The sequence below is a fragment of the Peromyscus californicus genome, unplaced genomic scaffold, assembly GCF_007827085.1.
Source record: "Peromyscus californicus insignis strain IS unplaced genomic scaffold, ASM782708v3 Scaffold_22__1_contigs__length_63687245, whole genome shotgun sequence".
In the NCBI taxonomy this organism is placed as follows: Eukaryota; Metazoa; Chordata; class Mammalia; order Rodentia; family Cricetidae; genus Peromyscus; species Peromyscus californicus.
The window spans coordinates 18,063,574-18,135,662 of record NW_026294525.1 but is presented as its reverse complement, the minus strand read 5'-3'; positions in this window follow the sequence as shown (position 1 = coordinate 18,135,662).

Genomic DNA, 72,089 nt, shown 5'->3' with positions numbered 1-72,089 from the left:
TGTTGTCCAGATGGGAAAAGTATATTTTTTGCTTCACTTTCAGAGAATTGGGCTTTCTGTCAGCCTGGGTTGGGGTGGCTGAAGCTTCCGGGTTCTGTCAGAAGCCGCAGCCAGGACTGTTTGAACACAGACAGCAACACTTTCTCCTCAAGTTCATTGTTTAGTGATGTTCTGTTTTCAGCCAGCAAGCAAGCAGAGGGTTTTTGGCTCAACCATGCCTGTGGTAGCCGGTGACTGTTGACTTTCCTATGCCTCCTTTTGACTTAGTTGTTTTCTCTAGCAAAAGGATAGAATGAATATGTATATTAACGGGCATTTATTGGAATGGCTTGCATGATAATGTCTGGGTATCCCAAAAGTGGGTGCCTTACACTAGAGAGGCTGAGAACATGGTAGATGCTCTGTCCCTAAGGCTGGATGTCTCAGTGGTTCAAGTTGGGCACTGAAGGTCTGGAGGATTCCTGGAGAGGTGGTTGTCCACAGTCTACACTGGAAGCCTGGAGAAGCTGTTTCTAATAACAGCAAAGGAATGCCGCAGCATGAGAGATGAACTTGCCAGCAAGAGTGAAGAAGACAAGCAGGCAGCAAGCAAAGCTTCCTTCCTCCATGCCCTCTTATCGGGGCTGCCCACAAGGCGCCATCACATTCGCAGTGGGTCTTCCTGTTTCACATAATCTGGTCAAGAAAATCCATCGCCGGTGTACCTGACGGCTTACATTTTAGTTGATTGCAGTTCTGGTTGCATTGACAACCAAGATCAGCCCTCACATTTTTCTAATCTCTACAATCAAAGGTCTGAGCTGGGGGTGCAGCATAGGGTTAGAGCACTTACCCAGCATGCCCTGGGTTCAGTCTCCAGCAACGCAGAGGGTAAACTTTAAGAATGTGGAAAAGTCTTAGCAATTGGGAGCAGACAGTGCTAAACTTACAGACTAGGGTTCTGGGAGCTCAATTTAGAATGAACAGTCTCGGAAAAACACAGGAAAATAACGAGTAAAATAGGTGCATTTCATGCCTTTTAATAATTTTAATTATTTTCTTCTATTATATGATTAATCCATGTTTGCTGGAGAATTTTTAGAATTTTTCTACCTTAATCAAAATGGACAGTGAAACAAAGACTATTTCATCCAAATGTTTTTAAATTCCTAGATTATGAATTATTAAGCAAAATGCAAACATGATCCGATTCTTTTGCTATCATCCAGTAATCAAAGTACACTGTGAGACACTATTGCTCACAGTGGCTCCTCACCAGCCGTGGCTTCAGGGTGGCAGCCCTGAGTGACACCCAACTGTCCACCTTAAATGCTACTTATTTAAAGCAAGCGTTTCTGTGTTCCTGTGTGCTTTTCCTTAGTGAGCGTTCGTGGAACTGTTATAATCATGTTGTCGTCATTTCAAAGGATTAGCAGTTTCTGCTTTGCAAGCCTGGTTTTCTCATTTTCTCATTTCGTTTTCATATTTAACAAAGCAGTGGAATTAGAGTCTTTCGAAAGACTGTAGCGTGATAAACCAAATTTAAACAAGTGTTCGCTCCCCTCCTCCCACCTCACTCCTGACTCTCCACTCTTTAGAGACAACCGCTTTCAACTCCCTTGGGCATTTCCTCCCAGTGACATGCTTGACTGGATTCAATGTTATTTGTTAATTATAGACATTTATGGACATCCTACTTACCAGGTCTTAGCTTCTTCATACACACACTCACACACTCACACACACACACACACACACACACACACACACACACACACATGCACATGCACACTCACACATTCACACACTCACACACGTGCACACACACTCACACACACACAGGTGTTTTCTCCTTACTTCTGACGGTGTATAATAACAGTTTTTATTCACAGCAATGTTACATTGCTACATGTTTATAATTAAGTAAGTGCCGTTTACAAGCAATCCTGTGTCTTTTCTTGTCCAGCACTCTGTTCCTCTGGGTTAAATAACAACGGCCTTGTCTCTTTGCATGCTTGATTAATTTCCTTTGTACTCATCACAAATTCAGTCCTAAATTTTCCAAAAGAGCAATAAAAATTCTCCCTGATGTTGTCAAATCATCCGATGAATAATTTCCCCTCTTTCTTTAGAAACATTTCTACAGTGTCTGTTCTGGAAACTTCCGTCACTGTCACCCTGAGACTCTCTCTTCCCCTCTCATCTGTCCTGCAACAGATTCATTTCCTGGGACTTTTTTTTTTTAATATTTAACATAATTTCTTTATTGAATCTTTGAGAATTTCACGTCATGTACCACAATTCTACTCACCTCCCAGTTCCTCCATATTCTCTCCTCCCCCTTTAAGTGCCTCCCCCATGAAAATTTTTTAAAAAATCAAACCAAACCAAATTCCTGAGGCTTTTAATAATTTCTCTTACTTGCATTATCCCCTTGCTTTGGTAAAATACAGTCTCTGGTGCACTGTCCCTACCTTCTGATGCTGCAACCCTTTAATACAGTTCCTCGTGCTGTGGTGACCCCCAATCATAAAATTGTTTCATTGCTACTTCCTAACTGCAATCGTGTTACTTTTCTGAATTAGAACGTAAACATCTGGGGCTGGAGAGATGGCTCAGAGGTTAAGAGCACTGACTGCTCTTCCAGAGGTCCTGAGTTCAATTCCCAGCAACCACATGGTGGCTCACAACCATCTGTAATGAGATCTGGTGCCCTTTTCTGGCCTGCAGGCAGACATACATGCAGGCAGAACATTGTATACTAAATAAATAAATCTTTAAAAAAAAAAAAAAAAAAGAACGTAAACATCTGAGATGCAGGATGTCATATGCAACCCCCAAAGGGGTCGCGATCCACGGGTTGAGAACCACTGCTCTAGTGCCTTCCTGAGGATGACAATGGGACACATTTTCATAGCTTTTTTCCTGAGTTTTTGGTGATCAGTATTAAATTCTCAGTGACAATAAACTTTCTCTAAGAATCATTAAGAGCCTTGCCTGGCGTTCCTTGAGCTACTACCCCTGAAGGTCCTTCTGATGTTCAGTTCTTGTTTGTGGTGGGATTCCCTCTCCTCCCAAAGGTCTTAGGAAATTCTCTGTGAGTCCTGAGACTACAAAACCGTTCCATGATGTGGACTTTTTATTAACTGTGCTGGGCACATGGTGGTCCCTTTCAATCTGTTAATCCACATTTCTCATCAATTCTTGGTTTTTTTCTTCCTTATATAGTTCATCATTTACTAGGTAAATTCCCACTACTTTATTAAGTTTTTTGAAAGTCATATTAGTTAGATATATGAACAAATTTGATGTATAACACTGTTTTTTACTTCCTCTGTGTCTTCCATCTCTTTTTTTTTAATTATTCTCTCAAAAGGATAACCTCTATTTTGTTCTTCCAACTTACCTATTTTTAAATTTTGTTTTGTTTTGGTTTGGTTTGGGTTTTTTTTTTTTTTTTTTTTTGGTTTTTCGACACAGGGCTTCTCTGTGTAGTTTTGGTGCCTGTCCTAGATCTCACTCTGTAGACCAGGCTGGCCTCGAACTCACAGAGATCCCCCTGGCTCTGCCTCCCGAGTGCTGGGATTAAAGACATGTGCCACCAATGCCCGGCTCTTTATTAATACTATCTTTTGTTTTCCGTTCTCAATGGCATACACCAGTTATTTCTTGTCGACGTGAAAGAATGCCTGGCAGAAACAAGGGAGGAAGGATTGATTTCTGCCCCTGGTTTTGGAGGGCTCTGTGGACACTGGCTTGGCCAAGTGTTCGGGCAGAACACCATGGCAGCAGAGGCTGAGAAGGAGGAGTTTCTCTATTACGGCTGACAGGAAGCTAGGAGGAAGGAAATAACCGAGGACCGGAAATAACCTTCAAAGGGTTCCCCCTGGGGACGTGCTTCCTCCCAGTAGGCCTCCCAGTCACCTCCTAACGTATGGAGAACCCCCCACCCTGCCCTGCATGCCCAAGCATTGAGTCCATCCTTCCTCTTCCCCACCCCCACAATGGATGCTTTCTAAGTTATTCATTCATGGTGAGCCTTTAGAACTCTTTTCCCATTCTCTGAAAAACTCTGGGAGTTAGGGGCTGAAGAGGTGCCTCCGCAGTTGACAGGACTAGGGACTCTTGCAGAGGACTCGGGTTCAGGTCCCAGCACCCACATAACAGCTTTCCATCCATAATGCCAGTTCTAAGGGATCTGGCGCCCTCTCCTGGCCTCCATGGGCACCAGACACGTGTGATGTAGACTTATATACAGGCAGGCCAAACATTCAGACACAAAAGTAAAAATAAGCAGATCTTTTTTATTTAAAAAAATAATAATAAGCGAACAAACAAAAAACATAACATTCCATCTTGCTTGTGGGTTTCCTCACATAGACCTATAATCCTGGCTGTCTCGCTCACATCTAAGAGGGAAGTGTTGAAAATTCTGGTCAGAAGTTCATGCGCACAGATGATGCTTTCATCTGGCCGGAGGACCACATAGCAATCAGACTCCATGCTCCAACCTGTTCTCTATCCTCTGTTGCCTGGAAGCCATAACCCAGATAGCCGCATTCTGCGGAGGAAGTGGGACACAGAGCAAAGGCCTGGAGCTGGGAGGGTCCCTCCTTCCTCCAGCGGCCGTGATACCTGACTTCAGGGAGAGCCACACTCCCTTACCCAGCTAAGACTGTTTCTGTCTTTCGCTGCTGTGTTCCAGATTTCAGCCAGTGTCTCTTGTCTAACCTCTCCCTACCCCTTAGCCCTTGCATGCTTAAAGCATCTGTGTTGTTTGCCTTTTAGAGAGCTTTGGGCAAGCTAGCAGGACTTAATTAAAAGTCTGCCCCTGTCTTTAATGTATATATTTTACACAGCCAAATGCATTTCAGTTGCCTTCCATGTTGTGGTTGTATTATGAGAGAGGTGAGGGGAGATTCTATGGAGAAACCAGAGTTCCGTGGTCAGGAATGATACATACAACTTGCCTCTTGCTTCTGGTTCACTTTTTGACATATGAAGTGTGGCCTTCATTCTAATTTAATTTCTGATTGTGTTCATTATCTGTCTCTAGATACATTTAAGCCCACTTGAAGCTTCCTGGTGTCACCTACTGTTTGCTATAGTTAATATTAACCTACCCACATGATGGTGAGCCCCACGGGCAGGGACTATTTCTTAATCATTTTTGTATCTTCTACACCCCAAGAATCTGGCAGAAGAGCTGAACCAACACTGGAACTAATAAATGTCTGGTGGGGAGGGGAGGGAGAGAGGGGGAGAAGGGGGATATTTCTCGTAATACCATAGTCTCTTGTGGCCACATATCTAGAGAGTCCCTGAAGCATGGTGCCTGCCCTAACATCTTTCAGCTTCTGTGACCCCAAATGAAAGGACATCTAATGCTGAGGGATCTGCACAGGGATGAGGATGTGGGTAGTGATTAGGAAAGAGAAGTGTGTGCCTGGTCACTCAGTCCCCTTGCATTCCTCCAGCCATAGTAAGGTGCCCTTTAGACTGTGCTGAAGGAGGAGAGGTCTGTTTCTGGCTGTCCTAACAGTTAAATATTCATTCTGCCAAACAAATAATTTAATAAATGATGGCCAAATGTGATAGAAGTGGTACTCCTGGTAGAATTTTCTGTTCAATATGGGTTAAACTGATTTGGGGGTATCCTTGGAAACTTATTATCATTTCTTAAGTAGTTTCTCTGGGGGAAAGCGTTTTGAGTTACAAATGACTAAGTTATATATAAACTTTTGTAGTGTGTTCAATCATATGCCAGGGACTGATTGTATTGTATTTGTAGTCCATCTGGGGCTATGAGAACAGAAGAAAAATCAAATCATCAACTGGCTAATGTCACTTCTGGGGACAACAAATCCAAAGTAACAAAATAGTCTATAATATGGAATATCACTTCAGAATGAAAATGAACACGTTTTGTACAGTTTGTGGCATTTGTAGGCTGGCTTGGTGTCTATAAGAAAAAATGTTCAGACAGGAACTGATTAGAAGGTGGGGTCAGGAGTGCCAGGAAAATTGGATCCAGGTAATGGTAGATGGAGATGAACAAAACCTATTATATAAATGTATAAAATTTCCAAAGAATAAAGTTAAACTATTTAAAAATATAAATAAGCTCAAGGCTGCAGGAAATTGAAAGGTATAAATAATAAAATGTTCTCTTGTATATTAAAAAAAAGATGTCGTGAAATTGTATTGCATGAGTCTGACTAGACTGTATTTTCTTTTTTTCTTTTTTATTTTTATTTATTCTTATCTAATTAGACTATATTTTCTTATTCCCAGGGAATGAGATACCATGTACATATACACTATAAAATTCATAAAAATGGTGAATGGACACCACGTTGTATGATACTTCCTCTATGATGGTTCAGTAATTGTCTAGTACCTTTAAAACCAGTGTGGAGCTTTATAAATGGACTGAGATCGGCTTGGTGGTGGAAGTTCATAGATCATAGATTGGTATTTCCTCTAAATTTTCAATATTTTTCTTTTGAACACACTGTAATATTCAATTCAGCCCTTCAAAGCAAAATGAAGATAGAGTTTGTACTTTCAGAATTGTGAAACAAAGACTTAACGCAAGGGGGCGCAACGGAGCCATTGTTCTTGGCTTCCAAAATCAGCAACTGGGAACAGAAGAAAACAAGACAGGCGGTTTCCTTAAGAATAGTCCAGATAAAGAAGAATTTCCCAAAGCCAAACTCGTGCTGCCAAAGGCTCTATGCCTAGTTATATATCTTTGAGTGATTGAGTACTTTTCATTTCACATGCATAGATACACACACACACACACACACACACACACACACACACAATTTATTTTGCTAAGATCTTTAATAATATCTTTTAGGTTATTGTGAACTTATTGGTGATATTCACTTAAAACTCAACACACGGAATTTTCATGTAGCAGAATAAATACATGCATACCACTAAAGTATGAATGGCAAATAAAACTTTTGTGTGTGTATGTATGTGTGTTGTACAAATGATTTTTCTATAGGTGTATATCATGAAATGATTAAATCCAGCTAGACAGGACATACTTATCAACTAATTGAATGTTTTATTTGGGGCTGCAATATTTACTAACATTTCCTCATAATCCATTGCTGCTGAGGTACAAAAAAATTAAATGACCCCCCCAAATCAGGTATCTATAATTGTTGATACTTATTTTACTGAGGATATTGTTGGCTTGCTAAATAATTCTACAGTCTCAATTCTTTCTCCCTGTTTTTGTTGTTGTTGTTGTTGTTGTTGTTGTTTCTGTTTGGTTAGTTTTTGTTTTAGTTTTTTTAGAATTTAATACATGAGTACTACATTTATATAATTGCCTCCTGCCTCTTCTCCAATTCTTCCCATGCTCCTCTTCGTTTTCATGACCTCCTCTTCTTTATTACTGTTACATACATATACATCCAGACACATTTTTACATACATACATATATATATATATGTGTGTGTGTGTGTATATATACATACATACATACATACATACATACATACATACATACATACACACCCTAAGTCCTTTCTGTGCTGCTGCAATGTACATGTATTTAGGGCTTACCACTTGGGACTAGGTAACCCATCAGGAAACCCATCCCTGGGGAAGCCTCTTTCTCCCTCTCTCTGCAGCCGTTGATCGCCTGTAGCTCTTCATCTAGCGGTGGGACCCTGTGAGATGAGTTATTTTATTTTATAGTGGGTATGTATTTTTAACTGAAGGGACCTTCGTGGTCTTTCACTTTTTTTTTTTTCCTATGAGACAGGATTTCTCTGTGTAGCCCTGGCTGTCCTGGAACTCGCTTTGTAGACCAGGCTGGCCTCGAACTCACAAAGATCCGGCTGCCTCTGCCTCCCAAGTGCTGTGATCAAAGGTGTGCGCCACCACACCCAGCGGGCTTTCACTTTTTAAAGTGAAGCCAAAGTGTAAGCATATGTTACTAGTTTATCATCAAACTCATAAGTTAAGTAAACTTGATTGATGATTGTCGATAAGTGAAAAATAAAACATTATGCTAACCAAATACTTCCTTAAAACATGTAAAAAGTCTTTTTGACACCTCCACCCCCAGAATCCTGTAGAAGCTCAAAGCCTCAAAATGCTTAATAGATGGTGACAAGCATTAACATTTTTTTCTCTTACACTCTAATAATTTATTATCTACCATAGTGATTGTGTGCTGTCAGTAACTGAAAAATTGAGGGATATGTTTAAAATCCTATTTCCTAAGGGTCGCATGTTTTCAGGTATTGAGCACAAATTTTCGGCTGGAAACGTTCCCTTCTTCAAAGGAGGTGTAAGCTGTCAGCTCCTAGATCTGACCACCGCCCCCCCTCCGTGTCTTCATCCCTCACCTTAGCCTCTCAGAAAATCTGTTTCTTTATTCGTAAAGCTGCTTTGCCCTGAATGTAAGGGTAAATTGAAGATATTACTTGCCTGTGTGCATTCTGTACAGTAGCACTGTCCTTCCGTGTGACTTGTCCTGGTGGCCTTGACTCATTTCCTGCAAGCTGAGGAGCCTCCAGGACGGACTAGCTGTGTGCTGAAAACACCTGGATGGTGATGGGCACTGGGCTTGAGACCCAGGGAGTCTGCAGGTGCCTTTTCGTATGCCATCATTGCCTCCCGTTCTTAGTGACAGGAAGTCCCAGGCCTTCATACACACACCAGAAGCCACAGGTCATCTCAGCGTATGGAGCTGAATGATGTGATCTTCAGACTCCCTTGTCTCCGGTTTAGGAGAAAGAGATCATAAGACACCAGCATGGGAGGGGAACAGGTCATTTTCATCACGGGTGACCAGCTCTGCTGGGCTACAACCCACTGTCCTCCACGCTGATGAGCTCTGAAGAAAGTGTTTGCCCTGAACTGTGTCCTTAAGCATGGTAATTATTTTTCTTCAAAGGGAAAGGCAGCTGAGGGGCACGTGCTGGCTCGCTAGCTTTTGCTCCTTGATGACAATGGTGGATTTGGCCTGATTTCCTATTCTCCGCAATCACTGATGGGAGGAGAGGCAGCCATTAGCAGGGGGGTCCCAGTTGACCTTCAGCTAAATTGTTGCTCCTTTCGCTTCCCGCCTTTCTTTCGTTCAGAGTGCGGGGGGGGGGGGGGGGGGGGGGGGCGGGGGGGGAGCTCCAGCTAAAACAGAAAAGTAAAGGAAAGAAAGCAGGTGTGAGGCTGACAGACATGTAATTGGTGGGGACAGCGTTCTTAATCTGACTGCTCTTCCTGCTGTCCTGCCTTTTGAGTCTGTGAATAGGAAAATGAATTGTAAGCGATGTTCAAATCGGGGAACGCAGCCAATAAGAAATGGACTATATGTATATTGTCCTGAAGTTCTTGAATTCTTTGAATCTGGGTTAATTTTTTTTTAATCTCAAAACAATATTCAAGGCAGAATGCAGGGGAGTTAGCTCTGACATGCTGACACAGTCCCTGTCAGAAGCCTTTCCTAGGAGAGCCTCGCACCCCCATGATAATCAGCAGATTTCGAATGTCTAGTTGACTCATGCTGGGTTAGGGATGCCCTCTCCCCGCACCCCCCACCGACGATGTGAACCGGAAAGAGCAAAAGCTCAGTTCAATGTCATCCCAAAGAAACTCCTCTCAGGCAGTCAGTACAGTCTGAAACTTAGATGAAAGTACATTACTTCCCAATGATGGGTATTGAAAATAAAGCAAGTGACAATGAGAGCCATTTGCAGAGATTGGATGTTCCCTTGTTATAACTTTTGGAGCATTTTATGTCACCGGGGAAAACCTTAGAGGTGTTTCTCAGTGGTGCTGTGTAAGATGGATTTCCCTTAATTGTCTACCTCATTGTTATTACACATGAGTTCAGCATGAGTAGTCATGGAGGCAACATAACTGCTAATAGCGTGCGCTAATGGCAGCTGAGTAGCTTAGGTTAACATCAACGCAGTGGGGTGAACGTGTGGGGTTGGCTACAATTAATCTCAAGCAGAACCCAAATAAAGGCAAAAAGCATCAACCTCCATAATAGCATCCTCCATTCATTTCAAGAGAAGACAAGTTAAAAATTGTCTTTGTTAAATACAGTGCTTTTCATTGCAATGGGGAGAATTCCTTACGCAATGAAAATTTGTGATGTCCCTTGACTTACACTGGGTGTACCTGGTATACTTTGCCTGTGAACTTTCTAAATTTACTGCTAAAAGCTGGATGCAAGGTGTAGCTAAGAAGGCAATCAAGATTCCATACATTTTCATTAATGCACTATGTAAAGACATCATTGTCTTCTTTTCATTCCATGTTTGATACACATAAACTTATTTATGAACTGGTGATGTCACACACCTGTAATTCCAGCACTCCAGAAGATGAAGCAGAAAGATCATACGTTCAAGGTCAGACAGGACTCTTTAGCAAGGTCTAAGTAGCTTGGGCTACAGAGTAAGACCCTTAAAAAAATAAATTAGGATGTAGACATGTAGGTGTGCATATTTTCTCAAGATCTTGACTTCCTCCAGGTCTGAAGAGCTTCTGCTGCCTGCTAATGTTTGAAACTGGTGGGAAGGAAGGGAAAGAAAAGAAAAGGAAAGGGAAGGGAAGGGAAGGGAAGGGAAGGGAAGGGAAGGGAAGGGAAGGGAAGGGAAGGAAAGGAAAGGAAAGGAAAGGAAAGGAAAGGAAAGGAAAGGAAAGGAAAGGAAAGGAAAGGAAAGGGACAAAAGGAAGGAAGGAAGGAAGGAAGGAAGGAAGGAAGGAAGAAAGAAAGAAAGAAAGAAAGAAAGAAAGAAAGAAAGAAAGAAAGAAAGAAAGAAAGAAAGACAGGAAAATTGATGTCATCCTCAGTAAATTCCAGGCTAGTCTGGGATATGGGAGACCTTGAAAGAGGGAAAGGGGTGATGGGGATGGAGATAAAGAGAGAAGAGAGAGATTGTGTCCTAAGTAGCATATTAGAATTCTAGTCACAATTTTTTAATCTTTCCCAAGTTTATCATTTGTCAATTGCATTTCTTTGTGCTCTCATTTCAAGAAGAGACTTTCTGAATTTTAACATGTCATTTTGCAAGGTTTTTTTTTAAATTTTCTTGCATTTATCTCTTAGGTAATAAATTGTTCTTGATCGTGCGATCATAAAGATAATTTCCCACAGTCTCTTAAAGTTTCATGCTAATAATTATTCTTTGTACATTTAAATATTCACTTCACTTGGAATTAAATAAAATGTATAGAGAGAAACAGGCATTCAATTTCATTTTTTCCCACCTCAATGGCCAACAACCCCTGTATCATTTATTGTAAAGTACATCCTTTCCCTGTGGACTAAAGAGGGAGAAATCCCATTACTCAAGGTTGTGGTTGCCTCTTTGTAGGCTCCTTGTTCCATTATTCCAATTGTCTCTGTCTGTGCCTGTAGTGTGTAGTTTTACAAGATAGATATCTGCACAGCTTCCCTAATTTACTCAGAATCTGCAGAGAGGGATCCCAAGAAAAATAGCTACTAATGCCACAGAAATGGTAGGCTGAACGGACTCACTCATTCACTCCGTCATCCATTCATCAAATATGATACCTATCATGTTGCTGAGAAGTCCGAGGAATTGAAAACTGAATAATTAATCATCACTAATCCCAAAGAAAGATCCTAGGGAGGGAGGCCAGCAAAGAATTCCATTTTGTTCTATTATGAGCCAGAGCAACCAAGCTGTGGACACCTGGGGGAAGGAAACAATCATGCCAGGCACACTTAGACAAATCTTAGCTGTTTTAGCCAATAAATGGTAGCTTCGGGATAGCCTAAGGGCATGAACTGGCATATGTGTGTGTGTGTGTGTGTGTGTGTGTGTGTGTGTGTGTGTGTGTGTGTGTGTGTTAGGAGAGACTAATGGAATTGCAGCTGAGGAAAACCTCATTCAAGTGTGGAAGCACAAGGCTTGTTTCCTAAAAAAGCATCAAACAGAGGTGGTCAGGCTAGAAAGGAAGGCCTGGGGAAAGGCTCTGTGTGCCCCGCTGAGCTTGACCTCTATGCTGTAGGCTGAGGAAGAGTGGGGATTTTAAGCCAAAAGATAATGCCTCTATGGTGATATATTTGGTAGTGTGAAAGCAAAGATCTGTGGAATGGAGGGTCAGTGCTGCTCCTGGAAAGGCCAGTCCAGAGGCCAGTATGTTGCTACTATGGTCTGACTTGGCAGATATGAGTCAAATGGGAGACACTCACAAGTCTGAAAACATTCAGTGAGAACAGAGCATGACAACAGCTGTCAGTTGTCATGGAAAGAGTCGAGAAAATGTCAGCAAAGTGTCTAACTTGAGTAACTAAGTAGATGGGATATCCCTTCCATTTGGAAGTGGCAGACACTGCTGGAAAAGTATTATGGGATAACTGCCCAAAGCAAAGGACAGCCCATGACTTTCTCTTTGACTATGTCAAGCTTAAGAAGCAAAGGACGACTGGGTTGAGAAATAAGAAATGAGTTGGAAGCACATGTTGATAGTTTATCCACAATCAAAGACTAAGCACCTTGTGTTCTCTCTTTCCTCCTAAGACATCTGTAAATAACCAGAATCCTCAAATATACTAAATCCTTCGTTGATATTCTATAGCTGTTAAAGATGGCTTTTCCAGGCATTCTCTTAGCACATTTCCAGCCCTAAGGCAGAGCTAGGACATCACCATTCCTCCGTTTTCATGGGATGGGGAGAGGAGTGCTAGCTGAATGACTCTCTAGGAATTTAGTCACTCTAAGAGGGCATTGTCATAGGAATAGTGTCCCCACCAGGAACATTAAACTCTTCAGCTCTTAGAAGTCTCCATCGCAGTAACAGAAAATGAGGCTTCATTTCAGATGTGCCCCTGGCATCTTTCCTTCTAGAACATTCTATTAGCAGTTGTGGAGGAAGTAGGGGTGCCCAGAATTTATCATGGAAAGAACAACATAGGGGCAAGGACTTGGAGTGTCAAAAGTCAAAGTGTCAGTCTAGTGAGATGACTCAGGGGATGAAGTCCTTGCCCCCAAAGGCATGAAGGCTTAAGTTTGGAACTCACAGACAAACCAGATAGCTTTGGAAGCCAGAACCCATGGACAAACCAAACAAATTTGAAACCCTCCTGTTATCCTAGCACTCCAGAAACAAAGACAGGAAATCCTGAGGCAGGCTAGCCAGCTAGAACAGCCAGAATTCACTAAGTTCCAGGTTCATCAAGAGACCTCACCTCAATAAAGAGAAGCAAGAGAGTCTAGGAACACAGCTGAAGTCGACTCCAGGCCTCCACATGCTTGGACACACATGTGCATTTTCACCTGCACACAAACTTGTGCACATATGTACACACATGCCTAACACAGGCAAATAAGCAAAAACAGATATAGAGATCATTAATAAAGAGATATATCCTGTGCTACATTTAGAATAAGATGTGAAAATTAGATTTCCAGCATAAAATAGACTATTGAGAAGTTGATTTCTGTCTACTTACGCAACACCTGAATCTGTTTTCATATCTCATGAGCTACTTATATTATTTTCCCAATGACTGCCATCATGTAGTAAAAAATTTTAAAGGCAATGATGAACTTTGGGGATTAATTAAAAATTTATAGTTGAGTGTAATATCTCATGCCTGTAATCACAGCACTTGGGAGGCTGGAGAATCACTATAAGTTCAAAGGCAGCCTGGGCTACAGGGTTAGCTTGGGCTCTAGAGTGATGACCTGCTTCAAAGAAAGAAAGAGAGACAGACAGACAGACAGACAGACAGAGAGGAAGGAGGAGAGAGAGAGAGAGAGAGAGAGAGAGAGAGAGAGAGAGGAAAGAAAAAAGGAAGACAGGCTATTGCCTTTATCTAGATAATCTATGTGCTCTAGGACACCTCCCCATATTAGGCAAGAAACTAATAATAATTCATATCCTGAGCATAAAGCATACAGTAAACTGTAATATGGGGTGGTTATTGCCAATTTAGGCCAGAAGCCACTGACTCGAAACACCAAGGGTCTGTTGACTTATGGTATAAGAAGTTAAATATACTTGTACTGTTTGGTATAAAAAGCCACTAGCTGAGTGTTATAACCCCCTTACTCTGCTATTGTTTATCAATGCCTATGAGATTGGACTTAAATTGCAGAGACATAAAGTCAATATACATGAAGACGTAGTTTTTCACTGAACACGTTTATATCTGCCTCACTGTACTTCATGCTTATTCCTAAATAATAATCACAAAGCCCTCAAATGGTTATACAAATGGGGCCAGAAATCTACCTGTTCAAGCTCTTGAATGATGCCCTCCTCTGAAAGAGTCCTTTCCTGCCATTTGACTTAAGAAGTCCTAGAGCCCCCTTACGTCAAACGACACTGAAGCAGATTGCAATGTGGTTCTTCAGTGTGGCAGGAGTAGCAGGCATCTCACTAAACATCTCGAAGGGGTCCCAGGAAGGTTTCCATGCTCAGTCCCCAGTACTCAGCCACAGACTGTGCTTTTCTGAAACAGCACTCTCTACCTTCTGTGACAAGGTACATGTTTGCACATGTGTCTAGCACAGTCTGGTCTGTGGCTCTATCACACAGAACCCGGGTACCTAAGGTACCTCCAAGCGACTAAGTTGGTCCCTACTCTACATTACGGATAGTGGGAAATGTGTGCTCAGGGTTGGTCTCTTCACACACACCATCTCATCTGCTATCCAGTAAACCTTAGAGAGGTTGAAATGGGACTCCCCCAAAACATCAGTGTTGAATTCTCACCCTCCCCCATATCAGTACCTTACAGTGTAACGTTATTAAGAAATGAGGTAGCTGGGTGGTGGTGGTGCATGCCTTTAATCCCAGCACTTGGGAGGCAGAGGCAGGTGGATCTCTGTGAGTTCAAGGCCAGCCTGGTCTACAGAGTGAGTTCCAGGAAAGGCGCAAAGCTACACAGAGAAACCCTGTCTCGACAAACCAAAAAAAAAAAAAGAAAAGAAAGAAATGAGGTTATTTTGGTTGTGGTCAGCTAGGATGAGCTTACACTCATTGTAAATATCTGGGAGAATGAGACCCCGTTATAGTAAAACAGGTACCAAGCTGTATATAATCTCAACATATTGGTAGCAAGGGCCCAGTACACACACACACACACACACACACACACACACACACATTCTTTAAAGATAGTATTATTGAACTTACCATTACAATGACAGGTTGATCTTATGTCTCTCCCTAAAAGGGGGTGACTTGGACACACTCATGCACACAGGGGAAATTCCCTGTGAACACAACGGCAGAGTCCATGGTGGTACTATTAGATAGGCAACAAGTAGGGGCCTGGGGGTACAAGCCTGTAATCCCAGCTACTCAGGAGGCTGAGACAGGATGATCATGAGGTGAAAGTCAGCCTGGACACCAACCTATCGAGAATGTCTCAAGACAAAATATAAAAAGAGAGCTGCCAATAAAGTTCAGTGGTAGAACATCCCTAGCATGCACAACATCCTAGACTCAATCCTCAGGAACCAGTAAAAATGCATACAACTTTATGAAAGATGGCCAACAAACCACCAAATGCGAAGACATAGGACAGACTGTCCTTCACAGCCCTCTGAAGGAATCAACTCTGTCTCCTCTTGATCTTGAACTTACAGCCTGCAAGACTGTGAAACCTAAAATATTAGCCATGTGAAGCATCCAGTTTATGATGCTTTGTCACGGTAGCCCAAGCAAACTCATCCTTAACCTGTATCCCAGAGAATACATGGAGGAATGATATTACTACCTCTATTGCTTCTTAAGAGCAGAACTGACAACTGTCTAAAAAGTTAATCATTTCTCAGCTCTTCGTTTTATAGCCTTCTGGTGCCTAACGTTGTAATTGCCATCTGTGGAGTGAGAAAAGGTCTGATGGAAATGTGTTCTTTACGTGAGTGATGTGCATCGCACTGATGGATGGCTGATGGAAATATCTGGGAGAATGAGGCCCTGTTGTAGTAAAACAGGAGCCGAGTGGTATATAATCTCAGCTTATTGGTACCAAGGGCCCAATACATAAAGACCCCGCTTTGACATTAAACTGATGCCTGTGTTAAAAAGACACTAATGACAAATGTTTGAAAATAATCATAGACACGTTTTCTGTTCATATAAAGGAGATGCTCATATGTTTCGCTTCTGTATAGAAACAGTCAGAACTGGGTATGAAATATCAGCACATCACTAAGACTAGAAAGAGTTTTGACAGCAGAGAGATACTCTACTCCAGAGGCTCATGGGAGAGGACTGACAAAGAATAAGCTGTGAGATCCGGTAGTGCTGGGTTCTGTCTCCCACCTGCTGCCTCCTAACTACATAGCTTGTGGAAGTCATTTAGCACTCAAAGATTCTGATTGCCTGGAGTGTGGGATAACAATGTCTTCACCATATACCTGGTCTTGGGGTTGAGAGATAATATTGGAGAGATGGCTCAGTGGTTAGAGCACTTGCTGCTCTTGCAAGAGACCCAGAGTTCAGTTCCCAGCTCACGTGTCAGGCAGCTCACAACAACCTGTGCCTTTAGCTCCAGGGAAGCCAACACCCTCTTCCTTTGTGGGCCCCTAAATACACACACACACACACACACACACACACACACACACACTCTCTCTCTTTAAAGATAATATTACTGAACTTCCTGTCACAATGCCTGGTAGTATACTCAGTAAAACTGTTCAATAAATGGTAGCTACAAATTTCATATTTGACCTTGTTATCACTAGAGGTAATCATTCTCCGCTTCAACACTGGGAAATCCAAATTAAAAGTCTGTTTAGCAGAGTTCAAATTAGTGAACCTGGAAATGCCTAGGGAAAAAAAAATCGTTGATGTTGCTACTGAAAATTCTTTCTTCTCCACCATGTAGCCACACTGTGAACCGAAGCCCTGGAGTATGGTGACATAGCATGCCCTTGGGTTTGAATGAGCCATGGATAGTTAACCCAAACAAAACTTCAGTCTAAAATCCTCACTGTTCTGGAGGACAAATTAAAAATAAGGCTGGCTCTGCTCACGGAAAAGTGTTGCGGAGCTGAAATTTTAGAAAACTTAGAAGCACAGCAGGCTCTCCTTAACTTCAAGGCGGCATCTCTTTGAGGCACTGGGGTATAGGCCATGCTTTTGAACTCATTTCCAATCAGCCCAGTCTTTGTGTGCATCCTCTGAAGGAGGCAGTCTGGAACCATAGATACAAGGCAAGCAGGAAGTTCCAGTGTTGTCCTGGGCATTGCTTCCCAGAAGGAAAATAACTATATTCCACCGTGACTCTGAGCCAGCGGCATGGAAATTATGCAAGGTGGTTTGGGGGCTGAAAAGAACCTTTCATGGAGAAATAGCTAGCCAACCACCTCATTCGGGGTTACAGCGACTGAAGGCTGTGCCGAGCAACACCTGCTATAGCCACCCTCTTGCTACCAGACAGCTTCCAACCTCAGAACCTTCAGCTTGAACTCTGCAAGTCCAACATGACCATGTGTCTCCTGAGAGGTTAATTTTTTTCCTAGCTTGGATGTAGTGAATTACTCCAGGTAATATCCTTCCATGTTCCCTGTTGAAATTGCTCATTAATCAGCCTTGAACTTGCCAATGGGAAATCTCATCCACAGGGCTCTAAACTTGACGGGATTAGAACAAATTAGCCTGAGACGTGGGGTGACAGGCTCAGGTTAGTGTGATGAGCCCCGAATACACAATGTGGTGGACAGCACACCCTTGAGTGGCAGGGCTCAGGCACAGCTGTGGATGTGAGGCATCCATTTCTCTTGCAGAAACAAAAGGAAATCTGAGTAGAACAGTAAGGATCGCTTTTACATTTGGCACTCTAAACCCAGAAATTTAGACCATTTAAGAGCTATATGGGATCTAACATGTGTGTTACCGAAGTCACTCAGCTCACTGATGAGTAAACTAGAAGTCGCTGTATGAATAAAGTCACAAAAACCTCAAACCAATTCTCTTCTTTTCCTGACTCAGGGAATCGATCTGAGTTTATGGGGTTAGGTATTTGAAGAATATTCAGTTCTTCCAGTACTAAAGTTATCTTGCAAATAAATTACTCATCCATTCATCTAGTGACAGAGGTCACCCTTGCCACTAGAATACATTGTTAATGAGCAGTCAGGAATCTGTTTAGCAACCCCCCATTCCCATCCTAGAATAGGCCACTTGCTCAGAACTGCATAACCATGAGCATCTTTCCTCTCCTAAAGAGGAACATCATGCTCCATCCTCACCTCTGAAAATATGAATTGTGGCTCAGTGCCTAGCACACCTTAAAGGAAGATGCTGTGGGATATCTTTCTGTATGTTGTGAATATGTGTTGCTCCGATTGGTTGATAAATAAAGCTGCATTGGCCTATGGCAAGGCAGCTTAGAGGCAGGTGGGAAATCCAAACAGATATACCAAGAGAAGAAAGGAGAGGAGTGGGGAGACGCCAGCTTCCACCATGGAAGGAACAGCAAGATGCCAGGAGACCAGTAATGCCACGGCCACATGGCAACTTATAGATTAATAGAAATGAGTTAAGTTATAAGAGCTAGCTAGCAAGAAGCCTGCCATAGACTATATAATTTGTAAATAATATAAGCCTCTGTGTGTTTACTTGGGTCTGAGCAGCTGCAGGAATGGACAGGACACAGGAAAACCTTCCAAACTACAGAGAGACATTTCAAACTCCCGGAAGTCTAGTCTATTGTCATTCCTTTGGCTTAATGGCAAGAAGTAGTTGGGTTGAAATGGACAAAGAGTTTCAAATGGCAGATGAGGGAAAAGAAGTGGTCTACTGATGAGCAATGCTGGGAGCCCTCATTCCCAGAGGCTTCAAAATAAGATTGTCATTGTGTATTTATCTTGGATGGTAAAATTCCACCTGATGCAAGAGGATTAGACAAATGACACCCTTAAATTCCTGCCCAACTTGAGGCTGAATTTCCTTCACACTACAGAGGAAGGAGGTTAGGGGAGCAGTGACCTCCTGAAGCCAGCAGCAGTGGGGGAAATATAAGATCAGGTCTCAGGGGCTTGGGGACAACAGTGACAGCTCTTTCCATTCTTTCCATCCCTCTGTACCTGAAACTCCCACCTGCCATCTTCCTGTGTTCTCAGAGGTGGAGTGATCATTCTGAAATCATTTTACTGGAAACATTTTAAAAAATCCCTACTCCCTGCTTCATAATCGCACAGTTCATTGCCACCTCTCTCTAGACAATTGTTCCTCAATATATGGGTCACAACCACTTTGAGGGTGGAATGACCCTCTCACAGGAGTCACCTAAGAACAACAGAAACACAGATATTTCCATTATGATTCATAAGAGTAGCAAAATTACATTATGAAGTAGCAACAAAAATAATTTTATGGTTGGGGGTCACCACAACATGAGGAGCTGTATTAAAGGGATGCAGCATTAGGAAGGTTGAGAACCACTGCACTAGACCTTTCTGTAGTATTTTTCTGCATTGTAGCATCACTTATTTACATGCTGTCTCCTGGGAGACAGGCAAGGTTTTGAGGCTAGAAGTGATAGGGGAATAGTCCATGAATCATAGACCTTACTTATTATAACATACTATGTCATGCGTGATTTCATTTCCTCTTGAAAAAAATCAATTCTATTGTTTAAGGATTTAAATGGAGTTTTTAAATCTATTCTCTCATATTTACACTTCAAATAGTTGTCAGGATGTAACTCTGCTAAAATAACACTGCTGCTGTGTATCTTTGTTGTCTTCTCCAAACTCTTCAATGGCGGCTCTGTTCATAGTCTAGTTCTGCCCATCCACTATAGAGACACTAAGCCAAAACCTTAGGACATTCTGAGATCAAAAACCCATGAATACCTCAAATGTCAGCCCCTACTGCTTTTGATTGGCGTATAATAATTGTACACATTGATGAGAACAGTGTGATGTTTTGATCGGTGTATATATTAGGTAGTGATCAATTCAGAGTAATTAGCCTATCCATCACCTTAAACTTCAAACACGCCATTATGATGAATATACTCAAATCTTCTCTTCTAAATATTTTGAGATATTTCCTTCATTAATACTGATGATAACTGCCCTGCTGTGCATAGAATACCAGAGTGTATTCCTCATATCTAACTCTAATATTGACCTGTTGACCTCTCATTCCTTTCCTCTACTTTCCTCAGGCTCCAGTAACCAACAGTCTGTGTTCAACATCTATATGCTTAACTACTTTAGATTCCACATATGGGTGAGGTCATGATATTCATCTTTCTGAGCTAGCTTATTTTTTTTAATTTGGTTTTTTGAGGCAGGGTTTCTTTGCATAGTCTTGGCTGTCCTAGAAGTAGCTCTGTAGACCAGCTGGCCTCAAACTCACAGAGATCCTCCTGCCTCTACCTCCTGAGTACTGGGAGGTAAAGGTGTGTGCCTGACTTAAGTTACCTAACATAATGTATTCTAACTCCATCTGAGGTATCATGAGTAACTGGATTTCAATGAATAGTGTTCTATTGGGTACCACATTTGGAAGAGGGACTTCACTGTGGCCACTTGACCCTTTTGCACCAGTAACAAGGACTCTCAGCAGCCACCAGGATGATGAATCAACTAGGAACTCTCTTAGATGTGCAAAGGAGATTTGAGTCTCTGAGTGTCAGCATTAGCCTGCCATGAAGGCCACACTGTGGCTTGAAGGGTATTCCAGTCATCAGCTTGCTGGAGGCAGCTGACCCATTTGTGTAACAATGTACCTACATGGCCCTAAGGATGACAGTCTCTACACTTTTCGTCCTTGGTAGGTCACTTGCTTCCTTTATACTTGTCTTGCCTCTAAACTTACAGTTCACTTTGAAACTGTTACTTGTCTAAGGCTAGCTCAGCCTCATTGCATTGCCCAGGACAGTAGTTCAAGTGTGGTCCCCAGACTGGCAGTGCAACATCACCTGAGGACTTGTTATAAATAGTCTCAATAGACCTACAGCATCAGAAAACGAGGGCAGAGTACAGCCATCTTGGGTCCTCACTGGGTGATTTGGATGTGAGTTCAAACATGGGAGCCATGAGTCTGGAGATGGGGGAGATGGGGACTGATCATGTGGACAGTTTGTCTGGTTTGGAACTAATGGCTTTTCTGGGGCTGCTACCTGTCACCCCATTAAATGATCCACAAACCACAGACTGAGAACTGCTGAGCCCCTCACCCCCACCTGTCGTCGGGTTTCAGGAAGATTGCAGTCTCATCAGCATCAACAAAGCTCAGTGCTCCCAACTGTCTGAGACGAGAGTCCAGATGTATACAGAATGATGAAAAAACAAAGTTTAGTCTGAGAATAGTGGATGAAGGGCAAACTGATCTATGCTTTTAGAGATGGTAAAGGCCATTGTGTTCAAGACTAGTGATGGAGTGTTTGTCTAGTGTATGCAAGACCCTGAGTTTTATGCCCAGCACCACAGGTGATGACAAAGATTACAAGTTAAAGCATGCCCTGGCCTCCTTAGCAGAACACTGCTTCTAAATAATAAAAAGAGTTCTTCTTTGTAGGCTAGAACCAAGAGACAGAAATACAAGGGTCCAGATTTATGCCAGGTAATAAAGAACAGTATGATGCCAACAGGCACGCTTAAGATGGGCACCTGGAGGTGTGATGCATCCCCCTCAGTGTTCATGGTCGGGCAAGGTCCATAGCAGTCTTGTCAAGGGTATGGGAGAGACAAGAGTTATCCTAAGTCACTTGCAGGATTCTTCTGACATTCTGTAACTTTATTCCTTGAAGTTAATAGATACTTAAAACATTTAGAAAATAAAAAGAGGGAGAGAAAACAGGAAACAAAAATTATTCATACCATGACTCTTACTTAAACGGACTATGCACCATCAAGTTCACCATCCTACAATGTGTTGTTAATAAAACATTATTTTTATGGTGAGTATGAATCTGTAAACACTTGGAAAGTATTTATGGAGAAGCAATGGCTGATTCACTGATTTGCAAAACATTTGCAAATGTGCCCCATGAGCCAAGATCTGGCAAAATAAGTGCTGGGGGATAAAAGAGTAAAAACATGGTTTCTGCATGGTGGTACCCAGGTAGGGTGGAGGCAAAGCAAAGCAGACAGCTTCCTAAGGCTCTACGTGGCCTCTGCTGGTTGAGAACTAAAGGAAGGACTGGGTTCAGAATGTTTGATCCAGAGTCAGAAAGCTAAATCCACTAACCCAATCAGTTTTCCTCTTCTGCCTTTCCCAGATTAATGTTCAGCCCTTGATGTCTTCAGAGAACCTCCTCTCCTGTGCCTCCTTCCTCCTAGAAGCTTGTCTTGTCTTTTCTGATGCCCCACTACATTGTACACAGCATTGCTTTTAACCAACACATGCCTTTCATTAGTATTTCAATAAGAAGAAACAGGGTTCAAAATAAAGGAAGAAGAGAAACTGCACAGTCCATTTACATTATTGGCATTAAAGAAATACTTCAGTTATTATTATTAATATATTAAGAGGGCTGGCAAGATGTCTCAATGAGTAAAGTTGCTTGCCCCTCAGACTTGGTAACGTGAGTTCAATCCTCAGTACCTCAGACTAAAAGAACCAAGGTGGAAGGAGAGAATCAACTCCCCAAGGCTGTCCTCTGGCCTCTGACCTCTACATGTACACTACAAACACATGCACGCACACAGAAGCATGCACACATACACACACATGCACACATGTGAATTTAAGCACATACTCTAATTTTTTGTAATTAAGGAAATGTGTGGTGGTCATCCAAAGTGGTTTTTTTTTTTAATATGCATTGGTGTTTTTGTCTTCCTATATGTCTGTGTGAGGGTGTCAGATCTCCTGGAACTGGAGTCACAGACAGTTAAGAGCTGCCATGTGGATGCTGGGAATTGAATCCTGGTCCTCTAGAAGAGCAGTCAGTAATCTTAACCACTGAGCCATCTCTCCAGCCCCGGTCATCCCAAGTTTTAGTGATACATAGACATATATGTGTCTTCAAGCTGATGTTTGAGCCATCCAAACCCTCAGGAAAGGCATTTCAAATTTCTAAAAGGTTTAGAGATCAAACGCAGATTCTTCAACAGTTACAAATACAGACATGGAGCTCCAACTGGCTAGAGTGATATGATAGTTGCATATAAAAGCATTTAACCTAGATAGGAAGGCTCTGGCTTCATTTACTGAGGAGTGTATATTCCTATCTTTACAATACACGTATTTGTTTTATTATCTGGTGAATGGCTGTTTATGAAGACAGATCAAGGTTGTACAATGCTGATGTTTGAACACTCAGCACACTAAATGGAAGTGCCCACCTCACATTCCATGACCAGTACTGGACGGCACCAAACAGACTTCAATCTGATGATCTGGCAGAGTGCCAGGGTCCCTTCCCCCACCACATGCCCCTCCGGGCATCAGTCATCATCGTGCCGTGTATGGGCCAGGGGATTAGCCTGAAACCGTCTGAGCTTGCTCCGTGACAACCCTGGAAATGGCACTCTTTTTTCAGTCATTCTCTGATAACTATTGATACCTTCACATTTGTCCCGTACCCTCAGCTATCTCATACGAACTTGGTAGGGAGAAATCCTTCTCCCTGAGTTGCCTGCACTGTGAGGATACGTTTGAGGCAGCAGATTGGTCCTTGGCAAGTGATTCCTATAGATGTGTTTCCTCCACACTTCACTCTGTATGACTGTGGCTGAGGGGCAGGTGTGGTGGCTTAAAGCCTCCTGCTTTACCACTAGAGGAGAGCAGTTCACTGCCAGGCCCAGGAGGTGCAGCCGCAGGGCCCTGTTTCTGTACCAAGCATGTCTTCTACTGCTCCCGTTTTAACCTTTCACCGAAGAGTCCCTTTCCTTCTCTGACAAGGACTGATGTGCTGAAGGCTGTGTTCAGGTAGAACAGAAGAATAGATGTACCCATAAAAAGCCATTTGGATATCTGTGCAGATAATGTACGTAAATCTTTGAGCACTAATTTTGTTCCTGTTTACATGATACAAATGATGCCAGTTAATATCTAACATCATGGAGTGTGTAGTGTAGCGCTGTAGTGGGGTCTACACTGCAGATAAGCCTTCCAATGCTGGCATGTTGCTCTTGCTACTGAGGGCCAGTTGTCTTTCTAGGCAGCCAGCTGAGTGAAATGATCCTGCCTGTTGTTCCTCTCCCCTCCCTGCCAAAGGCCCTCCATTCCTGTTTCAGTCCAAGACCAGGTACTCTGCCCGCCTTGCTGATATCTGCATCCATTGTCCTGTCTCTCCACCCGGTGGGTCCCCTGGCCATCCCTGTGGGGTTTGGAACTGGGGGGAAAAAACCCCACCTAGTCCAGCTCTTTCATGCTGTTGTTCTTAATGAGGAAAGCGACCTAAAGAGATGAAGTTAATCGTCCCAGCCTTGGGACTCCATGTTGGACATGACCATCTACTGCCTCTCTCTAGACCCATACATAATCGCACAGCTAGTCTCTCGTCACTTCAATCCATCAAGCTCAGACTCCAGGCTCTTCTTTCTGAGCCACTGTTGGTAGAAACCTCTTAGCACAAAACTCTTCAGTGGCTCGTCACTGCCTCCAGAATAAAACCAGACTTCTAACCCTGGCATTCAGCAGTTAAGTTCACTCTCTTCGCTGTCCTACTTTACAATCTAGCATGCTGATGTGCATCCTGGCTCCTCCTCCCTGACCTGTGATTTATTCCCACACCTACAAGCGCATGACGGGCAAGGCTGGATCACACTCATTTTTCCAGGGCAAATGTTGAGAGCTCTGCTTTCCAAAACACCCTCCCTACTTCCCCTCGGTTAAAAATAACCTCCACTTTGGTGGCTCAGCCCATTGTCTATAATCCCCTTATGTCACCCATCTCCTGTGTAATGACTGAGTGAACAGACAATGATGCTCTCTGCTGACTTAAGCCTTCGTCGGGAGAAAGTTCTAGTGAGGAGTTAATTTGATTTCCAGGTATTCTATATCCAAAGCTGATACTCTATAACCAAAACTTTTGCATATGGCATTCACTCACCTAAGGATTTGAAGTGAATCTATGTGTTTGCAAATTATTATCGAGTGACGTTAGAACTATATCATTTCTTAAAACCAAACATTAACTTTTTTTTTCATTCTTTTAGTCACGTAGTTGAGGCGGAGCAACCCAGCTATATGGTTCTGTGCTGATGCTCAGCTTAATTGTTGAGATCAACAATGTAACTGTCTACTTGAAAGCATTTAAAACTAATTATATGCTACCGGGTTTAGTTGACATGAAATTATAAAACATCAAATAAATACTTTTTTTTTCTCCCAAAGCAAAAAATTTTTACCCCCTCCCATACACACACACCCGCATTTGCACACAAAAGACCAAAATCATCTCAGAAACCCATACTGCCATCTTGTGGACAGAGAGATGGTGGGAAAATCCCTAAGTGGGATTAAGTAGATGTCTTCTCACCAGCAAGCAGCCTGTGCTTAATTCGGAATGGTTAAGCCAAAAGAAGAATTTTCCTCTTTAATTAAAACAGTTTCCCAGAAAGTGTTTGTTAATTGGTCTCAGTCACTATAGAACCCCAAGCTGGTTGTCAGAAATGTGCATACAAATAACCCTAACGGTCTCATTCTTCATATCTGGGAGAGATGGGGAGTGGCCATGCAAAGATGACTGAGTAAAGTTTTATTAGCACAACTTCATGCAGCAATCATGCACAAGAATTGTTTTAATTCACATATCAACAATTAGCAGTCTGAACCCAGAAGTACACAGTTAATGGAGGGTGGTTCCATAGCATCCTAGCGGAATTCCTCCCAAACAAGTAGATGTCTAGGCCAGAGAAATATACATTTCTTCACATTACTATTAAATCAGTATTTCACAGAAGGCACCACCACAAAGCTACGTTATGGCCATTCACCTCCTGAAAATCAAATTAACTCCTAAGAAATCATTCGCTAAACATAATAGGGGAAACACAATAAACATTAAACAAAAGTCATTTCCTTTTGTTTCCATAAGATGCCTTCCCTACAAACCTTTCATTCTTTAGGCTTTTCCAGGTAAATCATCAACCTCCTATTTCAAAGAACATGGGTGTTTGAACTACTTCCCTTCTGGATTAAATATAGTCCTTAATCAAATGCTGAGCCAGGCCATATCTAAAAACATCTTCATGCTATTATTTTGTCTCTGGGGAGCTTTATTACATTCTATTTGTCTGTAATGAAACTCATATACGGCACTGAACTTGTCTAAAAGAAATGATTTCTTATATGCACAAAATTATACCTGAAAGAGAACCTTGGATGCTTAGAGCAAAGTCCATTTGTGAAGGCAGTTATCCCCCTCAAAACACCCACCTGTACCCATCCCTAGCCCCCAACCCCTACCTCCTACCCTGAAACACCCACCTGCACCCACTCCCAACCCCCATCTCCCTACCCTTGATCCCTGAACCTGCATTCTGGCTCTAGGGTATCAGGATCGCTGTGTTTTAGATTTTCCTTTCATCTTTGACTGCCTTTGTTAATCACTCTAGAAAAGTTGTTTGGAAATTAGCTGTCAGATATGGCTATTCTGCCCAGCAGTCGGGACGGAATTGAATATTAGCTCAGTTGTTCACTGAGCCAATTCGTACAGTCCACTCAGTTAGTGCCAGGGTCCATTGCATCAGCACAGGCTGAAAACGGTGAAATGGTGAGTGGTTATATACATGATGAGGGCAGTGCCAGGGAGCTGAGCCGGAATTACTGGGAACACGCTGCTGCCAGACGCAGGTCCAGCAGGAGGAAGGGAGGATGGTAGCCCTGAAAAAGTAGCAGAAGCCCTGTGATGGAGCTACTTGACTCCCTATTGGGATCCCAACATTTTTTTTTTTTTATCAATGCCAGGAGAATAGAACTCAAAGACGAGCTTAAAGCAGGCAAGTGACATGGCACATTTTATTTTATTGAAAGCAATCAAGAAAATAAATGTGAAAGGGTCAAGATGGTAGTCACAAAGGCTAGCAATGAAAGCCTCTCCCATGAGCCTCAGCTACAGGGTCAGACCCAGAGTCAGACAGTAGAGATGAAGCAGAGGGACAGACTGAGTTCCAAACAGCAAAGCTGAGAGGCAGGTTGACAATGGAAGGCTCCAGCAGAATGTTGACCGTGACTTGGATGATTGTCAAGCCTGGTGCTTGAGGGGGAAAGTGCTGTCCTCTTTCCTCATCCATTACAGGGTTTTGGCTAAAGCCCTCGTAACAGGCACATTAACAAGAAGAGAACATACAGATTGACAGAGCCTAAGTTCCACATGACATGGAGCCTTCCAAAGCAAGCATCCAAAGAAACAAGGAAATCTGTGGCTGTTTATGCACAGGCACACTGAAATATAATTAGAGAACAAAAGAGAATGATCTCATGTTGATAAACTGAGCAAGGCATGTTTGTTCAAATTCGTGGCATCTCTGAGTGATATTCTTTCCCTTGAGGGTAGAAAGGACCCCATCACTTGAGGCTCTTTAGGGTAAAGAGGAGGAAAGTGTCAGAGAGGGACCTTTGTGAATTTTATGTCCTCCATGGCAGAAGGATGAGTGTAGTGGGTAGCCATTCCAGCTTTGATCTGGAAGTTCCAACCCCCACTGAGGCTTTGGTAACTGTCACGCCTACAAGGCAGGGCTGAGAGAGGGCCCTGAAGACCCGGGATCCAGATGCGCCGGCTCTCTTGGTTCCTGGACCCTAGACGCTGGAGGTAGACCGAGCAGAGTTCTCCAGAACACACCGCCGGACTGCGCCACACCTTTCCCAGACCCTGTTACCTATCCCTTCACTTGTAAGTTACCCCACATAATAAAGCTCCCTTTTAACTACATGGAGTGGCCTTAATAATTTCACCAATAGATGAGGGAGGGGAAGAGTGGCCTTCCTGCTTCAGCTGGTTTCCCAAATGACGGACGGAGTGCTGTAACTTTGAGTGGTATGTCCTATATGCCCAACAGTGCCATCTTAATAGGAGAGGAAATAGAAATGCTGGGTAGTAAGTGTGACGGTCAGGGCAATGGAAACCACGTCCAGAAGTCAATAGTCGGACCATTACCAAAGGATCACCAAAGCAGACTGAAAAATAGTTATGGAATTCTGTGGCTATGCCATCGATTAACTAAGCAGGAGAAATCACAGAGAATTAAAGCGATCATAAGCCAGCACTAAAATGGCTTGAGAAGCAAATAGACCTTGGCTACACCTTGCAGTCACCCCACAATCTTCAAAAACTACCAGAAGTCAATCTGCATCCCAGGCAACCAAACTTCTCAGGTGGCTCCAGTGTGCAGCTAAGGGTATGGTGCTAACATGCTCAGGTCTCTCAAGGAGCTGGAATGGAAAAGAACTGTGAGTGAGCAGAGGATTGTAGGTTTTTAGGTTCCCTGTTTGTCTGTTTGGAGACAGTCTCTCTGGGTAGCCCAGGCTGACTTTGAACCCTTGATCCCCCTGCCTCAGCTCCACACAGGCGTATCAAGTGCTGGAATGAGAAGTTTTCTTTAAGATAACAATTGTTATCTTAAACTGTTTGTTCAGATTCGTGGCATCTCTGAGTGATATTCTTTCCCTTGAGGGAAAGACCCCATCACTTGAGGCTCTTTAGGGTAAAGAGGAGGAAAGTGTCAGAGAGGGACCTTCGTGAATTTTATGTCTGGAGGAGCAAGTACTAGCTGAGACTGACACAGGAAACAGGAAAGAGTCATCAATGGTAACAGCTCAAGAGGAAATGGGAGGAATAGGAAAGCCTTTAACCTTGGCTTTGAGGGGAAGGAAGGACAACTGTAGATGAGATTAGTAAGAAAGATGGGTGTGCATACAATTACGTTTGTAGGTGGGAGGGTGAGAAGACTCTCCATTACAGTAATTAGATGCATCTGCAAACAGATCCATTGGTCTTGTCTCCACTGTGCATAAACAGACTTGTGAGGGAGCCATCCGGGACACTCATTGCCAGAGGGGTGGATAGACCGAAGCGTGAGTCCTGTCCAGCTTTTGCTAGGTCGTTGCTTGCTAATTCTCACCCCAGCCGCAGTGTTGGTCCTCCCTCACCTTAGAGAGGTTCTTGCAGACATAGCTAGCCTTCTCCTCCTACATCCAATAACCACTTCTGGCTATTTCATCACCTTCCTGAAACAAATGTGCATTCATGTGTCACCATGTCAGGTTTCAGGACACCTGCAGGCTGGCTCCCACCATCTGGACCTCTGGGATCTGACGGGGAACCACGTCCTACATGGAGAAGCTAACTATTAAACAGGGGGCAATGCTGCCTGGGGTAATATACATAGAGTGGGTGTGTGTATATATAATATATGTGTGTGTGTCTATGTGTGTATGTGTGTCTCTCTATATGTGTGTATATGTTTGTATGTGTCTCTGTATACATGTGTATATGTGTATATGTGTCTCTCTGTGTGTATGTGTTTATGTGCAAAGTGAGTGTGTGTGTGTGTGTGTGTGTGTGTGTGTGTGTGTGTGTGTGTGTGTGTGTTATCCTTGCTGTACATTCGCAGAGTTCAGTGCTGTATTTGCCTTTACCTTTTCAGCCGTGACAATTTTTCCCAGACATACCAGTGACAACTTGTTTGGGTGTACTGGTGTGCTTCAAAGCCAATAGCTCTGCTGCAAGATTTTGGATGACCTCCGTGTTTTTCTGTAGCACCCTTTATAAAGCAAACAAACAAAAAACTTACTGGTCCACTCTGCCATGAATACAGGACGTTGGCTGTGATGTTGTCTCAGTCGCTGCCTTCTCTCTGAGGAGAGCTAAGTGTGTGTGACCAGTTCCATAGGCACCGCTAGTCTAGACTATGGGGTGACTGACCAGCCTGGCTCCCTCATCAATGCTTCTTGTGCAACATCCTTCACGGTTTCTGACATGCTGAACTTCAACTGCAGGTGCTCCCCTAAACCCTTCTACATTGGAATGTGTCGAATCTCAACAAGATAGAGCCTACCTAGGCTTTTGTATCATGCAATAAAGATGATAGACAATAAACTTTTTAATCCCACACATGTTTTTGATTCATGGAATCATCAAAAACATCCCATTGCATTAGAGCACTGCTTTCTCAAAGTCTAGTCATCAGAAACTAGAGACGCTTTCTTAGTTCCCCTTTAGCATCCTCTTTGAAAGCTTCAGATTGCCAGAGATAGGACAGACATTGGGGAGTCTGATTCACCTTCTCCCAAGCTGTGTTATTCCCATGCCTGGCCTGACTTCATCTGTTAAAGGGTAACAATATTTGCTACCCCCCTCACACACACTCAGGCACACACACACACACACACACACACACACACACACACACACACCAGTGTGTTGTTGTGATGCACTGAAGAAGGCAGATAAAGCAACCAAAAGAGTACATGCTCACAGCGAGAGCTGGGGAAAAGAACGTGCATTGCATAAAATTTTGTGTTGAGGAAATACAAGATGTAGAAGTGGGACGGAGGTCCTGTAAAGGAGAAGTGCCATGATTCTTAGATTCCTTAAGCACTAGGGGAAGAAAGAAGAGGAAAGTTCTGTCTGTCTCTGTGTTGGGCAGTTTTTCTTTACCTGAATTAATGGGAATTTTATGTGCTCCTTCGTCTTTACTATAAGATGATGAGTCCTGTAACTGATCAGGTTTGCCTTTTCATATTTTATACTAGAAAACTGGCCACAAGCAAAACTCTAGTACTGTATGACATGCTGCTGTTTTATAGTGCTGGAGACAGAACCCAGCACCTCACTGTACAGTGGACAGGTGCTCTACCACTGAGTCACATTTCCCGCCCACTGCATAGTGCTGTATAGCAACATCACCCACCAGTAGTGCCATCTTGTTCACATGCAGTTTTCCCTCTTTCCTTTATCTTTGTTTTTATTTTTAGATAAAATGTAGACGATTGATGTAGTATATGTGACTCTACAAGCTGCCTTATGTCACTTCTTGATAAATCATATCCTTGAGCAAAAATAACTAATGAGATGACACATATGTGTGTAATATATGTATATATAAGCATATATATATAAGTCCTGCTTTTTTTTTTAATAATCTGTGATTTATCCAAGAATGCAGCAAGTCAAATTCTTACTCTAAATCAGGCAAAGCCTCAGAGAGATTGCCCCAAAGTAATCATGGAGGTCACCTTTAGGCGTGAATGGACAATGTGTTTTAAATGGCCCATTCATTCCGTCCTTGGCACAGATACCAATGTGGTTCATTATTTTTATGCTAATATATGTGCATAGCCTTTTTAATGTGGCGACCAGCCTGAAGAATTGGACTGAGACCAATAATCAACAGATGGCAATCACTCGGGGTCATAACTATCTCGGGCCAGGTTTTCACTGGTGATCCTCAATTATACAGAGACTTATAGCCCCAATCTGGCTTTGTAGGATCTCCCTTAATGTCTGCCCATCTCCAGAATCAACCCACTGCCAGCATCTATGAACTCTCTCTCAAAATGGAAAAATGGGCTTTCTGAATATACCTACACAGTGGTCCACTGTAGAGACTGTAAAAATAGTCTACAATCCATGAACTCAAAGGAAGCATCCTGAAGTTTTATTTTTTAGTGTTAAGTGACATTTATAAAGCCATCATTTTTAGAAGTATCTGTCTCCTAGGGGACCATTTGAGGATAACATGAGAAGAGTATAGTAAGGAATAGGGAAAATAGATTTGACTGGTCATATCTGAATGAGTCTATTTAGTATCACACCTTGATATTGAACACATATTCTTTTCATGTCACTGTACATGCTCTGTGATGACTTCTCAGAAGGAGTCCGCAGTCCATGTGGGTAAAATACTTTGTAGTTATAATACAGAATTCATAGAGCAAAATACTTCCTTTCTTTGTCGACCACCATATTCATGAAACAATTGGAACCAGCTGGAGTTGGCTCTCTCAACCTTCTGACAGTTTCCAAGTTGGTTAAGAACTTTCGATGGGGCCCTTTTGAGTAACTGATAGGATCTCTCAGCCTGAAGGAAGCAAAAGCAGAGAATTTACTGGCCAGTGTAATGGAAAGTTCAAGATCTGGGAGCTCCTTGAACATGCTTTAAATTTGCGGCTCCAACATGTTCCTAGGACCCCATCTTGCTCACACAGCCTCCCTCTGTGTCTTTCTGTACTGCATCTACCTCGGCAGGTTTCATCTCCATGGAAACCCCAGAAGCTCTATTCTTATTTCCTCACAGCTAGAAAGGAAACTATATTTTCACTTTTCTAGCTGCTTCATTGAAAGTCCTGGCCCGAGTTTCATTGACCTCACTTGAGTTTCTTGATCATTCCCACATTAGATCCAAGGCTGAGTAGCCAAGAATCACATGCTGGGGACCTTGAGCATAGAGATTCCTGGTCTCACACTTCCAGAGGCCAGAGGTCCAAGATCAAGACATCAAAACCCTTGCTGCCTCCTGAGGACAATGAGGGAGAATCCTCCATTCCTTTCCCCTAGCTCCTCCTTACCTTGTTTTTGGAGACAGCATTTTTTCCAAGTCATCATATTGTCATCCCTCTCTGGGTGCCTGAGTGTCCTCTTTTTAGTAAGGATTCTGGTTACTTTGGAACCATTCTAGTGAGTTTTTAAAACTTCCTCACTTCCGGCAAGCGCCTGTGTCCAAGGGCTATGAATATTGCTCAGAGGTAGACTATTTGCCTACTGTACTCAAGACCTTGCATTCAATGCCCAGCACTGCAAGGAAAAATAATCTATCTCCAGTAAGAACACATCCTACAGTACTGGAGAGACCACCCCCACACAACTCAACCCTCAACAACTCCTAAACCAGCCAGTAGCTATAAGAAGGACAGAAGGTATTGGATGGCCAGTTCAGAATCACGTAAGCTCCCTGCTGCTGAGCAAATGCAAAGGGAAGACCTGAGAAGGGCTGGCTGTCTTAGAAAGGGTCAGGCAGCCCTACAAAACAAAAGAGCATGGATGGTGGGCAGGTAAAATCAATGTCCACTGTATTAACTACCTACTAAATGAAAATAAAGCCTAATGCCTACTTCTTACATACAGGGGTACATGTGAATCACCAGATAAAGTGCTAAATACATGTCTATGCTCTACCATTCAAATGGATTATAGCATTCAAATTTCCCTCCAATTCTCTTTTTTAAACTCTATCTCTTCCTGTGGTGTGTGTGTGTGTGTGTGTGTGTGTGTGTGTGTGTGTGTGTGTACCTCTGTTTTTTGGCCACTAGGTATGCCAGTATACCAAACCCATGGATTTTCAGGGACTGTCCAGTCTCCACTCCCATTTCATCATAGGAACACCAAGATTGCAAACATATGCTACTTGAGCTGACTTTCGATAACTTCTGGGGATTGTAACCCAGGTCCTCCAACTTTGCCGAAAATGCTTTATCCACTGAGCCCTTCCCCCAACTCTCCAGGTCTCCACTGCTAAAAGGGAACTTTGTGTTCTCCTTGTCATTTTAATAAGCTAAAAGCACATTTGGCTGTTTAGACGCCAGTGACAAGGAGACTAAATCTAACAAGAAAGAGTATTGACAGCCAACTCCCATCAGTTACCAAACAACAAAGAGTGACAATTGAAGAGCCGGGGGACAGACACGGCATCACTCTTGGCTGGAGTCCGGCCAAGGATGAACTCAGGAAGACATGGATGCAGAATCTACGGCAGGGGTCCTCCTCCCCTTCTTGTGCCATGGAAAATACCACGCATGCATCAAAGCCTTTTTCTCACCAGGTTTAGGGAGGCTCAGAATCTCACACGTGTACTGGTCCTATGATAGACACACCCAGCTGTTAAGCAATACCCATCCTTGCACCGCACCGGCCAGCCTGTCCAAATTCTTCCTAAGCCAGGCTCCCACTAGCCTTTACAACCCAGTCAGAATTGGCTCGCGAAATCCAAGCCATCTGCCCTCCTGCCCTTCTGGGCCTTCTGAGATACCTGCCCTCAGAGGGCCTCACCTGAGCTTTCTGGCACCATTTTCTTCCGGTGAGCTCATTTTATGTGTATGCAAAGATGCATAAGGCAGACACGACCAGTCATAATATGTTAACAGTATTTAGCACAGTCCCTGGCTTGGTGCATTTCTTATCTAAATTAGAACTAATCTTCTTTATATCAATAATGTAACTGCATACCTCTGGTTTCTGGAAGCTCAAGGACGCCTTTCTTAACAATTGTTCAGGATCCAGACTGGTGTTCCACCAGCTTCTTTTACCGTTAGTTCATTTCCTCAATAGCACCTTGGTGAGAGTCTTTTCAGAGCCTGGGGACTCCAGCCTCAACCCCTCCTATTCACTAAAAATGCCCAATAACCCTCGGTATGGTGCTGCTGTGACATTTGGTAAATACCTGACTGATTATTTATCAGACTGCACACGGAGATTGACAGGTCATTCACATTAGTCTGCATCAAAACGGAGCTGCTGTTGTAAACATCTACCCATGGGCTATTTCTATGTCACTGGGCTAAGGGATATCCTGCGCCTCGGCTGCAGCAAACTTGGGGAGAAGGAGGAAAGGGAAAGTGTAATTGAAAACAAAAGCAGAGAGGGGCAATTGCAAGAAAAAGAACAAAGCGCACCATTGGAGGTCCTGGTGAGTCATTTGTGCCGGCTGTCAGGGTGTCTCTGACTGTAAACGGCTTTAACTACCCGGATCAATAAAGGGTGAGACCTAGAGATAGTAATTATGCTAATTGGTAGTGACTAGGAAACAGGCAAGCTGCAGGATAAGCAGACAGCGTCTCTGGAGAAACAAACATGTTTGTTAAGGAGTGAAAGATCCAGACCCCTCCGTGACGCTTTTCCTGAAGTCTGTTTTTTAAGAAATGGCAAATGCAGTGCTCAGCCTTGGAGTTCTTACCTCAGCAGATGATAGCAGATGCCACAGCTCCTGCCTTCCCAAGTTTACAGCTTGGCTCAGTCTCCACTACTGTCCAAGTATATATGTGTGTACGTATATACGCACAGGCACATATGAAACCCATTTCTACAGTAAAAAAATAAAAATAAAAAAAGGAAGAACAAAAGAGAAAAGGAAGAAATGTAGGAAGGAAGGAAAAGAAGGAAAAGAAAGAAAGAAAAGGGTCAGAGCTGGAGAAATGACTCAGTGGCTAAATGTGCTTCCTGTGGAGGCATGAAGACCTCAGCTTTGAAACCAGCATTTGGATAAAATGCCGGGTGTGGCCACGTGCACACATGTAACCCTGGTGCTGAGAGGGGCGGGTGGAGCCAGTAGGACCCCTGGGGCTTGCTGGCCACCAGCCTGGCTCCAGGTTTAGCGAGAGCTCCCAAAGGAATAGGGTGGAGAATGGTTGAACTCGCTCACACATACCATGCAAACTGGATCACATCGACTATGCACACACATACACTCCACACCCAAAAGTGAACAACTGGGGACACAATAGAAGAGTGTCATCAAGAGGAAAAGGGACCAAGGCCAGATGACAAGAGGCAGAAAAGTCTCTCGTCACCCCATGTCTTGGGTGGAGCTTTGACTGTAAAGAATGAGGTCACTGCGGCCAGAGAAGGCAAAGTCGGAACTCTGAAGTAGAAGGTTCCCTCCAGTTTCACTTAACTGTTGTGTCAAATCATGTTACTAGATGTGGACATTTAAGGGATCTTGGTTACCACAGCCATGACCATAAATAGGCAGGGCAATGGGCTGAAAATTAGTGTCACCCTCAAATTTTATACTTGAAACCAAACCCTCAAGCAGTGGTATTAGGAGTCTTTAAGAGGTAATTAGGTCATACAGGTAAAGCCCTCAAAATGTCCTTTCGAAAAGGACCCCAGAGGCTCTCCTACTTTCTCCCGCCATGATGCCTGAAAGCCTGAGTTATCCTTTCCTAGAACCCGAACATGATGGTACCAGCCTTAAGAACCTATGAGAGCTGGGTGGCAGTGGCACATGCCTTTAATCCCAGCACTTGAGAAGCAGAGCCAAACGGATCTCTGTGAGTTCGACGCCAGTCTAGTCTACAGAGCGAGATCCAGGACAGGCACCAAAACTACACAGAGAAACCCTGTCTTCGGAATTTAAAAAAAAAAAAAAAAAAAGAATCTATGAGAAAGCTACCCAGTCTATGGTATTTGGTTATAGCAGCCCCAACTGACTGAGATGAATGCCATCTTAGCATGGACAACCAGATAACCATAGTGTGCAGACATACACCAAATGTGTGTGTGTGTGTGTGTGTGTGTGTGTGTGTGTGTGTGTGTGTGTATGCCAGTTAATTTAGATTTATCATTTTGCCAAACTGCTCTGAGAGTCTAAATTTATCAGTAAACATTAACCACTATAATTTTACAAATTAAAATTTTAAAATTTTATAATTTTTCTTTAATCACTAGAATTATATTTAAGACTCAAGTATTAATAAACCCTTGATAAAATTTGGGTAAATCCATGAGCAGTTAGAAAGATAACTGAAATGCCCTGGCTCTGTAAATAGCAAATCCATTCCTCTTGCTTCCTTCCTCTATTCAAGAGGTACAGTTGTCAAAGAACACTTTTCCCTTGAAACTAAATCTTAGACTTAGTACGTGAGATTTTTCCCATCATTTTCAGGCCATGAGGAGATGTGGAAGTCATAAATACTGTGCACATCCTGGGAATCGTGTCCCCCTGCTGAAGGGAGATCCTGGCTGTTCTGGTTACATGAGTCAGATACACAGGAGCGTATTCAGCAGGGAAGCATCAGATTTTCATACTAAACATCCAAACACCAGAGTGATGTCAACTATCTACTTTGCAAGTGGGCATTCTGTAGGATAATCCTAAGGTTGGATGGTGTAGAAAGAGGCATAAACTGAAAGTTGGGATCATACAAATGGTGTTTCCTGGCAGCCGCTTCCTCCCCACTGTGGAAGGTGGAAGGGGAAGCAGGGCAGTGTGGCTTGCATTCGCTTTAAGAGCTTTGGAGTGGCTTCCCAGTAGCCATTAAAAGAACAACCCAGGAAGCCCCAATTTTCTAGATAGCAGAGCTGCTACCAGCAGGGGCCAGCATGCCTTAAATAAATATATTTGTGTCCTTTCTCATGTAGGAAAATAAGAGAAAGAGAGTTACTGCCATAGAACTCTAATTAACATGTATGTGAACTACAGACAAAAATAGTCTTGCCTCAAAAGGATTCCAAATTCAGGACACAAACACCTGCCCAAAAGATAAGACTGCTACTTTCATTGATGGTGTTTTTCTCCTTCTGATCTTGGTCTTCTCATCATGTCCTATCTGCTTTAAGTTAGAGAAAAAACAGTGTTATAAAAACTTAAAGTTTAAGAGACAGAAGTATTCTTTAGGGTTGATAGTGCCAGGAAGTACCTTGCCCCTGATAGGAGACCCACACTATCCCCAGAAGTTTCAGCAGAATGCCAGCAAGGGTCCTCTAAATGAGATATATAGAAGCCAAGGAAAAGGGGCAGATTAAGAGCAATGAGCAAAGAGTGAAGATTTCATGGTGGAGATTGGTACCTGATCATAAGTAGGTGCCTGGTCTATAGAGTGAATCAGGGCAATGAGAACACCCTACATGATTAGAGTTCATGAGGATGACATAGACCACGGGTCCCTTGTGGGGAACTCAGTGTGATCTGCAGGAAGGAAGGAGGAGAGAGACTGAACTGAGAAGCCTCAGTTCCTTGGGTAAATCGTAGGGACGGGGATGACATGTAACTTTCTCCCCAACCTAAAATTAGACATGTGGGAACCAAAAAGGAAGAGGGGGGTTCTCATTCATGGTGAGAGCATGTGGATGGGACTCCCCAGTAGGCTTTGTCAGAAGATGTTCATTTCATTTCAATCTTCCTACACTTTGTGAAACAGAGAGGATACTGATGGTGGAGGTATGACCTGCCCAAGGTCACCTGACTAGTTGGGTTGGTACCCAGCCAGACCCAGGTCCTCTGTCCCACCTGTCAGGCACACCCCAAACTGCCGCACGCACCCTCTCTTCATTTTACGTCATCTAGGACCTACCGATATCTCCATATGACTCTGTTTACAGTACAAATGACAGAGGAGGGCTGCACTTGGCAGCCATTTTGAGATGAGCCATCCTCCTCTTGGATTAGAAATAATGACACTGATTGCCAAGCCAAAATCGAGCCTGTCTATCACTGAAATAATTCAAAAAGCTATTTTTGCGGGAAACATCCTCTGTGATAAAAAGCAGTCATTTGAGTTGTCTTTACAGGACATGTCCCTCTGTAAATTCATACAACGTGCTGGACTCTGGCGACCAAACGTGACACCTTCCACAAAGAGTATATAAATGGCTGTGATCTAGGCTGGAGGTAGGACAGATAAATAAAGCCAGCAGTCCACAGAAGAGGTCTTCATTACTAAATTATTCTGAGAGGTTTTGTAAGTCAAGAAAGTGAATCTGCAGCTAATGCCACCTCGGTGCACTTATCCTATCCTCATCTCCGCACGTTGATGAGGAGAGAACAGGAAGGCAGGGTTCGCCTCCCCTTCATCAATTACAAGCATGTCCCTTTTCTCTCCTCTCTGTGAAATTGCATTTCTTATAAATGGCCCTGCACTGATGTCTTACGAAGCAAACATCCCAATTCCTGAGACGTATATGTCTGCACTGGGCAATGAGTGACAGCTATCCTCCTGAGGCTGTGAAAACCAGTCTAACTCCACATGTAGTCTCACCCAAGTAGGAGGAGAGAGCAAAACACCAAGCTATGATGCCCACTGGCCCATAGTTCACACAGGTGAACTGGAAAGGCCGCTTGTCTAGGAACTAGCGGATAGCCAAAGACATAGGTCAAGACAATGCCCCTCTGCCAATGCCGGAACAACACCTTTACAAGCCGGTGTGTTAGAAGGGAAGGGTCAGGGGCTGCTGTGGGTGAAAGAGCTGGAGTGTACAGTCATTTTAAATTTGCACAGATAGTTAGAGGATGCAAGAGGAAACCAGCGCCTGAAGAAAATCTCTATTTCACTTACAGATTCTGAACCATTCTCTTGGATTTGCTTCCCTTCGTAAATATCGTGGGCCGACTTGAAATTACTTGAGAGGCTTTGCATCTGGTTTTGGTTTTGTTGTTTCTTTTGGGGGGGCAGTGTTTTGTTTTTGTTGCTGTTGTTTGTTTTTTGTACTTCAAAACTAATTCAGTTCAGTTTCTTGTGTTTCAAAAATTCCAGAAAATAAGGGCACCGTCCACACATGACTTCTAACACTTTTATTGAGTGCTTGTGTTCCTTCAACAACAAAAAAACAAATTAAAATGAAAAAAAAAAACTTTGAAGTCCTAGGCACTAAAGCATTATCAATTCTTTGATCAAGTTATGCTGAGAAGATCATAAATTAGTCAACCATTCTGTTACTCCAAGCCCTGGTTTCCTGGGAGATGGATGTAGAGGTAGTTTAGGCTCCGTGTAGAAGGATGACTTACCTTTCTTGTTGTTTTGTCTAATGTGTAAAAAAAAAAAAAAAAAAATAAGTGAACTTCTAGGAGGTTCCTGGATGTGGGGAGCCACTGCTCGGGGGACAGAGGATAAACTTGGGTGGGTTGGTTGCGACTTTAAAAGATCGTGGTCCTCTGTGATAGCTTGCATAGTCACGGTCATGTCAGGTGCTTTAAAACTGAGAAGGCAGGCCCTGCTCTCCCAGGCCAGATGGCTCAGACGTTGCTAAAACATTTCCAGATCACCACCTCTTCCCCCAGACTTCTGCTGGAACGGGGGAAGCAACTGAATACAGCCTTAACTCTGAAATCATGGGAACTCCAGCCTGGTACTATGGGACCTTTTAGTTACATCACATGCCAAGTATCAGCAGTTTGAGTAAGCAAGTTCCTTCCTACTCTTGCTTCTAGATAGGACTGGTCTCTCAAATGGCTCCTTGCTCCCTATATGGAAAAGAGAGAGGGACCTGTTTGTAAGACAGATTAACTAATGCGTCCATGCCCAATAGCTGAATTGTCTAAAGAGGGCTTATTTCTAGATTGAGAGTTGAAGATTGCTGGTCCTCTAACTTGTTTACTGGACTTTATTTCAATTACCAAACATAGACAAAACACACACACACACATATGTATATAATATATATATATATTCTCCTTGAATACTACCAACTATTCATATTATTTTTGAATCAACATTAGACCTTTCAAAAAGTGAACACTAAAGCCTTATCAAGCAGTGTATACCCACTGGAGAATGCCTTTTGCAAGATAATCAAAACACATTTCTGTTTTTATGGTGAACCCCACCTGCATGTGATTGTGTCTGCAGCATGTGCTTCCAGAGCACAGGGGACTTTGTTGAACGAAGAGAGACTGAAAGTAGAGTGGAGCTGATAGGAAAGAAATGTGCAGAGGGCTGAGGGTGGGGTTTTCACGCAGGCTTCCGTAGAGAAGGAAAGGATGGTTTCTGGCCTACGTATGCTGAAATGCTAATTGTTAGTCCCAAGAAAATATACCAGGAATTGAGTTGGTATCAATATCCTTTTTTGTTTGTTTGTTTGTTTTGTTGGTTTGTTTTGGCTTGGGGGGGTTGTTTGTTTGTTTTTCGAAACAGGATTTCTCTGTGTAACAGCTCTGGCTGTCCTGGAACTCGCTCTGTAGACCAGGCTGGCCTCCAACTCATAGAGACCCACCTGCCTCTACCTCCAAGTGCTGGGATAAAAGGCGTGTGCCACCACCATCTGGCATCAATGTCTTTTTGTGCATGTGGAATGTCCTTTGGGGAAGCCCTGTAAAGTTGGGGTGTCTCTGTTGGGAACGCTGAGGATGGAAATTGCACATCCCTAACCAAACCTGAGCATTGCTGTATTGGTCCATCAGAAAGAGATTACAGTATGTGTCAAAGAGAGGATTTTGTCAACATAAATACAACCAAATTGTCCTCATTCTGATTCTGTACAATTGCTCACAGCAAGTCATAGCAACCATTGCCAAGAAATATAGACCCTCTCACAACAACACATTTCTCTACTGCGTCTTGCTCACCTTGTATATGGGCAGATTTGACTCCAGAACATGTTAACACCATCAGATACAAGAAGCTTTCAAAGGGTAACTTACTTTAATGATGGTTTTAAATGCTGTTTCTCCAAGGGAGGGGCTGAGGAGAGAGAACAAGATGACACAAGGAGATAAACAAAATGGCTGCAGATCTGGTGTGGCCCTGGTGCATCCAAGCCAATAGGCGTGCCCCAGGAAGCTAGTTCAGGTGGCCTCCTCTGTCAGACAAGTGGAGATCTTAGTTGTAACATTGCCGGGATTTATAGTGTGCCTGCCACTGTGTCTGAAAACAAATCTCCATGTGTCTAATTCTCTTAGGTACAAATAGCTGGGTCATTCTCCTTCCACTCAACTATCCCTTTTCAATTTTCAATAAAACTATCACTAATATTTACACTTTCGAGCCATAAAATGTAATTCAGAATAAATATCTGACATATATTTGGGCTAGGGAGATGGCTATGGGGATAAAGTGCTCACTGTGCATCATGGGGAACTAGGTTTGAATCCCCACCCACACCCACATAAAACGAGGCACAGTGACACTTACCTACAATCAAAGCGCTCTTTCAGCGAGATGGGAGATAGCCAGGAGAACCCATGGAAGCTCAAGGACCTAGCGTTTGAAGAGGTGAACAGCAAAAGAGAGACTGTGCCTTAAACAAGGGGGAACTTTCCAGCCTCCAGTTTCCCTCTCCAGTGAAAATGCTAATGCCTACAGAGCACAAGGATGAAGTGTGTGCTTCACATATTTTAGTTCATAACTTTCCCTCCTCCTAAAAATCCCAAGAACCTCCTGAAGCTCTTGTGCCCACGCTAGCTGTTCTCTCTGATCTTGAGATTAGTAGACACCGTAGGCTCACGTTGAATGCACTCTAAGTTAGAGCTGCTGTCCAGATGTGTGTCCAGAAAAAGATGCACACACCGCTTCAGGCTCACTAGACTCTCGAGGCTGTAGAAGAAGCAATGAATAGTCCTCTGAGTAGACCTTTCTCCTTTTCCTTCAAGGACCCTTTATGGCCAATTCCCAATACAAAGAGCACAAGCAAAGACTTTGTCTCCATCTGCCCTCAGCCCTCTACCCATGCTCTTGCTGATGCTTCAAAGTGATGAGTTTTCTTTCCCATTTCTTCTTCCTAGCCTTGCTCACCAGTTCCAGAGACAAGAAAACAGGCCAAGTGTCCATGCATATTGAGATTCTGCCCCGTCCTTCAAAAATAGCCAGATGCAGGACCAAATGCAGCTAGCCATAGCAACCTGACACATACCAACCCTTAGGTCTATGGGATAGCTCAATGCAAGCACAGAGCTTAATTACACTCTACCTTCTACTCATACCTAGGGTGTTCACTAGGCCTGCTCTTGCTCTGGTGTCCTGGAGACTTCCTTCCAAAGCACAGGAAGTCTGCCTGCACCCTTCTCTGTGCATAAGAGCTTTTCTAGACACGTGTTCACTGTGTCTCATCTGTTCTTCTTCTGTTGATCCCTTAGGCAAGCATGAGACATGACTTATGTTATCAGACCTCAAACCATCATGGCAGGACTCACTTGTAGTTTGGATTTTCTGATTGCTTTTGTCAGTGGTCCAGGGGACTCTAGTAACGGACATGGGTGGTCTGTGTAATACATATGTAACCACGGATGACCTTGAACTTTTGACCCTCCTGCTTCCACCTTCTAATTGCCCTGGGATTACAGGCATATAACACCATGTCCAGTGCATACCATCCTGAGTATTAAGGCTAGAGCTCTTTTGTGCATGCCACACACTCTGTGATTGAGCTACATTCCCAGCCCTTGAAATCAGTTTAATTTCTTGGAAAATATAAATCAACTTTGTATCCTGGTTTCCTCACAAACGGTTTGGAACTGAGTAAATGTCAGCATCACTGCTAATCAACAAAGGGTTCAAAACTGCTCTCTTGGAAGAAATCTAAAACTTTCCTACAGAATCACTTTTGTGCTCCAGTGACCTCAGGTGAATCAGAGGGCAGGTAGGATTAGCTTGGATCCTTCAATTTACTAGAACACAGTCTATAAATCTGCAGCTTGTAAAACTTACATTTGACAGGCAGTTTTGCAAAGGTTGTAAATGCTGACAAATGCCAAGGAATCCCTTTAAGTATCCAGGTATTGTTGAGTCAAGTATATACATGTCTACCTCAGGGTTTTGTATACAGTTTAGAAGAATGGGTTTTAGTTTTTAAAAAGCATGCCTGCATAAAAATGCGTGTCGCCATGCTCAATGAAATGCATATTAACACAAACAGATCCTTGAATTCCACCAGTGGCAAACAGGAAACCTCCCTAAAGGCCTAGATAGTTGTTCGCTGTACGGCAGGGGAGTTGCGCAGTAGGGGCGTTGGTGCGCCAGCTGCACACCGGCACAGAGGTGGACTGATTATACGACTGGACCCGCACAACAGGTTCTGAAGGCTCAGAGCTTAAAGGAGTACTTAGGCTAATTGTAGCCTTGTTCAGGCTTCCAGGGCAAAAGAGTACAAGAGGACTTTTAGGCATCCTTCCAGAAAACTCACCTTTCCCTCATTGAAAAGTTACTGTCCTTTGGCACCCCCCTCCCCATGGGCTTTTTGTGTCCTCAGAACTCTTAACATATAAGCAATGCTTTTATGTTATAAACCTAAGCAGTTAATATGGCAATGATTTGGGGTACCCAGGAAAGGAAGAAAATGTACCAGATGTAAATAACTGCTTTTCTGTGTGACGTGTCTTTAGACTGAGTGTTTTAGGAAGCCCCACCTACATTAACCTGGGCAAACAGTCTTACTGGTCTCAGGGTGTCGCCACAGTGGTGGCAGCTTCTGGTTTTGTACAGTAGGCTTTGGTGCACAGCTCAGCCTGGGATCACAGTTATGTTTTACTGTAAAGGGCAGAGCACAGAGAAGCCTGAGTAATCGGAAGCCAGCCCGAGGGAGCATGACGTCAGATCACTCAAGGACGTGCCGTTCAAGGAGAATCAGTCCCTGCATGTGAACTTTGCCCTTCACCCTAGGTTCTCACTTCTTTATAGATGCCAAGTATCCAAGAAATGCTGACTGGTCACAGGATAGCTGTAAGACCGCAGAAAGAAATGGTCATAGTTCTCCCACATCTCCCCTGTCAGGTTTGGTGGGGGAGTAGTAGGGAGGGGGTGTTGAATTTCTGACATTGTGGGGGACCAGCCCCCACACTTATTTATCCCAGGAACTCTTGAGGAATGAGGGATAAGAGACGTAGTTAGAAATAGAGAGTAAAGAAACAGAGAGAAAACACAGGATAGACTCGGGAGGGCCTGGATCCTTATCCACCGGCCCAGAACTTTATTCCAAAGGTCTATTTATAACAATGCCAAGGGGTGGAGAAAAAGACCTCCCCCTTGCTAGTTACAGTCACCTGGTACCCAGGCCCGTGGTCCAATCAACCTCTTATGCAGTCCTGCTGGTTACAGCCACGAGGAAACCTCATGGGCTCCAACATTACCTGAGAGCAAAAAGAGGATGTGGAGGCAGTACAGGTGTGAGGAAAAGATGGGGGAGAGGAAGAAGACGTACATACAAAGATTTGCTTCCATACAAAAGCAAGTTATGTATGAAAAATGCAACAATGAAACCTGTTACTTTGTATGCTGATTAAAAATTAATTGATTAAATTCTTTAAAAAGAAATACATTTTTTTTTTACATTACATTCTATTTAGTGGGGGGGCGGGGTGTGCTTGGGCACACGCAAGCGCCAAGGCCTAAGTGTGGAGGTCAGTTGTGACATTCAGTTCTCCCCTTCCCCTGTGTGGGTCCTGGGGATCAAACTCAGGTCATCAGGGTTGGCACTCAGTTCCTGTCCCTGCTGAGTCATCTCATCAGACAGTAAAAACATTTTTTTTTCTTAGCAATCCTTAGAGCCGTAGTTTTAAGAGAAAACGAGGATACTCATCTCTGAGATGATCACCGGAAATGGAATTCCCCAGGATATTTTGAGGAAGTTGTATATTCTCCCACCTTTTGTCAGGAGAAATAAGAAGACTTTAAGCCCCTATCTGCTTAGGTGGCTGTTTAAAGTCATGTGTTACCTGTTCTGAAATGGTAGGTTAGAGAATGGATCCTTTGGTCACCAACTTTGGTTACCATCACCCACACGAGTGCTGAATGTTTCGCTCCTGTTTGCATTCCAGGTGGACATTTTTGTATACCGTACACACCTTAAAGCGAGCTGTGAGGTGTATAATTACTAGAGTCGGCCATGAACAAATATGCCGGAAGGCACCTACACCACCCACTGAAAGATTCTTGGCATGGAGACTGAGGCGTGGCCCATTTGCACATGGCAGCAATATGAGCTGTCCTGTCATGATTGGCCCCGATGAGAGACATGCTTTTCTCTTTTGAGTGGTATTATTATTTCCTTGGCTGAGACATATCTCCATTTTGAATCATAACTGTGGGAAAGCCCACACCCATCTCACCCCCAATGTATGTAAATTCCATTTCTCCCAAGACTGCCAGGTATGAGAGAATGCAACCGTCAATATTATGAAAGTTAGCCGGGCTGAAATGTTTGCTCTCCTGTGTTCAGTCACTTGAGCCAGCCAAGGGACACATTTGACAAAGCAGAAGGAGAAATTTATCCCTCCAAGATGGAGCCTTTCACAAGGGAAGCTGAGTTTTGGAGCAAGCTAATGGTAAGTGGAACGAAGTGTTTAATATCAAGGACATCCTGCTGGGCATTTTCCTCGTGGCTTTTTATAAAATGAAGATGAAAGGGGAATTTATAATCAAAAGATTGTGGTCTTGCTCATTAGTTTTTAAGTGAAACATGCCTTCTAGATACCCAGTGCTGTTAGTGATAAATGGCTTTGAATGAAATGTTTTGTGTGGGTTGTTTTTTTTAACAAATGTTATTGATGAACCATACTCAACAGCCTGCTGGCATGCAAGATAGTGTGACCTCGGCAGCTAGGAGGCTTGCTGATGGGGACATTGAAAAAGAGCTTGAGTTTTGTGTTTCAAATGAAGTGTTTCTAGAACTCTTGTATGATTGTGGTTTGCTGGGGGAGGGGTGTTTGTAACTGTTCCCTTTTAAAATAGTTTGCCTCTACACATGTGTGTGGAGGTGTGCACATACAGATGTACATGTGTGTGATGTGATCAGAGGGGTATGATAAAGGAGCATACTAATATCTGAGACTAACTTTCATGACTGTGTATTGGACAAATTCAGACCTGCCTCTCACCCTTCCTGTTATGAACAGCTGTGTTTGGTTCAGATGAACTGGCAGAGTTCTCAGGGGGGCAAACATGTCTAGACTTTCGGGGCCCTGCTGGTCATCCCATTTGACAGCCAAACAAACTTAAGTCCCCCTACCCAAGCAATCTATAGTGAGCTGCAAGATCCCAGATCCCATCCTGCCCACACTGGTCAGTGTTCTTCCGTTCATTTAATCACACTGTCGCATAGCATAAATTTTTATCTTCTCTTTGCCTTCCTAATATAAATTCAAACTTCACTGGAAAGAAAAGGGAGCATTGAAAATATAAGTGATCCGTAGGTTGGTGTAATACACTATCTTTTGGTGGTAACAAGGTGACCTGTCTATCAGAATGACCTATGCTACCTTCTTTATGGCGGAAAGTTGACTCCAAGAGTGTCAAACCCTGGTTTCAAATGTAGTCTCATTGTGCTCATTAAATGCTGTTCACTTTCTCTAGTGTCTTATGTTTTATTGCTGCACCTGATCTGGCAAGCCAGATTGTGTGTTGCTTTGGGAGGAATATAAAAAATAATTTACTCTCTAAGGGTGCAACTTAAAAGACACAATTTTAAAATCAGCATTCAAAAATTTTTTAAATGTATTTCTTCATCTTCATACAATGGAACATGTTTCTTCATGACAGTTCCATAATAAAGCTTTCATTGATCCACCCTGCTCTCCCCCATCTCCTTGTCCCTGTCCCTTGTCCTGCTTGGACCATTCTACCCCAGCACTTTCCTTCCCACTGTGTGTGCTCTGTTGCCCCTCTGCCCCTCTTCTTCAAACTCTCTCTTTCCCTCTCACGGACCCCTTTCTAGTTTCCTGAGCTCTGCCCACACTCATTACGGTATAGATACACATCTGTAGAAACTTAGAAGCTACAATCTGCATGTGAAGTAGGACATGAGGAATTTATTTGACTTTCTAGGCTTAGGTTTTTTAACTTAGCCTAATCCGGTTCTATCCACTGATAATTTCATAACCTCATTTTTTAACATCTGAATAAACAGAAACTGCCACAGCATCCAAATGTAGGACAAACATCTGCCCTTATTTAGACAACTCATTCTCTCATTTACCTACCAAGCACATCTGGAAACCACATGTCTCTGTTCTTATAGTCCATTGATTTATTTTTCATGTTGTCATTTTTATTACGTTTACCTTTACAGATTATAAACACTAACAAGGATTTTGCTTGCATATGCCCTGGTGAAAAGGAGAATTTGAACTCCAAAAGGCTGGGATCTGAGGCAGTAGCAGGCCCTGTTTGGGTCTCCATCTTTAGAGAGTTTATAGTCCTGGCCCATGCTCAAATTCAGAGAACGTACAACGGACCAAAAGGCTTGTATTGGTCCTTTCCACTCAACACCAAGTCCCCACCCCTCCAAAGAGCTAGTGAATAAGACAGTCACAGGAAAGAACTATGCAAATTATAAAGGAAACCTCTACCATGCAATTCATCCCAGCTTGTTCTCTTGATATGGGAAGTGCCATTTTGAAGATGTCTCTTCTAGAACCTCTGTTCTGGCCCTGGATCCACCTCTGCCACTACAGTTTGATACCAGCTCTTTGGTGGGTAGGTGGTGACGCCCCTGTGAAAGAGCCACTGCAGTAACTCACAGAGCTCCAGGCAGCTAGCAGGTGCTCAAGAGCTTCTCCCTGGCTTCCTCCAGGCCAGGAGATGGATGGAGCACTTGCCAACTCAGACTCCTGGGCACAGAACCTGCCCGGCACAGAAAAGACTGAAATCCATTATGATCCAATGGCTGCTCAGGAGCCTGTGAATCCACAGAAAGGGATTTTGACCAGCCTGCTATATTTTCCCAGTGTCTTTCTACTATAATTAATGCACCCCACCTCTCTTACGGTCAGCAGGTTGTTATCTTCACCATAGAGATGGTGAGGCATAAAATGTTAATAAGAGGTTTGACACTCTCTGTTGGAAAGCAGGTTGGGAGGGAGCAACCGAAGCCTCTGCCACTCAGAGCTGGCAAGTTCATACAGAATGTTGGCCACTGGACACTATTTCCTAGTTTTCTTTTCTGTCATCCATGATGGTTTTGTTAGTTTCTGCCACACTTTATACCGGGACCTTTTTTGTTTCTTAGCACACCTGAGTTTGTGTACGTCTTCACCTCTGCAGAACACTTCTGTAACTTAGAAATTCAATTCCCTCCTGGATACGACTAGAAAATGATTATCCACAAGAAGGTAATAGTGGCTCCCAGGAATTCAAATCCAAGAGTTTGTCTCCAAGTCCAACTTCGAGTGACCAAGGACAGCTGGTAGGCCAGCTCTCTGCCCTGCACCTAAATTAGCAGTAGCGGTTCAGCAGCACATAAGCAGTGGTGGTAGCCTCAGCAAGCATGGCTATCAGTGAGCATGCAGCAGCAATGGGCGTGACGTCCTTGCACATGTATTTTGGAAAATAGTAACTAGCTACATAGTCCTGTGTGGCCATCTTTACCTGGAATCTACAAGTCATCATTTTTAAAGTCAACCTTGAAATCCATCCCTTTCTACCTCTGTTTTGAATCCGCTTTTTCCACAGAGAACACAGAGGAAGAGGGACTCCTGAAGGTCAAAATATAATTGAGAGACAAGATATATATGCATGAAACAATTAGGAAACAAACTCATCTATAATTGAGTGTCAGAAAGCATGGTCTAGGTATTAAATGGAATAGTGATGCTGATGGCAGGGAAGTCAGTGGGACCTACAAGAATTATGTAAGGCCGCAAAAAAGAAATTGACAAGGAATGGGGGGTAAGAGGTGATTATTGATGAAATTATTAAGGCCACTCCACATAGTTAAAAGGGAGGTTTATTCTGTGGGGTAACTTACAAGTGAAGGGATAGGTTACAGGGTCAGGGAAAGGTGTAGCACAGTCCGGCGGTGTTCTCTGGAGAACTCTGCTTGGTCTACCTCCAGCGTCCAGGGTCCAGGAACCAAGAAAGCCAGCCCATCCGGATCTCGGGTCTTCAGGGTCCTCTCTCGGCCCCACCTTGTAGGCGTGACAGTTACCAAAGCCTCAATAGGGTTTGAAACTTCCAGATCAAAACTGGAATGGCTACCCACTACAGGTGATAGGGAGGGGTATGGGCATGGGAGGTCAGGAATGACATTTACAGACATGTCCTGGTCATAGCATACTGCTGAGTGGTTGGACAGGAAATGGCTATAAGGGACTGGAGAAAGAAAAAGTTGAGCTGATCTTAGAGATGCCTGAAGGCCAAGGAGGGAGTTTTGACTTTGTAGGACATGGGAGCCATGAGAGGTGTCCAGATAATAGTATAGCATGAAGGGAGAAGTGTTTAAGCGGAGTCAGTCTTGCAAGGTAGATTGCATTTTGAAGGTTTTAGAGGACAGTCTGGAATCTCTAATTACTGAACCTATCCCAAGAAATGTAAAATGTGGGTTGACTGATGGAATCCTGTAGGGTACAGATGCATCCGTTAGCCAAATATGCATATCTTGTCTATGTTACCGTCTAGCAGTATTTAAGACAGAAGCCTACTTCTCCTTAGAGTCACTCCTAAAGGCCGGCATATATTTTTTCCAACTTCCTCTGCTGCTCCTTGAGTTAACCAAGACCTTTCTAGAAAATTCTCTGCAAATCAGCACCCTCAGACTGTGGCCAAAATTGGTCTTGTAGGTGACACTTCTGCCACCTGGAAGTTTTCTCCCTCAAAACTCTATTCCTTTCTAGCTACTCTGAAGATACCATGGTATAGTTTCTGATTCCTGCTTCTGGGCCTCTCCCTGGTGGCTGTGGAGCATGCCTCTTCCACCTCCAGCCCTATCTCAGTCTCTCGCTAGATTCTTTCTCTTCCAGTTTATCCGCACTGACTTATCTGCCTTCTGGTAGCTGGTACCAAGTAGCGTGTTTCAGCTCTAGAGGAATGATTTTTCCCATACATATTCTACTTAGTTGTATGAACAGGAAATATGTCATGGCTACAGGGAAAGGGGCTACAACACACAGTTCACTTGGTGATTGCAAAGAGGAAGGAGTTCATCATTTGGGTCCACGAGTGAAAAAACCCCAGGGGTTGCGTGCTCACTAGACAGTGCTGAGACAGGTTGGGAATTCTGAATCATGAAAGGCAAAAATTGCAAAGGACCACAGGCGTGCATGTTCCGTCTGACTTGTGTTTTGTTGTGGTCATCATCCTCCTCCTCTTCTTCCTCCTCCTCCTCCTCCTCCCCCTCTTCTTCCTTTTTCTTCTTTGGTTGGGTGGGGTTTTATTTTGTTTTGTTTTTTGAGACAAAGTCTCTCTAAGTAGCCCTGGCTGTACTGGATCTCACCCTGTAGACCATGCTGGCCTCGAACTCACAGAGATCCACCTACCTCTGCCTCCCGAGTGCTGGGATTAAAGGTGTGCGCCACCACAGCTGGCCTGCATCTGTTTTTACAGTCATTGTTTCATAAACATTTTTAGCCACACATTAAACCCAGAAGACTTCACATAAGAATCCAGAGAAAGACTTTCTTTGCAAAACAATCAGGAGACAGGAGACACCTATGGTGACAAATGCCTGTAATCAGCTCCCAGTAGTGGGGGGGGAGGGTCATGAGTTCAAGGCTAGCCTCAGTTGCATGGCAAGTTTGAGGCCAGCCTGGGCTACAAGAGACACTACCTGGAAAAGAAAGAAAGGAATGAAGAAACAAGGGAAGGAAAGAGAGAAAGAGAATTAGAAGACGCAATCGTCAGCCTGGGTTGAAGATAGCTGCCCCTCTATAGGTGAAGTGAGCATGTTCCTCCTTGCCACCATGTTTGAGCGGGTGTTGGGACTGTAACCCTGATCTAACTAATCTTCTATTTTGTTGAAAAGGAAACTGCCAATGGGTCAAGAGCAGGGCTGGAACTGGGACTAAACTTTGCTATGGGTCTTTGTTTGGTTGTTTGGTTTAGGATATTATTATTATCGTCATTATTATTATTACTATTATTACATTTGTGAGTGTGTGTGTGTGTCTGTCTGTCTGTCTGTCTGTGTGTGTGTGTGTGTGTGTGTGTGTACATACAGGGTGTATGTGTGGAGGTTGGAGGACAGGTTTTTCAGAGTTGACTATGTCCTTCCACCATGTGGGTCTCCAAGATTGAGCTGAGGTTCTCCACCTTGGCAGCACTTATCCAGTGAACCGTCTTACCAGGACAGGTTTGGTATTGGCGGGGGCGGGGGGGGGGGGGGGGGGGGGGGGGAGTGGTGGTGGTTTTGAGACAGAGTCTCATGTATCCCTTACTGGTCTGGGACTTTCTATATAGCTCAAGATGATCTTAAACTTCTGATCTGCCTTCCTCTCCCTCCTAAATGTTGATATTACAGACACGAGCCACCACGTCCTGTTCATTCAGGGTTAGGGAGCAAGCCCCAGGCTTTACATCAGCTAAGTGAGCGCTCTGCAGTCTGAGCCACCCCCGTGGCTCCAGGTTTCCAGGGTATTTTTGAGACAGGTTCTCACTCTATAGTTCTCACTGGCTTCAAAGTCACGATGGTCCTCCAGCCTCAGCCTCAGAGTTCTGATCACACTGGTGAGCTACATCCAGCCTGCTGGAAGTTCTTAATTATTCTTCGGTGGGTATTATAGCTGTCCTTTGAATCCAAACTTCCGTAAGATTAGAGAAGTGGAGGAAGACAAATGGTACTTGTTGAAAGATGCTTATTAATCAAGAGGAAAGGGAGCCATGGCCTTGAGAGCAGGAGTCTAGGGGGATCCAGAACAGTGCTATTTCTCACCTGTGACCCTTGCTAGAGGTTTCTCTTATATTACAGTACTCACTACGTAACAATGCCAACAAAGAACATACTCCAGGATTCCTTCTTCTCCTTAACCATCATTTGTTTATCAAAAAAAAAAAATGGTGTTTGTGGATGTGACAGTTGTACATCTTAAGCGTTTGAATTGGAAACTCCCCCATTTTCTAAACTAGAACTTACTAATGCAGAATATGCGTGTATTTTTTTTTTTCTTGTCCCCTTTCTTCTCCTAAACTTGCTTTATTTCTCTGGAACTCTGGCTTGAGCTGTTGGTTCAGTTAGTCTCTGTCTTGAATATGTTAAAGTGACATTGCTGTTGGCTGGGAGCTCCAAGTGGCAGTGTGATCCCTGCCAGCTCCTGGGGCCAGCAGGAGGGGGCCGCCATCATCCTGCATAGCATTATTGATGTGACCTCTGCTGTGTTCCTGTCCAGTGTGATGCTGGCTGATATTCAGAAGACACCTGCTGAAGTCCTCACAAGAAACCCACGCGTGTGCCAAGGCAGGGTGATTGGTATCATTCTTGAACAACATGAAGGGCAGCTTCTTGGCTCTCCTTCAGAAGCAACTTTAATAGAAGTCACAATTTTTTTTTTTACTGAGTGACTTTTAGTACAGGACTCACACAGGCTGGCATTTCCACTTTTGTATTGTAACATTCAACCCAGCCTTGAATTGAAAATGGAAGATGGAGTTTCCATGGTTTGGGTTTTTGTTTTGATGTTTGTATTGTTTCTCTCTCTCTCTCTCTCTCTCTCTCTCTCTCTCTCTCTCTGACATCTCTGTGATCTTTCAAATATAGAAAAGCTCTAAACTAATATTCTCTCTGCCCTTGCACTCATCCACCCTGGTCTTTTTTTGAGTATTTATACCTCTGTGACTGCTGCTTCTCCTTTGGGGGATCCTCCCTTTCTCCTTCCCAAGCTGTGACCGATGCAGCAAGATCACTTCCTGTTCAGTGGTGAAGATGCTTCAGCCTTGGCACTGACAATATTATTTTCAGTTTGGGTTCTGTATTTCCATCTGCCACGGACACATGTGAGTGAGAGGTGAAAGTCAATCATGCTACAGGGGCATGTGACCCTGCGAGTTAACAGTGAAAGGTGATCAGATTTAAAATGTTTGACTTGGTCAGGCAGTGGTGGAAATGTTTGACTTGGTCAGTGGTGGTGGCACACGCCTTTAATCCTAGCACTTGGAGGCAGAGCCAGGCGGATCTCTGTGAGTTCAAGGTCAGCCTGGGCTACAGAGCGAGTTCCAGGAAAGGATCCAAGGGAGATTGTCCCATGGGTAAAATACTTGTCACAGAAGTGTGAGGACCTGGGTTTAGATCCCAAGAAACCACCATCTATCATCCTAGCACCCCTATATTGAAATATGAGGCAGGAGAATCCCAAGGAACTCACAGGTCAGCCAGCCTGATATACACAACAGCAAACAAAAAGAGACCTGATCTCAAACAAGGTGAAAGATGAGGAGCAATGCCTGAGGAAGTCCTCGGACTCCCACACATCCCTGCATTCACACGTGAACACACACAAATAGCCATTCACACATGAAAACACACATTACAGATACACACAAGATTAATGAAGATAACTAGTGTGTATAGCAGGCATAGAGTTTTTTTTTAAGTATTGTCTAATTGGATGCTCACAGTACCTTATATTAATTTAATAAATGCAATAATGTGTGGAGATTATGGTTTCATTTAGGTGCTGAAATATAAGAGAAATATAGGCAAACAAGCGAATTGCCAAGTACAGATGAGACCAATGATCATCACATGATGACTTTCAAAGTGAACCTGCAGCTCGGTCCTCTGAAGGCTGATTAAAATGCAATTGCTGGACCCACAACTAAGCCCCAAACCCAAGATTTCTCATTCAATGATCTATGTGGGCAAGAAAATACGCGTCAGTGCCATGTTGCCAGGTGATGCCTGTCCTGATTGTGCAGGGTTTGTATACGCAGAGCCACTGGCCTGGCCCCGAAACTGTCCTCATGTGGAGCAGGTAACGTGAAAGTGTTTCCTGGTGTGTTTCTCAGTGGGACATCGCTATACCTCTACACATTAGTGGGGCTGACCCATGGTGGCCGTGGGATCTGCATGCCATAAAAACATCCTCGAACTGTGGTTGATCTTCCTGTGCATTCCTTCTGACCCGTGTCGCTCTAGTCCTCCCTAGAAGACCAGTGGGTGCCCTGGAGCCTGGGAAGCTGGGCAGAGACAAAAGGCTAAGGGTTTTCAGGGAGAGGGAAAAGTATTTCCACACAGGAACCAGACAGCTGACACCTCAGGCTGCAGAGTCTCAGGATGAGGAACGCAGTCAGAATTTCTAAGCCAAGTGTGGGGATGGCACGTGGCCTGTGATCACAGCACTTGATAGACTGGGGCAGGAGGATCACGGGTTTGGAGTCAGCCCACTATGACACAACAAAACTCTGTCTCAAAATAAAAAACAACAATAGAAGAATTTCTGGGAAAGGAAATATGAGGAAAAACAGAAGTGACCGCAAGGAATCAGACCCAGTTTAAGAATGAGAAGTGGACCTGGGTTAGGTGCTTGTCTTGCAAGAGTCAAGATCATAGTTCTGACCCCCAGAGGCCACGTGAGAACTCAGTGGCGTGGCAGCATGCCTTACAGGCAGCGTACCTAACCCTCATAGGCATGCTGTGTATTCCAGGGCTCAGAAGGCAGAAACAGGGATCCCAGGAGCAAGCGACTGGCTGGAACAGCAGTGGTAGTGAACTCTGGGTTCAACTGAGAGCCCCTGCCTACATGAATGAAGTGGAAAGTGATCAAGGAAGACCCCTGACACGGACTTCAGACCTCCGAGTATGCCCTTACACATGCAAACATACATGCACACATCACACACACACACACACACACACACACACACACACACACGCACGCACGCACGCACGCGCGCACGCACGCATGCATATAGGAGGAGGAAACAAGGAAGACGAAGAAATTAGAAATTTAAGACTGGAATGATAGCTCAGTTGATAGAGACTTCCCTTGCAGGCATGAGGACCTGAGCTCAGTCGGCCATAACCGAGATAAAAACAGCCCAGCATGGCAGTCTGTGTGTATAATGCTAGCACTGAGCAAACAGAGACAGGGCTATCTCTAGCTCACTGCCCAGCTAGCCTAGCCTACACAGTGAGTCTCAGGCCAAGGAGAGACCCTGTCTCAAAGTTAACATGGTTAACAACTGAGGAATGACAGCCGAAGTTGTCCTCTGGCTTCCCTGTGCATGCACAGACTCATGCACAGGCACCTGCCCACACTCGCAACTCACACACATGAACTCACATACACACAGATGAGGACTATGTTGTCTTCCACAGACACTGTCCTTGAAGCCTTTGAAACAAAGTCAGAACAAGAGAAAGATATTAGCTGGGCATGGTGGATCACATCTGTCATTCCAGCTCTTGGGGGACTGACGCAGGAGGATTACCATGAGTTCCAGAACAGCCTAAGCTATAGAGTGAGACTGTGTCTCAAAAACCAAGAATCAAACAAAACAATGAGAGATGCTTCCAAAGACTCTATGTAGATGTGTCTGGTGGCCCCGTGACGCCTTTCCCGCCTTCACCTCCCAGCTTTTGGCTGCTAGGTGTTAGGCATAATCATCCCCAGACAAGCACGCCGCTTCACTCTGAGAGTCTTGGGTGAAGACAACTAACAGCCGAGCGAGGCACAGTGCGGAGCCCCTTCCACAGATGTCCTTTCCACTTCCCCTTCCCTTCTTCTCTGTCCCTTCCTTCTCGGTCTTCTCCACCACACTGAGTGTGGCTGATGACAAATAAGGATAGGAAAGCGTGCATGGGGAGAGCATGTGTGGGGTTCTGACAATAATAGCTTTGGCAGGTGATTTTTACACGAACGGAGTCGTCTCCTTACAACTGAGATCAGGGGCTGTATGCCTCCCAGGAGGAGAAACACTTATATGGACGTGTTTATGTTTGGGAATAATAATATTTGTCCATGTGAAAATATGTGTGATTCATTTCTGTCATGCCATATGGCTTATTGCTATTCATAATCCAAACAGTAGCAGCTGCTGCAGAATGTGAGAGTGAGTTTTGGGTGGAGTGAAAAATGGGCTAACTATTGCGTGTGTGGTCTGCATGCTAGCTCCATTCCCTTGCTGGAAGCATACATTTTGATCTCTCCAATTCACCACTGGGCTCTTTATTAATTTCTCAAAAGCCGATTTTTTTTCATCTGCTCTCCTTCTGTCCAGTAGAGAAACGGTCATGCAACCCTACGCCTCCTTAGCTGATCATCCTTCTACTCTGGGACCATGAACGTGGACAATTCAAAGCTGTTGGCAGCTGAAGCTCTCAGTGTGGCTTTTGTTAACTGATGACAGCTGCCAGAAAAATTATAGTGAGTGTCTGACCTGGCTCTCTAACTCACCACCATGGCCTCTTCCATTGCTGAACCACGTTATGTATTTGTGGTTAATCAGACACGTGGGGGCACTGAGGCAGCCAGTGATTACCACCACCAAGCCCCAGGCCCACTTGGCAAGACTCTGATGTAATGGAAAATGTGGCATGACACTTTTAACCAGGCCATTTAAATGTGGTTTGCTAAAACCCTTGAGATTAAGAAGGAAGCAATTTGTGGAATACGTGCTGGATGCTACTGGAGAAAGAGCTACGATCAATAATATAAAATAGACCAGTTACACTGGGAAGAAGTGTCTGCACGGCTTGTTTAAGCCCTCTAAACAGTAACCCTGAGCACCCCTAAAAGCTGAGGGTTTAAAAAAAATAGTCTTTATGCTGAGTCTATGCATCGCTACGGTAAATATTTAGACCAGAGAAAATAATTCTGACCAAAAGCTCTGAAACTTGTGGCCCAAGTGACAGTATTACATAAAATTACTCTGAGTTTTCCACTTCTGATGGTTTTGTCGTAATGACTAGCATTGGCATGATACATCACCATATTTTCAGGTTGTTTTCGTGTATAGGTGATTGACCTTCTCCCAAGTCTGTCAGATGACCCAAATTAGTGGATACCCATGAGCCTGGGACAGGAGCGTCTGTTCTGCGTCCTTTGTTCTGGCCTCCTCACAGCAGGCATCCCTAATTTCTAACATGCATCAGTCATCTTCTTGTATCCATTTGTCTTCTTTGGGGTTTATTGTCTGGTCCTTTAAGTAGCTGCGGCTTTTATCACAAGTTATAATAGGGTGATTTTTCAATGCCATTGGCCTCACTTGGCAACAGGAGAGCAAACATAGGGTCTCATAGGACAGGTCCGTACACCAGACCTGTAAGCACACTTTTCCAGAACAGAATGGCACAGGTACTCTGCCCTCGCAGTTCATGGCAAGAGGTCTTGAAATCAACTTCAATTTACCCTACTGTCTGTTTCCCATCAACCTTTGCCTGCAGGAAAGACTGTGTAATTTTTCCATAAGCTGCTTTTCCCCAAAGGGAACATATGACATCATTCCCAGGTCATATTTTTTTTGTTCAAGAGTGCGTGTGTCTGTCTGTCTGTCTGTCTGTCTGCCAGTCTCTCTGTCTCTCTGTTTCTCATTTCTGTGCCTCTTTAATCATAATCAGCTTGATGGAGGCCACATGGATAACTGTCCCTAGATCCCCATGATATGACCGTAGGGATACATATACTCATATGCCTTCCTAATAGTGTATGCCTTAAATCTCCAGTGCTTCTGTATCATTGCCTCTCCCCTGTCCCCAGAAAAGCTTCCCCTGAATGTTCAACCCCAACAACGCCCTAGCCAATCCTGAGAGCAGGTAGTGAGCATCTGAGCAGGGACTAGTCCTCCCTACCTCAGCCTGGTGCCCTGGACACCCAGTGTTCTCACCCACAACTGAGCTCATGTCATTCACACCTTGAGTACATACTGGAGATGCTGATGTTTCTGTAGTGTGCGCTCTTGCACTGGTCTGCTCAAATGCAACTGCCCCGCCTCGCCCCCTTGTGGCGATGCTGAGCAAGCTCTGCCTTCTGAGTTCCATGACCTCAAGGTTCCCTCCAAGATGTTGACTGATAGGCTGTTATGACTTCCACGCACCCTAGACACTTGCACATTTGGGGGCCCCTTCTACTATAAAATAAATATATGGATTCTACAGTTATGTTAGTGTCAAAACAATATGCTATATATTAAGTGTCGACTTTAATGTTGTAACATGAAATTGTCCCATTTTCGTGGTCCTCTAAAATATTGTGGGACTTGAGCACTGAGCTCAGAGCAAATACTTCTTTCACATCACATCATTGTTTCTCACATTTTAGGTTTTTATGAACTACACTTACAGATTTATTTATTTACTTACTTACTTACTTACTAACAATGCTGAGAATCAAGCCCAGGATGTCCCCGATGCTAGCCAAGAGCTTGATGACTGAGTTTCACCCTAAAGCTTAAAAAGCCATGTACTTCATTTAACTGCTCCTGTACTAGATTTCATCCAGTGTGTTTCTTTAGCGTTTTCTGCTTCAAAATTTGGATAACTATCTTTTAAATAAGTTTGTCACTAGCCTAAGACTACTCTAAACTGCCATAAATTGAAAATAACCATCAATACAAGTTTAAAGTAAATACATGTCTATTTTTCTAGTTCCGTTTATTCAGGGTCCAACTAACTCCAGTGTGTCTCTTCCACCTATGCCCAGTCTGTTCGTTGCTAGAGACTGGATCCATCCCTTCCTCAAAGCAGTCCACCCTGGTCAGAGATGCAGACAGACATCCTCTGTCTGGGTCCCTGCTCCAAAACAGAAGAAGCAGCCAGACCTGCCCAACTGAACTGTAACTCCTCAAACCGGATTACCCTGGGAGTCACCACTCACTGCCACAATTCTGGCTCTACCATTTCCCAGTAGGGCACAGTTCCCAAAGCCCCAGCAGAGTCCCTGTGCTGATAGAAGAGTCTCGTTTCTGCACTGACTGTCCAATCGAGGACCCAGTGGGACATGTTCCTACAGCATGCCTGAGATGTGACCAGTGTGAGCAGAGAACTAAATTTAATCTTATATGGTTTTAATTTACTGAAATTTCAATTCTAGCACATTGCCAGCAGCTACCACGTCATACAGGGCATCTCTACATGCTCAGATTTTTCTTTTTTTTTTTACTCATAACATCCTTTCTGGGTTCTATATCTCTGTCCCAGGGCTAGTGAGGACTCAGTAGGCAAAGACACTTGCCAAACAAGTCTGATGACCTGAGTTCAATCCCCAGAACCCATATGAAGGGAAAGGACAAAAATGATTCCACAAAGTTGTTCACTGATATCTAGACATACACCATGACACGTGAACCCACACACACTCATCACACACACACACACACACACACACACACACACACACACACACTTTCTCCTTTCCCTCAGATTTAACATGCCACACAGTCAAGTGTATTTGTGAAATGGCAGTACTTTAGCCCTGTTAGTTACACCCTAGCGTGGAAGAGGGCTCTGAAAGGAGGTGTGATGGAAGGAAGCAGGAACAGAATACAGAACTATCTATGCAGAAAGGAACCCTATGGAGGTGTGCAGGGTGGGGCAGATAAAAATGGAAAGATCGTGCCGGGCGGTGGTGGCGCACGCCTTTAATCCCAGCACTCGGGAGGCAGAGCCAGGTGGATCTCTGTGAGTTCGAGGCCAGCCTGGGCTACCAAGTGAGTTCCAGGAAAAGGCGCAAAGCTACACAGAGAAACCCTGTCTCGAAAAAACCAAAAAAAAAAAAAAAAAAAAAGGTAGCAAAAATATTTTCCTCTTGGTTTTCTTTTTTAAAAAAAATTAATCCTATTTTATGTCTATAAATGTTTGGCTACATGGGTGTATATGTATTACATGCATAGCTGGTGTCCACAGAGGCCAAAAGAGGGCATCAGATCCCCTAGAACTGGAGACAGATGGTTGTGAGTCACCATGAGGTTACTGGGAACTGAACCCAGGTAGCCTACAAGAGCTGCCAGTGCTCTTAACCATCCCTCTTGGTTTTCAGTCACACAATACTCAAAACTTTAACATGTATTAGTATTTTTGTTTCCTAAATATACTTCTCTATGTTCCACTTAAGGCAACTGTCAATCAAAGTCAAAGGTTTGGGTTCATAGTAAGCATATTGTTCATGGTTTGTCATTAACCTGCTTGACCCAGAAACTGTAGCTTAAGATGTTTCCAGGCCCCAGACTTCCCGTTCAATCTGTGGCCCAACAACAGTGAATTTGTTTCATTGGAAACCCTGGCACTCTCTTGTGTGTGTAGTGAAGCCTCAAGTGCCCCTGACTGCACATTTAAGTAGACCTTTGAGGGTCACAGTAAAGATGCTCACACTGTCACCATTGTGGCACATACCCAACCAACAACCGAGCCTTCTCTCTACCCCACCTTCTCTGAGGTATCCGGCCTCTTCTGGGAAGTCATGAGTTCAGAGACAATGCCTTGTCTGGAGCTCATGGAACAGCATAGCAAAGTTGATTCGGCCACTCATGGAATTCTACTTTCGGGTTTTAGAACTGGGAGATGACCCAGCATTGGCATTACTGTAACCAGACTTTAGGCAGGCTGCTTTATGTAGAAAATCAGCTTATTTTGCCTCGCAGTTCTGCAGGTGTAAGAGTTAAAATGCACATCTGTAATGCTGGGGACCAAACCGAAGCCATTACACACGCTAGTCAGACACTCCACCTCTGTGCTACAGACCTAACCTTAAAGGACTCATCTGATTATGGTCTTATTGCTGGAGGAATTCCAAGGTAGCATGGAGCATCACATGGCAAAAGGGAGGAAACATGAGTGTGTGTTCGTGAGCATGGAGCATCACATGGCAAAAGGGAGGAAACATGAGTGTGTGTTCGTGTGTGTGTGTGTGTGTGTGTGTGTGTGTGTGTGTGTGTGTGTGTTCCCCATGCCTGCTGGATGGCTGGGCTCAGGAGGGGCAGTAGACAGGGGCAGACAACATAGTCGAAAGAGCCCTGGAGGGTCTGGACTTGGTAAAAGACGGACCTCTAGTGGGTTAAGACATTCTGAAACACCGAGCCTTAGCAGTGGAAATCATGGTCACTTACATAATGGTAATACATTGTGACATCCTTATTGCCTTGAATTTGACTTGAACTTCCCTTCATCCAAAAAAACAAATACATTGGGAGTAATTTTAGCTTTTTCTTACTTTGTGGACTAGAGAAAATGTCTTTTCTGGGACCATTTAGTAATTTTTATCTAAACTACCTCAGTGCATCAATCACTACCAAGCATGATTTTTTCATGCTTTTATGGTGTGTTTTTTGTTTGTTTGTTTGGTTGGTTGGTTGGTTGGTTGGTTGGTTTTTTGTTTTGCCTTGTTTTGTTTTGCTTTGTTTTGTTTTTGTTTTGGCTACTAGGGATGGTATCTAGAACCATGCATATGCTAGGCTAGCTAACACTCTACCACTAAGCTACATAAAGAGTGCAAGGCCAGTCTGGGCTACATGAGACCTTGTCTCAAATAATAATAATGGTAATGATAATTAATAGTAATCTTTTCACAACCAGGACTATGGCTCAATGATAGAGCACTCACTTTGCAGGCGTGAGACCCTACATCTAATCCCCAGTGTCTTAAAAATCTTAATTTAATTAATTTAAGAAGGGCTATCAGGTGTTTTTCTCCTACTGCATGGAAAGTGACGGAACACAAATGAAAAATAAGAATAAATCCTAAATAGTGAATTGTTGATAGTAATAATAAGATGTGGCCATTTTCTGTAAGACTTTCTACTTGCTGTGTTTTAAGCAAAAAGTCTTTTCCAGCTGAGCATGAGGCGTGGAACACTTTTTAGTAGGCACAGTTCTATTTCCACCATGGCAAATGTGCAAATGATAGTCGTCTTCACCCCAAAGCAGAACCCGTCAGGGAGTCTGCCTCACTAATGTGTGTGTTGGTACACATGCCTGTTCCCTATTAATACTAATAGGGACTAATGCAGAGATATACATCACCTGAATTTTGATTCGCTCTGAATCAAATGTCAGCTGATTCAAGATGAACTCACAAGGTGCGTTTGTCTGGGAGCCATTCCTTAATATGCCTTCATTTCACAGCCCAGATCCTCTCCTGAGACTGAAATGCTAATGAGAAGCTGTGGCTTCCTGCTTCTAGATTATACTACACACACACACACACACACACCACATACACATCACACACACAACACACACAACACATACACCACACACACACACACACACACACACACCACACACACACACACACATACACACACACATACCACACATACACACACACACCACATACTACATACCACACACACACACACAGCACACATACAGATGCCACACATACACACACACACCACATACTACATACCACATACACACACACACCACACACACATAGCACACACACATACCACACACACACAAACACACACCACACACACCACATACTACACCACACACACACATACTACACATGCACATATCACACATGCACACACCACATACTACACACCACACACACACACACACACACACACACACACACACACACACACATACACACACTCCACCACAGTTAACAGAAGAGATGAACTAGACACATCCGTGTGTCCCAGGGAAATTTTGAGCTTACGTTGAATGAAATAAAAAGAGAATAGACAGAAACCAGAAACTCAAAGACATTTCCCTTTGCTTGTCTAAATTAAGTTTACAGATGTTCTTGAGTCCTGGAAGGAGTGTTGTATCTCACGGGCTAAACACGAAGAGTTTCCACACACTTACTCCCCACTTCACGCTCACCCATTGTCACACCTAACCTCCCCGTGGCTAAGGCTCCAAAAGCCCCTTTTACCTGGAGCTTGTGTCCTCCTGGGGAGATCTGTGTTATTACACCTATCGGAATGGTGAGGACGCCTCCCATCTCATCCACGTAATTTCCGCTCCTTCTCCTCTCTGACTTTCTCTTGCATTTGGATTCGGATCACAGTAATTGCCTTTGGAAGCCGCCCTTGTTTTTAGCCTACATAGACAAAAAAGAAACGATACAGTGTAAGATACACACACACACACACACACACACACACACACACACACACACACACACATACTTGTGTTTCTTTGAGAAATAGCCAAAAGAAGTAAAAGACAGAAAAGAAGAGAAAGTGAAGATCACTGTGAAACTGAGGGCAATGACTCAGCCACAAAAGTGCTCACTGAGGACTGAAGTCAGGATTCCCAAGCACCCATGTGATGCCAGGTGGGTGTGGTCCCAGAACTCTGCAGGAGGGGACCTCAGAGCAAGCTGGGTACCCAGTCTAGTTCAATCAAGGGGCTCTGGATTCTAGTGGAACATTGTGTCTCAACATGTGTGGTGAAAAGTGAAGACCCATATGCACAAGCAAACACACCCATACACATGCACATGCATATATATATATATATATATATATATATATATATATATATGATATTAAATATATATTAAAGCGTATGTTAGATTTATGGAAATTTAGCACTAAAAGGAAGCATTGCATGGACCAGTGAGGTGGCTCCCTGGGTAAAGGTACTTGCTGAACATGCTTGGCAACCTGAGTTCAAAATGTAGAACCAATGCAAAGATTGGAAGAGAAAGCAAACTCCACAAAATTGTCCCTGACCTCCACACAGGTGTCATGGCATCTACATCCACATACACGTTATGCATGAATTAAGAAAGGAAGGAAGGAAGGAAGGAAGGAAGGAAGGAAGGAAGGAAGGAAGGAAGGAAGTTCATTCTAAAAATAGGACTCGTTGCTGTGTGTGGTGATAATGCTCCAGCCAAGAACTGTGATTTGTCACACAGGCCAAGCCTGTACCTGGTGCAGATCTTGGGGATAAAGGAACTGAGACTAATTGGAAATGCTTTAAAAACAATATCATTGCTTTCAACATTAGCAAGTGCAAGGACCCTTGGTGTCTTTCGGTCACAGGGCAGAAGGGGACTAGCTCGAGACAGCTGTTGAACAGGCTTTTAAATCCAGCCCGACTTCATCCCCCAAACTCATGTGAATGAAGCCTTTGTAAATTTGGTGGTCTGCAAAGATCTTTCAGAATTAGTTTGGCCATGATAATCTGCCTGAACTCCAGGGAATATTAGGATTAAATTAAGCTCTAATTGATAACAGTTGAGGGCGGGGGAGGAATACTGACTTAAATCTTACTTCTACGTTGAAACATCTTTTTTATGTAAATCTTTTCATGCTAGTTATTAAGATAGATTACTCTATAGTTAAAAATTCTTGCTGGAGACATAGCTTCACTGATGGAGAGCTTGCCTAACATACATAAAGCCCTGGGCTCCATACCAGCATGATGGTGCACATCTGTAACCAGAGCATTCAGGAGGTAGAGGCAGGAGAATCAGGAGTTCAAAGCCATCTTCAGCTACCTATGGATTTAGAGGCCATCCTCAGCTAGAGACCCTTTCTCAAAAGAGAAAGAGAGAGTAGGAGAAAGAGAAGAGAGAGAGAGGGAGAGAGAGAGAGAGAGAGAGAGAGAGAGAGAGAGAGAGAGAGAGAGAGAGAAAGAGAGAGAGAGAAAGAGAGAGAGAGAAGTTCCACTAAAACAGAAAACATTACTGAGCTTAGGGCAACCACATTGGAAGTATCTATTACCCACACTGGAGGAAGAAGGATGGCTTTGAGACCTGGAGCTGTGTACCAGGCACCATCACCTTGGTAACATCTCAACAAACCGGAGACATGGGAATGAGGAGGAACTGAAGCTGTGCCTCCAAGCCCAGAAGCAATGGTATACTCCATTCACTCATTCAATGTTTTATTAGTCATTTGCTACGGGCCTGAAGCTGTACTGAAGCACAAATGAAAGAGAGAACATGTCCCCACTCTTCAGAGGCCCCCCACAAGGCAGAAAGAAAGCTTTGGGGGAAGGTCCCAGTCCCATATTTACTGGGGTAGCTCTGTGAGTTATCTCACACATTCCTAATCACAGATAGACATGGACCGAATTTTACAGATAAGGCCTCAGAAATTCCCAAGTCACTAGCCTGGGTGAGAGCATATGGAAGAAATCTGCTGCCCCTTGCTTTTGTCGCTGCTCAAGTATTCTCTTGGAGATGTCTGTGGTGGCACAGTGCTGTGCAAGTGACTGGTGACAGCTGCCATCTGTTGTGATTGTCACCACACTCCTGAAGTGTCACGCTCAGCTGTCATATTGATGCCACAGCCCACAGTCTTTCTCCGAGGCAGTCTGGGATGGGGAAGGGGGAGCTACAAGTGTTGTCCTCAAGTGGCTTTGCTGCGTCACTCTCAGCCGCTGGGAAGCGGCTCTCGGGCACACCTGAACGAGGCTGAGGAATGTCCCCTCTCATCCCTAGGGGAAAATGTTCCTCTAACCAGTGAACCAACCACATCACCAGAAGTAGCTTTAGTAACCTGGAGGGCATCATAGGCGGCCCACGGGCTCTGGGATAGAAGGGCTGTGCCAAGGAACTGGGAGTTTGGGACAAAGTAAGGAAGAGGGAAACTCTCCCTTGACTGGAGCCTCAGGAAGAGAGGGGCAACCAGGTGGAGCAGAACACAGAATGAACTTGAAGGTGAGCGCTATCCCCCGGTGGCAGGGCCAGCCATAAGGCATGCTATCACTGGTGCCAGGGAGGGGAATGTAGGGACAAGCCGGGTTTGGTAATTCCATATTGACAAAGTATTAGGCTTCACCCAGCAGTTGTGGAGAAAAGGGAGGTCTGTAATTGCTTTTTTCTTCAATCCAGAAATTTCAAGACAAATTCAAAGCAACATTTTGGATGCAAAACCTGATCTTATTGGTGTAATCACTCTGTAATATTGACTCATTCCTTTGTATGGCAAAACCATATGAATTCATGTGAATCATGAGGATAGCCATATGATTTTGCTATAAAAAATGTAGCTATTTAGTTATGGATGATGCTAATAATATTAAATGTATGAGTGATAGATTATTTCAAAGTATGTGTGTGTTGGTAGGACATAAAACTAGAGAAGGGATCATGAGAGAGAAGGAAGAGATCTTAAGGGGGATAGGAAAGAGGTAATGGGTTATGTGTAAAGGAAAATGCAGAAAGGGAGACTCTGGTGAACCAGTTTGGTTGGGGGAATGGCGTGGGAGAGGGGACTATGGGAGCAGACAACTGAGAAGGAGGCTAATGATACAGTCGTATAAGAGACCATGTTAAAAATCTTTGCGTACTGACTTCAGAAATTCAATAAACAAATAACTTTAAATGTGGACACACACACACACACGCACACACACACGCACACGCACACGCACACGCACATACACACACAGCTCTACATTTATGGAATGATGCCCCCAAAGTCTGAATATCTAAGTATATCTGACTCCCGGGGTTTCAGAGAGGGAACTGGGTTTCAAGCATGGACTTCTTCCTCATTATCTCATTTTATCCTCAGATTGTTTTTAAAGATTTACTTGTTTATTTATTTATTTGTGTGCAAGTGTGTGTGTGTGTGTGTGTGTGTGTGTGTGCATATGTGTCTGCATGAGTTTGTGTGCACCACGTGTGTGCAGATGTCCTCAGAGGTCGGAGGCTTTGGATCCCTTGTAGCTGGAGTCACAGGCAGTTGTGAGCCACGAGGTAGGACACTCAATGACTGAGCCATCCCTCTAGCCTTGTCACAGATTCTTGCGAGGCAGGAGTCATCTTTCTGTTGTTTTTAGACGTACTGTATTTTTTTTATTATGAAATAAGAGAACTTTGCCCAATGTTTTCACAACACCAGTTAAGTTGGCTGAAATGAAGGTGTTTTCATCACTTAGTTCATGAGAGGGAAAGAGACAAAAAAAAAAACTATCAATTCGTAAAAACAGATTCCATGATAAAATATTACTAATATTTTATGTGAAATGGTAAAAAAAAAACACTGCTTATATTTGCATTACATTCTGTATCCAACAAATTAATTTTTACATTCATTTATTTTGTCAGGGATAGGGTAGGTGCACGCATGTGGTAACACATGTATGGAGGGCGAGGGATAACTTGGTGGAACTGGTTCTCCCCTGCTACCATGGGAGTCATGGGATTGAACTCAAGTGGTCAGGCTAAGCAGCAAGCCTTCTGGCTAGCCCTAGGCAAATTCATATTAAACAGAGGTTTTATATTTCAGTACCTTTTGTGATGTTTTCCTTGCTTTTAAGCATATATCACTTATACATAATAATGGGTTTCATTATGGCATTTGCATACATGTATAAAATCTATTTTATTATACTCACCCCCATTACCCTCTCTCATTTCCTCTTTTTGGTTCCCCTTCCAGAGGCAGGAATCATCTTATAGATGGGGCAGGGGGTTAATTTGGCCAAGCCCCCACAACCTGTAAAAAATTAATGGTGCCAAGCTTGACCCCCAAATATACACACCAGACTTAACAGCCTATGGCATGCATTGTGTCAATGGGGACCCCACAACAGGAAGCAGAGGACCCTGGAAGGAACATGGAGATAGTTCTGGAGAGAGTCTTCCATGCTTGGCTCCTCCAACTCATGTCTTCCCCTTGTCTCTCTACCATTATTTAGGTGGTGGTGGTGGTGGTGGTGGTGGTGGTTGTTAAGTCTTCTGAGTTCGGGCCTCCAGCTATCACAAAACCCTACAAATGCTGAACCAAAGTGAAGTAGGATTTCCTTGAAACTCTAAGATCTTTTAGAGACACAAGAGAACATCCAAGTCTAGAACCTTGAAAGAGTCTCAGATTCCCCTATGGATCTTCTGAGAGCAATAAACCCTCTCTGCAAGAGAGTCCACATGCAAATCCACAGTAGAAGTTTGTCACTCTGGGTCAGGGAATGCCGTCCACGGGTCCCAGATGAGACTCTCTGATCTTGGCTTTTAGAGGATAACTGCATTTGCCATGACAAAATTAATACCAGAGTTCAACTTTCAAGAGGGAAGTTCATTTCTACTCCTGGAATCCAGTGATTCAATTTGGATATTATTGCTATAGGACCCTGGAATTCCCTGGCCAAAGGTGTGGTGGGCACGTGTGTGTGAGGGTGTTGAGAGAATGTAGAGGGGGTAATATTCATCCACATAGCTTTGAAGCACTGTTCAATTGCCCCTTTATCACCAACCAAGTGACCAGTCCCAAGACAGGAATTACATTGAAGTCGTGTTCAGTCCTAGCTTTTGTCATTTTCCTTTGTCTGTGAGCATTTCAGACTTCAGATCTCTCCTGCAGATTCCCTTGCATCATCTGTGACCCTAAAACTTGCAAGCCACCGTAAAGAACCTCCGGCTGGCATCTTAACTTTCTAGTTTATTTCCCGCTCCCCATCCCCTTGCTCTTTTGATTCACTCGGGTTGTAAGCCATTATTTCTGAAAACTTAATGTTTCCTAGTCTCTTTATAACTCTGGTTTGATGGTTGTGATAGCCTGATCCCCAGGGTCCAGAGGTGAAAATGATAAATAGAAGGAAGTGTGTTTGTCATTAGCCATGGAGGAAAAACAAACCCCTCCTCAGAAATTCGAAAAGTTGATGGTGGCAGGTTCTGTTTTTTACGTGATTACCTTTGTGACAGCTCTGTCGCTCCACACCAAGTACAATATATTCTGGCTAGCTTTCTGTATGACAGGGGTATCCATGGCTCATGACACTGGGCCGAACTGCTTCTGATGTTGCTGTTGGATAATTGTTAGAAACTGATGGTGCAAGCATTTCAAATGTGAAGTTAAAACAATCATTTTCATACAATGCACTTGCCTGTCCCTCCATACATGCACGCCCCAATGTCTCATGTTAATATATAAAAATAAAATGATAAGTAAATTTAGCAATTTAGTATTTTTTGATCTCTGGAGCAAATACAACTTGGATTTGGGTCTTGAAGTCATTATTTTTCAGTTACATGACCATAGATAGATGACTTCGTCTCTCTGGGCCTAATTCTCTGGGATTAAATAGAATATTACACTAAAGAATAGTTCTGGAGGTTAGTTGTGGTAATCCACATAACACAGCCCCACCCACCCTGCCCTGCTGGTTCAAAATGCCTTTGCTGTTGTGAGCATCGTTTCTTGGGACAATAATGACTCGACAGCTCTATTCACCCACAAGATCCATATCCAGCAACACTGAGACCTAATTCAACAGAGTCCCGAAATATGTCAAGATGTATACTTGAGATTTCTCCCAGCCCTGAGATAGCAGTAAAAGAGCAAACACACAGAGAGAAAAAACTGTCCTGTGACCACAGTGCTTGGCCCAACAGCTTAGATTTCCAGCCTCCATTATGAACAGAACCCCCTTGGTACTACAGCACAGCCTATAGGCTCTAAGTGTTTCTGCTAAACAGGGAGACAAAATAAGGCAAATGTGCTTATTTGCCTGCACATCAAGCCTGGGTCCGTCCCTGGCCTGGTCCGTGCTCATCACGGATAGACTCGAGAAGATTGGTTCCACAAAAAACCATTCCGGAGAGTTAGGCAGACAGAAAGATGTCTGGTTCCACTAGGACTCTGCTGTGCTGCGTCCTGCTCAGACACAGAACAGAGAGCCAAACTGAAGACCTTGAGGGCTCCTGCCAGCGGCAGAGCAGGCTGCCTGTGAAAGGGGCTGCTGGTTTCCCTGATGTTTCTTCAAGCCTAAAACTCTGTCTTGCTCCAACTGATATGCGGTAAATGTCTGGAAGAAAGTCACCCTATTTGGAACGCAGTAGAAAGCCCCGTCAATACATTGTGTGCAAATCTTGGTTTCTGGGGAAATGTATAAAATCTCAAAATAGACATCACACTAAGCCAGGGCTTCTAGAAGAGAAGAAGTTGATAGATCTATGTTTAAAATCAAGATAAATGGGCTTTTTCAACTTAATTCAGTAAAAGCTAACACCAAGGCTAGGAGTCTAGCTCACTGCTGGTAGAGTGCTTGCCTGGCAGGCCTGAGGCACTGGGTTCCATTCCCTGCTACGGGGTTGAGGGGGACGACACTACTCAATATTGAGGGTCCTTATGTTTTGGGTTAGTGCTCAAGAGAGAAGGGCAACCGTCATGAAGACACACTCAAACACTTTATTAGCTTGTCCTCACTTATGGTTGCTCATGAAGGAATTGTAACAGATTAAAATCATTTCACAATGACATTCTCAGTCACAGACATTCTCAGTCACATCACAGAAAGCCACATTGGAAGGCAGGAAGGGTACAGGGTCTCAAACAAGCTGGCCTCAAACTCATGATCTTTCTGGTCCAGCTTCTGGGTGCTAGATTATTAACATACACCACTGATCCAGACAGAAAGTGACATTTTAATGGGCATCTGTATTGCTGGTGATAAATTTGGGGGTATCTCCATATCTTGAGTTCAAATGTAAAACCTGGCTTTTTCCATGGCATTAAAATGTTGGTGTAGCATCCAACTGGTTGAACTAGCAAGAAAACACCTATTTAAAAAGCTTCCCTGGCAGATTTCCAACCAGTAATGTATTCTGATACGTAACTGTGGACAGTAACTTTCCAGAATGTGAATGACATGGAGGAATTTGCAGTATTAATTTCCCACATCTACTTTTACCACTTTTTAGCCTTTTTTTTTTCTTACCACTTTGTTTTCTTTTGAAAAACTGGCCAGGTTTCTTGTTTGCTTGTCCTTCTGCACTTCCTGGTGTTTATTCGTTTTGGTAATGCTTTATTATTATAAGGCTCGTGGCTAGAGAGGGGAAAAAAACCCAGTGAAGTATATTGGATTACTTATAGTGTCAAGTGATACTGTTCTTATAATACTAGCAACAAAAACAGGAAAGAGTGGACGGGAGTCCACGCATGGCTTCCAGGAAGCTCACTGCTACCTTGAGAATGTTCCTATTAGGCGACCACGTTGGGTCATTTCAGCACTGGGTGGTGGAGGTAGGGGTTTCCACTGTACAGGGAAACAGGTCAAGATGTCAGCCCCCAAAATCAGGCCTGGAGCTAACCTCAGAAGACAGCCTTTTTCCACAGCCTATTTCCTCATGGTCGGGCTCCGCTCCCCTTGTTCTGACTTGTGGCGCAGATAGTCATGGCTGCCCTCGGGGTGGTTAAGGAAAATAGCACGGAGAAGTAAATGAAGTCCTGTGTTGGAAAGCATTTATCTGACACACCCTGAGCTAGGTTTAACACTGAATAGCAACTTACAGAAACGCCACAACCAGGCCGTTCTACCACTTGGGCTGCACTACTCAGACTAACCTGTCTGAACCTCGTCCATAACAACATGATAATCAATATCCACAGCGTAGGATTTTCAAATGTAGACATGGGTTGGTCAGTGGGTAAAGGCACTAGCCCCTAAGCCTGATGACCTGATCCTGAGTTCCAGCCCCAGAACCCAAGTAGTAGAATAAGAATCAACTCCCATGGCACACACATGTTTCCCACACACCATAAATAAGTAAAGTCTTAGGTGCGATACTATTATTTGGCAAGTGTTGAGGGCTTACTGTATAACTCTCAATAACTGGGGGGGGGGGGTCGTTTCCTGAAGCAAACAGCTTCACCGTGTTACCATTTTTTCATCCCTACACAGTACCCTGTGGTAAGATCTTGTCTGTCCAAGATCAGATGGCCAGAACATGCTAAGGGGGTCCAAATGCAGTGCTATGGCACATAGCGGCTGCCAGCCCCTGGATCTACCCTGAGCCTGTTCCGTTCAGGAAATAGCTAGGCGGGCCCAGTATGCTAAGACGGCTCCGGGGCATCTCTAAATAAGAACCGCCAACCCCAAGCAAGCCAACAAAGATCTTGCTCACTGCTCTGAAGACCTCTGTTCCCAGGCCACCCCGCACCCTCAAGGCCCTGATTTGCAAGGCAGATTCAGGGTTGAGTGCGGGCGGGCGACACTGTTAAGAGGCCACGGCAAACACTCTGCTTAAAAGTCAAGCACTTTTGAGAACATCTGCTTGAAACTGTATGCCGTGATTAAGATGAAAAAACAAACTCAGCTGCCAAGCAACCGTGGATGGAGGACGAGGAGAAAGGAGCCAGTGGGAAGCGGCTAGCTAGTTAGCCCGTGACCACAGATGGTCCCAATGAGGCCCCGCCCAAGCGAATGACTTCAGAACAAGAGCAGGACGGCTCTGCCAAGTTCCAATAT